Here is a 72,089-nt window from a genome sequence, read left to right as displayed (position 1 = left end):
ATAATAATAATAATTCTTGTCAATACCCACTTTCTGTGACTCCACAGCCTGTTTCAGCTCCTCCACTTCTTTTAGTCTCTCCTGGATTCTCTGTTTTATTTTTATCTGTGTCTTGCAGCTGCTTCTGTGTAGAAACACAGTGACATAGTGACATTTCTGATGGGGCATTGAGTGATATCTTGTCACACCCAACAAAGTACACTTTACAAAATTAAATACAATTGCTTTTAGGAATTAATGCTTTTTATAAGATCATGGGGAAGCTTTTACCAACTCATGTTGTATATGTAACCCTGCTGCTGTATTTAAACAAGCTCTGAGAAGCAGCTTGTGATAGGGTTGTGTTGTGTTCAGTATAATTGGTTCAGAGTGGACCCGGCTTCAGTGGGATTTGGCTAAACGATTGTGATCTCTCTTAATATCTTATTATATGGTGTATTTATTTCAGTTTTATACAATATTAGCCTAAATTATTAAGATTGTGTCAAAAATAATAGTTTCTATACTTTTATTTGTTTAAAAAGCCACATTTATTGAGTGGTGCATTCTGTGCTTAAAATATGAAAAGATGATTGAATGGCAATCAGTGACCCTGGAATGCTTATATAAGCAAACCTCAGTGTGGGGCAGGTTAGTTCTGTTGCCTTCAGTGCGTTTGTGCAGGCTCAGACATTTCACAGAGGTAGTTAAAAAAAAGAAAAAAATGTCAGGAGAGAATCAGTCCTATTAGTGAATTCAGTCAAATTCAATAACATTAATAACATGATCTTTAGTTGAAATATTTAACCAGACATGTCATTGTGAAAATAAAACACAAGAGATCTGTGAGATACAATACCAACATACTGTATTAGATATTTAATAGCAAAAAAATTCAGTATCATCTAGTAGGCTTCTCTGTCTCAACAAGCATTTGTTTATTAGATTTATTAACAAAGCTAATTAAATAAGTTAAAACGCACATGTGTGTTATTGATGGATCAAGGCACAGCATTGCTAGATGTGCAGTAGTATGACATTTACGGGATCTTGCCATCTACAGTTGAGGTGCGCTACCCGACATCGACCAGTCAGCCAAGGTCATGTGCTGGAGGACCAGCTGCAAAGGAGGAGGAGGGGAGACTTGCAGAGTATTTACTGAAAGGTGGGCCTGGTCTGTACAGCATTTAGAAGAACATAAGAACATAAAAAGGTTTACAAACGAGAAGAGGCCATCCGGCCCATCTTGCTTGTTTGGTTGTTAGTAGATTATTGATCCCAGAATCTCATCAAGCAGCTTCTTGAAGGATCCCAGGGTGTCAGCTTCAACAATATTATTGGAGAGTCGGTTCCAGACCCTCACAATTCTCTGTGTTGGCCTGGTCTGTACAGTATTGGCCTGGTCTGTACAGTATTGGCCTGGTCTATACAGTATTGCCCTGGTCTGTACATTATTGGCTTGCCTGGTCTGTACAGTATTGTCTTGCCAATAAAGTTAGTATAGTGGGCTGATCCTCATCCCTAGAATCCTCAACCCAAGCCTCAAACTAACGTGATGCAAAGGAAAGTACTGTATTTGCATTCCTTGTTAAAGGAAACAGTTAACCCGGAGTTGTCCACAATTTTCTGTTTTGAATGCCCCTTTATCTAATCTCCATTTGTGACCCCTGGTCCTTGTTTCCTTTTTCAGGTCTAAAAAGTCCTCTGGGTCGACATTGTCTATACCTTTTGGAATTTTGAATGCTTGAATCAGATCACCGCATAGTCTTCTTTGCTCAGGACTGAACAGATTCAATTCTTTTAGCCTGTCTGCCCCTCCCCCGTGTCTCAGAACGGCGGTGAATTTGAATCAGCTGCTCTGAGCTTCAGCTTGTTATCAGAAAAAGACACGGAGCTGTTAGACTTTAAGCTGCAGTGTTTTCTGATTAAAACAATTAAAGATGTAATTTCTCCTTACTGTTTCTATGCTCTGTACTTTTCCATAACTGTACATCTCCCACGCTGTCGCTTCCACACGCCTGTATAGTTTTACTCATAGTATGTTACTTAAAATGTACTAGCAAATGTGTTCCAAACTACACTGAAATAAACATTTCCTTAAAGTATGTCATAAATTTGTTGCTGTGAGGTCAGGTCACAGGGAAGCTTTGAGTATCTTGAAGAGTTTGGTGAACCCTGTTAATCATTAATTGATTGATTGTGTTCACTGTTAAATAAAACCAAAATCCTACAAGTTATATTCAACTTGAAGAAGGACAAGTAGATTTTTAAGAAGGATAAGTAGATTTTTCTAGCATTTTGTCCCTTGAACAACACGTTTTTTTTAGAAATTGGCCACCCCTGAACTCCTTTTGAAAATCGGGCCCAATGTGTTATTCAGTCAATCAATCAATCTTTATTTATTATAGCACCCTTAAAATCATTCCTGACCTGAAGTGGAAGCCAGTGTAGGGATGCTAAGATAAGGGTGATATGGTCATATTTTTTTGTTTTTGTAAGACGCTAGCAGCTGCATTTTGCACAAGCTGCAATCGGGTAAGACATCACTTGAAACAGCAGTAACCAAAACTAAATGACCAAAACCAACATCAAGAGAACGAAAGGAACGACATCCAGGATCCTATAAACAGTGCTGGCCAGGCAGCAAAAAGAAGGGAGGTCATGATTGTTGGGAACTCCATACTGAGAAACACAGCAAGTTCAGTTCACAGTTTGGATCCCCTTACTACAACAGTGTGCTGCCTTCCAGGAGCCTCAGTCAAGCACATCACTGAGAATGTGGACAGGCTCCTAGAATGAACAGGAGACGACCTGGTAGTAGTCATCCACAACAACTCAGGTAAGACAGTGTGACAGAGATCGATTGGTGCTTGGTGCTTGGTGTTAATCTCCCTCACGACCTGTGAGGGCACTGCGTAACGGGAACAGAGTACCCTTAACTAAATGGCACGACAATTTATTCCGTAGGGTAGGTGGAAGTTGGTCATTTAGGAAAGGGGCGCAGCTACAGTATCCAATGACCCAGACGGTAAATGGTGTGGCATCCGACTATTGGACTATTGGAGGAGCGGTGCGCTCGTTAACCTAGGGGTCATGAGGATATAAATAGGGGACTTAGCATACGTGATCTGTTCCTTGGTAAATGGTTAGTGTTGAAAACCTACAAGGAGTCTGTGTGCTGTATCGTGAACCGTGAGTTTTGTCTTGTGTTTGTTAGTGTTTTGTTAACTGTCATCTGTTTTTTAATAGACCACCAGTTGCACGATCCGGAGCTGTAGCGAAAGCCAGCATAAACCCGGACATCACTTTCACCCCTGCATTTCACGGACACCACTTGCACGTATTCACTATCACTAAGAACTGTGTTTTTTGTTTTGTGTTTTGTGTTGGTGTGTAAAACTGGACTTTTGGTTACGGGTCAAACCCAGGGAATTACAAATACAGAGTGATACACGCTGCTGTATCACTCCAACATTATTATTATCACAGTACCACAGCCAGTCCTCCTCTCACAGCTGGGTAAAACCTGTCCCATTTATAGGGCTCACAATTATCAAACTACCAGTAGGTGTCAACAATAATTCAATCCAATAAGCATTACCTCATCATATAATGTTGAGAGCACCCTCTAGTGGCTCTGATAATACAGGGAAACAGGGAAAAACACAGGGAAACACAGGGAAAAGATACTTTGACAGGCGCTGGCTCACATAATGACCCTGTATGACCTTATTACATACCCCTCCCCTCAGCTCAAACCCCTGGGTTGCAGCGTAAGCATTTTCAAAACAGTGAATGCAGGACAGACCATTCTCGTTACCATTCTCTTTACCTTTACGGTGTTCTATAACAAGCTTATATGGTTGCAGTGACAAGAACCACCTAGTTATTCTGGCATTCTTTTCTTTATTTGTTTTCATCCACCTTAGCAGTGCATGGTCGGTGATTAAGGTAAATTCTCTCCCCAGGAGGTAGTACCTCAATGACTCTACAGCCCACTTTATTGCCAAGCATTCTTTTTCCACAATAGCATAATTACGCTTTTTAGGAAGCAGCTTCCTACTTAAATACAGGAGAGGATGTTCTTCCCCGTCTACCTTTTGCGAAAGAACTGCCCCGAGACCCACATCAGAGGCATCGGTTTGTAGCACAAACCGATGTTTGAAATCTGGGACTGCTAAGACCGGGTCCTTGCAGAGGATGTTGGCAAGAGCTTTGAATGCCCCCTCTGCCTAATTGGTCCACCTGACCATGTTGGGGATTTTGCTGCGGGTTAATTCTGTTAAAGGTGTGGCTAAGGTGGCAAAATTGGGAATAAAACGTCTGTAGTACCCGACAATCCCGAGAAAAGTACGCACCTGTTTCTTATTGACGGGACGAGGCCAATTCTTAATGGCCTCTACCTTATTTAGCCAGTCTGATTTCATAGTTAACTTGTCCAACTGCCTCAATAACCTCATACGGCCCTTGCCACTGGGCAAACAGCTTGCACTAGGATGAGGGAACCAAAACTAACACTCTATCCCCAGGCTGAAACACTCTCACCTTTGCTGTTCGGTTATAGTTTCTTGATTGTGCTGCTTGCGCTTTCTCTAAATGTTCCTTGACAATCGGCGTGAGCTTCTGTATTCTATTTCTCCTCCCATATAATAACTCAAAGGGAGAAAAGCCTGTGGAGGACTGAGGAACCTCTCTTATGGCAAACATCAAGTAAGGCAACAACAAATCCCAATCTTTCCCATCTCTAGCTATTACTTTCCTAAGCATAGTTTTTAGGGTCTTATTGAACCGCTCCACGAGGCCATCATTTTCTGGGTGGTACACTGAGGTCCTGATGAGGGTAATTTTTAATAGGGCACACAGCTCCTTCATAAAGTTTGACACAAATGGGGTACCATGGTCTGTCAAGATTTCTTTCGGTATGCTGACACTAGTGAATAGGTGTAGTAGTTCTTTTGCAATAATTTTAGAGGCAGTACCTCTCAGCGGTATTGCTTCGGTGTACCGGGTGGCATAATCTAAAATTACTAGTACATATTCATGGCCCCGAGCTGACCGTGGCAATGGACCAACCAGGTCCATGGCTATGCGCTCAAAAGGTACATCTATTACCAATAATGGCACCAAAGGGGGTCTAAAATTACCACGGGGACTGGTTTTTTGGCATTCAGGACAACTACTACAAAAGCGCTTCACTTCCTCATATATGCCGGCCCAGAAAAATCTCCTCAAAATATGCTGTGTAGTTTTCTCTACAACCAGGTGTGCACCAAATAAATAGCTATGGGCTAAACGCAACGTCACACTTCTAAAGGTAACTGGAACAAGTAGCTGTTCCACTTTCTCCAGCTCCATATGTGTCACCCTGTAGAGCAAATAGTTTTTAACAAAAAAGTAATCAGTACCTTCCTTGGTTTTGCCTTCTATCGGTACCCCATCGATCTCTACTATGGCCTTCCAGGCATTTACTATAGCGGGGTGTCACAAAGACGGCCGGAGTGGGTGGCGTCAGACCAGAAACAGGAACACAAACGACAGAGAGATGGGGTTTTGGTGAGGCTGAACGCGTGATCGCGTTCAGCATTTAATAAACAGAACAGAAAATAAAAGGTTGGAACAGACAAAAACACTGGACACGGCACTTGCGCCAAAATAAACAGACATACAAAACGGACTAACACTAAACAAACGGTGCACGGAGAGACAAACAAACACGGTGAGTACAAACACTTTTAGATTTCACTTTACTTTCCTTTACTTTCCTCCTTCTCCTCACCCGTTCTCCACTCTCGAACACCCAACCCCCGAGTGACTAAACGTGCATCTATATATACTGTTGTGCTGGGATTCAATTACTAATTAATTATTCACTTGAATCCCAGCACGTGAATTAATTCTGTGCAACCCCGTGCTCGCATATTATATTTTAAATGCACGTGCGTGATGTGCAATCCCGTGCCTAAATACAAATATACGATTTAAATACACGTGAAACACAGACCCGTTTATATCCCGTGTACCAATCTATACACCAACATTAACATACGCACGCATCATACATACACAGAACACACAAATGCACACAGGGGCGGGGCACTTTGCCACACGGGGTCATTTGCTTGTTCCTTGCCAAACTTTGAGTCGGGCACACACTATCCTTTCATCAGAGCCTGGTCTTGTTGATCAATGGTAATGTGGGGGTCCCCCATTTCCACCAGTATCTCCTGCTAGCTACATTGAGTACTAGCCCCCTTGCTCACCCTTTTAGTACCTTTGGCTAGTAGTACAACCTCTTTGTCTACAACTTGTTCAGCTCAGACATGCTCAAGTGCTTTTTTTTCTTTGCAGGTTTTCCTAACACTGTTCACAAATAGTTTGTGGTCCGTGATTGGAAACATTTTCTCCAAGCTCTTGGTTGGCTCACTTTCACCAACATTTGTACCAGTAGGGGGCACCATTTTCCACTTTATTTGAACCAAATTATTAAAACCTGGATAGTCCCGTCCCAGGATCACCTCGTAAGGTAGCCTTTGTACTACACCTATGAGGACACCCCTTTCCACCCCATCAAACACCATTACAACCTGACAGGTTGGGTAGTAATTAATGTCCCCGTGTATGCAGGTGACACCAGTCTTGCGGCTCTGATCCAATTGACCACACTTGACAAATTTCGGTGTGATAAGCGAAATGGCACTTCCCGAATCTGTGAGAACTTGAGCTGGTTTTCCATTTACAGTAACTGGCACAATAAATTGATGACCCCCTAACACTGCACCCTTACACTGGTTACCCCACACCATTCATACTCATTCACATTGCAGTCCATTGATTTGGGTATATTAGGACACTGTACCGCAATATGACCGTATTCCTGGCACCTATAACACTGGAAGTGCTGTAACCGGTCTACATTTTGCCCCCAGTGGAAACCACTGGTACACCCCTTTCCCCCAGTCCCTTCACCATCTTTGACTGCCCTTCAGTGACTCAACCTCTCAGTTCGATCTTACCGGTATTCAGGCCAGGGCGTTGTTTCAGAGGGGGCGGGGGCTGAAGCTTGCATAAGAGCTCTTACAAGATCTTCCATTTTTTAAAACTATTTATTTATTTTCTTTACTTCCAGATCTGTAGGGGCGATAAAACATCCCACCGCTGCCACCGGATATAACGTGGTGAATCTGTGGTGCAGTATATTGGTGCAGTAAACACAGACTTGAAACTTCAGATGTGGTGTAACGACACTCACGATGGCCTTTATTTTGAAGGCAGGTTGCAACATAAAGAAAACACAAACAGAAGAAAACAAACAAATCTTCATAAGAAGATGCTAGCTATACTTTATAGGCCGGAGGCCCTACCTACCACCTGGGACGGCTAAGCTGTTAAACAAGCAACAAAAAAACACCCAACTTCACAGAGTTCCCTTCTCTTTTGATTTCCAATAATCTCACTCCTCACAGTACCACAGCCAGTCTTCCTCTCGCAGCTGGCTAAAATCTGTCCTATTTATAGGGCTCACAATTATCAAACTACCAGCAGGTGTCAACAATAATTCAATCCAATAAGCATTACCTCATCCTATAATGTTGAGAGCACCCTCTAGTGACTCTGATAATGCTACACAGGGAAAAGATACTTTGACAAGCGCTGGCTCACATAATGACCCTGTATGACCTTATTACAGTACATACCCGTTCCTTTTGAAATGTACATTTTTTCACTGTTTGTAGTCATGCTGTATATGCGCTCAGTTTAAAAATAAAGCCTTTTATGTTTCAATTTCTATTTAAATATGGTGTTTCTGCGATGCAAATGTTAGATATGATGTTCATGAATAAAACTTTTCAGTTGAATCCGATAGTATGTCTTTCATTTTCATGACGAAGCAGTTTAAAAATGTATGGGTCAAAGTAACCCTGTGGCGGTTCTAGGTAGTTCGAAAATCTGGCGGTTCTAGTGTTAAAATACATACATAGTAATAGGGACAAACTGTCAGGGGGGACGAACTGTCATGGGGACGAATTGTAGAGGGGATAAACGATCGTTGGGAGGAACGATTGTGGGGATGAATTGTTGCGGGGACGAATTGTCTGTGAAGTGCAATGGTACTTAAGAGAAAAATAATTTTAATTAGGGGGTTGATTTGTGGGCATTCATTTTGTCGCTGGATAAGCAAAGTAATAACACCATTCAATTAAATAAATGATAAATGCCAAATACAGGCAGAATGGCTAGGGATTACCTGTTCAGAGATACCAAGATTTTTTAGGGTTATTTTCAAAACCCTGTAAAGAACTTTATACTGTCTAAAGTGATTTTAGCTAAATAATAACAATATAATTCCATACATGTTCCTTAACTTTAGAAATACTAAAAGAAACTTAAAAGACATAGAAAAAGATTTTATTCAAAATGTTTGTAGTTGAATTTATTACGTCTCTTTTAGTATTTCTTAATTTAGCACTATTGAGTGTTTAATAGTTAAGGATAAGAGAATAATTTCCAAGATACATTTTTATTAGTAAAGCTATGTGATAAAATTATGTAAAATGGAATGAAAAATTATGTTTAAATCAGCCCCTTAAATTCAACAGATAACACCTAAAATAGTATATTCATATAACCTTAACAAGCCCATATTCTTTGGTCTTAGCTTGCAGAAGTCCTCAATATGGTCTTTAAGTTCAGATACAGCTTTCTTCACAGCCCCAAAATTGACAGTAATGCTGGGTAAGTCTCCAGCTTCAGGAGGGGCACAGAGAGACTGGAAATTCTACAATAGGAAAGAAGAGAAAAGGAGTTTCAGTGAAACAGAATGGGGTTCAAATCATTCCTGAGGAAAAGCAAGGATTCATTCAATTGGAGAGGTGTGTCTGAAACCGTGCCCCATTCATGTACTTGAGATTTTCTAATAAGCAGTGAAGTTACCTGTAGATAGATGCGATCCTCTGACTCTGAAAGCTGTTGCAGCTCAGTGTTTATTTTTATTAGCTCAGCAATCTCCTGCTCCAGTTTCTTCATGAGCCCTTCAGCCTGATTCACTGCAGCCTTCTCGATAGCTCCAATCAGCTCAATAACCTCAGTGTGGGTCTTCTCAATGGATTGTATCAGCTCAGTAAAGAGCTTCTCACTTTTCTTTTGTTCCATCTTTTCAGATTTCTGAGTGAAAGAACTCATGTTTAGAATGTATCTCAAAAACACATCAGGCATATACAGCAAACTTATGTAGATGTGTTCCAGTCCATTTGTCATTACTACTACCATGACTACTACGACTACTAATACTAATAATAATCATACTATTACTACTACTATTACTACTGGGCAGCAGTGTGGAGTAATGATTAGGGCTCTGGTCTCTTGAACGGAGGGTTGTGGGTTCAATCCCAGGTGGGGACACTGCTGCTGTACCCTTGAGCAAGGTACTTTACCTAGATTGCTCCAGTAAAAACCCAACTGTATAAATGGGCAATTGTATGTAAACATAATGTGATATCTTGTAATAATTGTAAGACGCCCTGGATAAGGGCGTCTGCTAAGAAATAAATACTACTACTACGACTACTACTACTACGACTACTACTAATAATAACACCCTCTGTCAATACCCACTTTCAGTGACTCCACAGCCTGTTTCAGCTCCTCCACTTCTTTCAGTCTCTTCTGGATTCCCTGTTGTATTTTTGTCTGTGTCTCCCAGCTGCTTCTGTGTAGAAACACAATGACACAGTGTAACAGGGGAGATCTGGACTGACTATCTGGCACATGCGTGGTACTGCAGGAAGAGGGCAGCAGCATCGTAGATCTGCTTGTCAGTCATGGCGATGAAACGGAGAGGTAGGGAAGAGGGTGTGTTGGCTTTCCCTCCCTCTGAGTGGCGGAGATTGCTCGGCCCATAAGAAATACGCTTGGTTGTGCATTTGGGTGGATGTGTTTGGGAATATACAGTGATGCTGACAGAAGACGTCAGTGTAAAACAAGGACCAGTCAAGCCTGGCTGAGGGAGACAGCCTGCCTTAAAATAATTTAAAAAATAAAAGAAATAATTACGTACCCATGGGACATGTGTAGGTATATGGGGAACTGTGGCCACCCCAGTGTATAAGTAACATAGCAATACCAAGCAGTACCATAAGAACATAAGAAAGTTTACAAACAAGAGGAGGCCATTTGGCCTATCTTGGTCGTTTGGTTGTTAGTAGCTTATTGATCCCAGAATCTCATCAAGCAGCTTCTTGAAGCATCCCAGGGTGTCAGCTTCAACAACATTACTGGGTAGTTGGTTCCAGACCCTCACAATTCTCTTGTAAAAAAGTACCTCCTATTTTCTGTTCTGAATGCCCCTTTATCTAATCTCCATTTGTGACCCCTTGCTTGAATCAGATCACCGCATAGTCTTCTTTGTTCAAGACTGAATAGATTCAATTATTTTAGCCTGTCTGCATATGACATGCCTTTCTAGAGCAGCAATATCCTTTTTGTAACAAGTATATATTAATGATTCTGCACTTTTACAAAGACTGTCCAAAACCGTAGTCCAAACACAGGTGCGTTAAGCTCAATATATATATATATATATATATATATATATATATATATATATATATATACAGTGCCTTGCAAAAGTATTCAGACCCCTGACCAATGATCTTTTCCTTTGTGAATGGTTATATTAAATGACCAGAAGGAGAACTTGTGCTGTGAAACGCAAGTGTTTTGTTTGTTTTTGTTTGTCGTTAATAATACTCTTTGTAATTATTTGGAAGGCCAGCACTGAACCTGGATCAACAACACTGCACTTTGTTTTCACTAAAGAATGGTATTCACCACGAGCACTAGAGCACGCAGTGTGGGCTGGTGTTTGTGTTTGTGTATGTGTTACGTGTGGGTGAACTAAAACGGGACTGTTATTATTTTGGGGCCAACCCACGGATTACAAATAAGCAAAACACGCCGCTGTATTGCTTCATTACCATTGTTATTATTTACTGTTGTTTTGCCATCAGGCCATTGAATTTAAAAAACCCATTCAAAAACAGTGCACCTGGATTATAATTGTCTGTCTATTCACTGATCACCTGCACCTGCACACTGTTAACCACTTTGCCACAAGCCATATTATTAGTTTTAGATCTTTGTATCAAAAAAATATTTATCAATTGATGGACAATGGACCCAATTGTTAACTGGGCAAACAGCAGCAGTCAGATCATTAAGGCAAGTCAATTACATTTCAAAACACAATACAGATTAGCATTTTATTTTTAAAGTAAAAAGACATTTATTAGCAGCAGTCCATCTTTTACATAGACCCAAGTATATGTTGGATGCTGAAAAATATATGTATGGCAAAAACACATATAAATGAGCCTCAGATTACATATTCCAAATAAGTTAAGTTATAGAAAATAGTTTAAATATATATTTGTTTTTATGTACAAAATAAAGCTGGCCTTTGTGTGATTCAACACCAAAAAAGGTGTATTCTAAAAGATGACCTGCTTTACTGTTTTAGAATTCACCAATAGAATACCTTGGCAATGATGATGGTAGTGTTTCAAACATTTCATAAATACGTTGTCTATGTTCTTCTGGTACTTCAAACCATTCAGTTCCTCCTCCCTTCTTAACGTGGTAGTCCTCCATCTTTTCCTGTAAATATTTCTCCCATTTTTGTTCAGGAACATATTTGATAAAATTGTAACTTAACTGACGGGGATTCCCACTGTTGAGGTCACTTAGGCGTTTTCTGAGATTTGTTGTACGACCCACTTTATAAAAATCTGTGCAGTTTTCACGAATTAAATATATGTAACACCCAGAGGCATCTTCCTGACTTGAAGGGGACATGGGGTTTTCCTGTAAACAATAAAATAAGGGTTACTATTGATATACAGTCACATTAGCCTGGCTGAATTCTCCTTGACATGGTATAATAATAATAATAATAATAATAATAATAATAATAATAATAATAATAATAATAATAATAATAATAATAATAATATTTATTGTATACAGTGCCTTTCATGTACAAGCATCACAAAGCACTGTACATTTCAATAAAAGAGACATAACATACATTACAATTTAAAAATGTAAAAATTAGGACATGCAAGTGTATAAAAATAAGTTTTAAGACATGATTAAAAACTACCCAGAGTCTCAGAGTCCTTGATCACCCCAGGAAGAGCATTCAACAATATTGGTGCAGAACTACAGAATGCCCTGTCACCCATTGAATGTAGCCTTGTTTTTGGAATAATTAAAAGACCAGAGTCCACTGACCGCACATTTTTCTCTAAATAAACAATACAATTTAGAAACAAACAATAAATAAACAAATAAATGTGGTTCAAAGCAGGTTACAAAACAGACATGGTGAAGAAAATGAAACAAACACGAGGGAGTGGGGGCTCCCAAATTAACAATCATATCTCTAATACTGCCAACCAAGCGGCCACCGTGACTGCACTGGCCTGGTGCAATATCACAGTGGATCTTTCCATAAGGTAATGCCTAAAAAAGTGTGTAACCAAAAACGATTGAGTGATAACCCAGGCTCCACCCAACCCTGGTTAGAGGAGAAACCTCAAAAGGGAGCGAGGTAACCAGTGGTGTACCACAGGGATCAGTACTTTAAATTAACTACATTAAGTAACATTGTAAGGTGGTGTTTGAATTAGGTGAGGTAGTGTGTGATTAGTACCAGATGAGTGTGGTTAAATTGAATAGAGGTTTTGATTTGCTATTTGATTGGTTTCCACACAGTTTAGTTTTTTTTCCACCCAGTTGTTATATTAGTCAGGCAGGCTATTTTGTGTGCCAGCCAACTGAAGAGCCTCACAATAAAAGAGCCGGGAGTCTAGCTGTGGGAGTCCAGCAAGGGGAGGCCTGCGCCAAGACGCTGTTGGAATAGATCCAAACCTAGCAGCGCTCTGGAAGACACCATCTACTAGACAGGTCTGTACCTCCCTTCCCCCACTGCTCCCACTCCCACTGTGCCTATTTGTCTCACCTGTCCTGCTATGACAGTCTCTCACATCCCTGTTCTGTCCTCTCGCTCTTGTCCTCTGCCCTCTCTCCGCTGCTGCTCCTGCAACCCCTCTAACATCATCCCTCTGCCTCTCCCCCATCTCACCCTCTCCCCCCTTGCACTCTCTCTGCTGCACTCTGGAACTGTCACTGTCTGCACTGGCATCACCTCAGACTCAACCTCTCTAAATCTGACCTCCTTTTCTATCCCTCCTCATCCTCCTCCTCCCTCTCCTCTTATCTCATTATCTCCCTTCCTCTGGAATCTACCACACTCTCTCCCTCTTCCTCTGCTAAGAACCTCGGAGTCACCCTGGACCCCCTGCCTCTCTTATTCCCAGCACATCTCCACTCTGGCACTTGTCGATTCTTCCTGAGCAACATACGAAGAATCTGTTCCTTCCTCACCAACTACGCCACACAGCTCCTGGTCCAGGCCCTGGTACTCTCCCGCCTAGACTACTGCAACTCCCTCCTGGCTGGCCTCCCTGCATCTGCCACCCATCTGCTCCAGCTCATCCAGAACTCCGCTGTTCGCCTGGTGTTCTCTCTGCCTCACTTCTCCCACACAAATCAACATGCTCTGCTCACTCCACTAGCTCCTGATCACCGCTCGCATCCAGTTGAAGACTCTTGTATTCGCCTACAGATGCCTTGACCAGACTGCACCCAGCTACCTCCAGACCCTCATCTCTCCCTACACCCCCACTCAACCTCTCCGCTCCTCCTGCACTAGAAGACTGGCTCTACCTCCTCTACGCTCCCCTGCCTCAAGAGCCTGCTCCTTTTCCACCCTCGCCCCGCAGTCGTGGAATAACCTTCTGTGGCAAAGTCCACCAGTAATGTTGTTGAAGCTGACACCCTGGGATCCTTCAAGAAGCTGCTTGATGAGATTCTGGGATCAATAAGCTACTAACAACCAAACGAGCAAGATGGGCTGAATGGCCTCCTCTCGTTTGTAAACTTTCTTATGTTCTTATGTTCTTATATTCTACGTAACATTGTTGCTAGGTAATTCACTCCCATTGACTGTAACAGTGCAAGTGTTTAAGATGCTTTGTTGGGATGAAGATTATTAAGTAATCAATTTAAAGTCAAACTGTATTTTTTTTTAAAAGCCACTCATTAAGCATTTATTAGCCCAATTTGTGTGCTATTAATTTCATTTCGAGTTTTTTGTATCTGTAAAGAGTGAGTGCGCGGTAGTAAGGAGAAGAGAGAGTGAAGAGAGGTGAGAGTCAGATGGTTAAGACATTGTGTGTAGTACTGTAAATACTGTCAAAAAATATTAAAATATCCACAGTTAAAAATGAATATGGTAAGTTTCTAAAAATGACGGCTGATACCAACTAAAAGTAGTAAAATAAAACAGAATATCTGACAACTGGATCCGACCGAAGTTACAGAAAATGACTGGTATGTAGGCTTACTACAAATAAAATACCAAAACAGCGTGGTGTTTAAAATAGCAAACTGGTTCACTGTGCAAATTAATAAACTGGAAGATATGACAAGACACCTTGATGTCTTCAGTATCTTCCGTGACAGCAGGTATTTTGACAGGTGTTTTCTTTGATTTTGGTGGCGCAGTGATACGTGGTTAGCACAGGTGCAGTGATTTGCCTTTGTTCCTAAGTAGTTCCTAAACGTGACATTGTGCTGGATATTGTAACGGCTTGGAACACTGATGGATCAAGCATTCTGACAATCTGTTTTATAATGATAAGTATAGTACTATTAAGTAAAATACACATATCATAGAAATAAACAAAAGAAAAAAAACATATTTTATGTCTGCAGTATTTGATGGAGCCTACTGTAAATATTGCGTGCATTTTGGTAGAAAAACACACGTTCTTTACAAATCTGGGGTTCAGCAGTTACAAAACTGAAAGAACGTCAAGAAAATCAGAATTCCACAAAGCAGCAGTAATAGCTGCCAATGAATGAGGAGGCAAGTATTTTTAATAAGGATAAGTAGATTTTTAAGAAGGACAAGTAGATTTTTCTAGCATTTTGTCCCTTGGACAACATTTTTTTTTTTTTAGAAATTGGCCACCCCTGACCTCCTTTTGAAAATCAGGCCCAATGTGTTGTTCAATCAATCAATCAATCAATCTTTATTTATTATAGCACCCTTAAAATCATTCCTGACCTGAAGTGGAAGCCAGTGTAGGGATGCTAAGATAGGGGTGATATGGTCATATTTTTTTGTTTTTGTTAAGACGCTAGCAGCTGCATTTTGCACAAGCTGTAATCGGGTAATACATCACTTGAAACAGCAGTAAACAGGGCATTGCAGTAATCAATTCTGAATGATACAAATGCATGAATCAGTCTCTTAGCGTCATGTTGCAAAAGCAAGTTTCTTAGTTTAGCAATATTCTTTAGATGGATAAATTACACTTTGGTTACATTCCTAATGTGAGGGTCGAATGAAAGATCTGGGTCAAGAATTTAACCCAGATTTCTCATTGCAGTCTTTGGCTCAAAAGGGACAGCATCAGGGACAAACTTACTGAACAAACAAGATTGTTAAAAGTTGTCTAAAGTTAATTGGGATTAAGTTTTTGCTTAAAAAACAACAGAACAGAAGGCTTTTTTTCTATTTATGAGAAACTTTGCTTTCTTTTTTAAAACTAAACACTCAATCAATCAATCAATATTTATTTTATATAGCGTCTTTCATAGTGGATCACCATCACAAAGCGCTTTACAAGATGAGCTTCAGCTTGCATGCAGGGACATAGCACGTCAGCAGGTTGGAAACACTGAGCAAACACTACAATCGCAATGACGCGCCTCAGGGTGGGGTTGTGCTCTGATAACATCCCTCTCTAAGTGATTTTATCAACTGAGAGTGTTCTTTACCATCATGAACACGTCACATGTCCCAGCCAAAAAAATACATATACATCTTGCTCTGACAAGCCAACTACCATTCTAGGATATTTATAAAAACAAAACGTGTCATAGTTTCAATTCTGCTATATATAGACCTTTAAATTAAAGGATTATCCTTTCACACCCAACACATTTTATGGAAGGTTTTGTTATTCACATCTCACCCCTGAATTTGTTTAAATATAAACATGGATTTATAAATGACTGTGTTTAATCAAATGTCTTTATTATCTCTTAAGGTGTTAATACAGAATGTCTGTTATATTTTTAAACATAAATTAATGAAGAAGAATGAACAGGAAGTTTGTACTAGCTAAACGTTCCATATCACAATAAACCAGAAACTACCCAAATGAATAAATGACACATTAAATCCTTGGGAAGTCTTATCTTCTAGGCTAGCTACAAAAAAATGGTTCAAATCCTTACCTGATTCCCAGTCCTTTCAGCCTCAGATGAGACTGTATCATGGCTCCTGTGTTCCATGTCGAAACAAAACACACATATACACGTCTGATTGGTTCTGCAGAAGACCTTCAAAACTCGTTGGTGTTCAGCACAAAACTTCTGCTCCAGATTTCCAATTGCATTGATCAGTTTGTGCCTCTTAAATTTCCTTATGACCGCCCCTATGTGATGCCAGGGGCAAGTATGACTATTCATGAGATACGCCCTTTTTTTGTTTTTTGTTTTTTATCGGCTTGTCTCGGCTCCTGTCACTCCCATTCGGCCATTAAATGGTTTTCTCGGCTTTTTCCGGAGAAAAAACGGCTAGAAACCCCTTTTTTGCGTTTTTTTGATGATGTCAGACAGGGTCTGACAATGGACCTGATAGGAATAATTGCAATGTCGGACCAGGTCCGACATAGGACGGCAAAGTGTTAATTTGATTCCTAGCTCTCTGAATTTGTTTTGCAGGGATCTTGGTCTGTCTCTTTGAATGTTGTTTATACCGATGTGGACGACTACTACCGGGTCGTCTCCTGTGCGTTCTTGGAGCCTGTCCAGGTTCTCAGTGATGTGCTTGACAGAGGCTCCTGGAAGGCAGCACACTGTTGTAGTAAGGGGGTCCAAACTGCGAACTGAACTTGGTGTGTTTCTCAATATGGAGTCCCCAACAATCATGACATCCCTTCTATTTGCTGCCTGGTCAGCACTGTTCATAGGGTCTAAAGGGACTAGGAGCTCTTAAACTAAACAAATCCCCTGGGCCGGATGAGATCCTCCCAATAGTACTCAAAGAAATGAAAGAAGTTATTTAGAAACCGCTAACAGCAGGGGTTGTACCGACAGACTGGAGAATTGCAAACGTAATGCCGATCCACAAAAAGGGAGACAAAACCGAGCCAGATAACTACAGACCAATAAGCCTGACTTCTATTATATGTAAACTTATGGAAACTATAACAAGATCCAAAATGGAAAATTACCTATATGGTAACAGTGTGGGACATATTCCCTGAATGTGATAATAATACATGAACGTGTATTAGAAATGTAACTGGATTAATTAATGAAACAGTGTGTCTTGAGAAACAGGGCAAACTGCTGTGTCTTGAGAAAGGGGGCTCTGGTTTGCACACATACTGAACTATGTGACCTACTGATTAGAGGACCGGCGCCTGGACTGGATTAGCTGAGCGGACAGTTGAATTAGGTACAGATAATTCACACGAGCAACAACAATCGTTTTGATGCAAGGAGGACACAAACTAGTGATGTCCCAGTGGAAAAGGACATTAAAACATCAAAGGACTGTGAGTTTAAAAAAGGCAAGATACACAAATGATCTCGCGAACGTGGCTATTTAGCAGAGTGAAAAGACTATAAATGTCCAAGCAAAACTAAACATTTTGCGTTCCACATCGAATGGTAAACAAGGTGCTGTCACAAAGCGAAACTGCAACTCCTGGACTCTGCCTAAAAACGGACCCAAGACGGAACTCCGGCTAAAAACGGACTCAAGGAGAGGAAGCAAGCTGCAAGCGAGTCACTACCACAAGCAACGAAACTGAGGCCCGGCTAGAGGACTGTCGTAAAACTTACAAGCAACTGTTATCAGACAAACTAGTCTAGGTCTGCTGTACACCTAAAACCACAGTATCCAAAAGAAACGGTGCCCTGCTACCTGCATAGCTAAAAGATTCAGCGAAGAGGTCAGAGCAGACGTGCACTGTTTTGGATCCTATACTGAGGACTGAAGACTTTGTTGCAGCTGTTGTTGATTCTGTCAAGAATTGAAAGCTTTGTTGCCGATTTTGATGCAATGTAGGATTGAAGACTTCATTTCTGAGAGGAGAGTTTTTGTACTGGACACCAGTGAGTATAATTCCAGTTGCATTTTCCTTTCATGGAACTAAATTAATTCATTGTAACACAATCACATAGAATTGAACTGTTAATTATTTAGTTTGAACACTTTGCGTGTGAAATAACTTTTGTTCTGTCCTCCCGTCCTCGTCCTCTGCCCTCCCTCCGCTGCTGCTCCTCCAACCCCTCTAACCTCATTTCTCTGCCTCTCCCCCCCTCCCGCACACTCTCTGGTGCACTCTGGAACTGTCACTCTTCTGCTAACAAAGCTGATTTCTATCTGCTTTTGCCTCCCACCTCTCGCTCGATTTCCTTGCTCTCACTGAAACCTGGCTGTCCCCTGATAACACTGTTACTCCTGCTGCCCTATCCTCTCTCTACGTCCTGTCCCATACCCCGCGTCTCACTGGACGGGGAGGTGGGACTGGTCTTCTGCTCTCTCCCTCCTTACTCGTTTCTGTCCCCTCCGATCTCTCCTCACTCTCTGTCAATACCTTTGAATTTCATGCAGTCCAACTAACCTCTCCCTGTCAACTCCTGCTCATTCTTCTGTATCGCCCCACTGGGCCTCTCACTCACTTTCTGGATGAACTCGACTATCTACTCTCCTCCCTCCCCTTTCTGTCTACCCCGACTGTCCTGTTGGGTGACTTCAACATCCATCTCTCCAACCCAAGCCACTCTGCTGGATTTCTCCCTCTCCTCCACTCCTTCGACTTCTGTCTCTCTCCGTCCCCTCCTACCCACAAAGCTGGCCGTCAACTGGACCTCACCTTCTCCAGGGCCTGCTGCCCCTCCACCCTCTCTGTCACCCCCCTGGACCTCTCTGATCACTATTTCATCTCTTTTTCTCTCTCTCTCCCCCCTCTCCCTGCTCCTCCTACCCCCACTGTCACCTCTCGCCGTAACCTCCGATCTCTCTCCCCCTCTGTCCTTGCCTCCACTGCTCTCTCTCACCTCCCTCCTATTGACTCCTTTTCACAACTCTCCGTACACTCTGCTACCTCCACCCTCTTCTCCTCCCTCACCTCCTCCCTTAACTCCCTCTGTCCCCTCACATCCCAACCTGCTCGCCTCTCCCCTCCCCATCCCTGGCTCTCCTCGGTGCTCCGCTCGGCAAGAATCGCACTGCAATCTGCTGAAAAGAAATGGAAGAGAACCAAACTCCCTGCTGCCCTAGACCTTTACCGCACCCTCCTCTCCTCCTTCTCCTCTACTCTCTCCTCTGCTAAATGTGCTTATTTCCAATCTGTAATCCAAGCCTCCACTAACAACCCACGTAAACTATTCTCTACCTTCTCCTCCCTCCTAACCCCCCCTCCTCCTCCCTCCTCTATCTCCCCTGATGACTTTGCCTCCTTCTTCTCTTCTAAAATCTCAGATATCCGCAAACACTTTAACACCTCTCCCTCCCCCGCACCCCCTCCTGCTCCAACCTCTACACCCACTATATCCCCTACTAACTCGCCCTCCTTCTCCACCTTCTTGCCCCTCTCAGACTCTGACCTCTCCTCCCTGCTCCAGGGTCACAAACCTTGGACCCCCTCCCCACTCACCTCTTTCAAGCTGCTGCTCCTGCTCTACTCCCCTTCATCTCCATCCCTCCTCAACACCTCTCTACTTTCTGGTATCTTTCCCTCTGCCTTAAAAAAAGCCTCCATCACTCCCCTCCTCAAAAAACCTACCCTCGACCCCACCTCCCTCCAGAGCTACCGTCCTGTCTCCCTCCTACCCTTCCTCTCCAAAACCCTCAAACGGACTGTACACCGCCAGCTCTCTGCTTTCCTGTCCAACCACTCTCTGCTTGACCCTCTCCAATCTGGCTTCCGCTCTGCTCACTTCACTGAAACCACCCTCCTGTCTGTCACCAACTCACTAAAGTGTGCCCGAGCTGCCTCTCTCTCCTCTGTCCTAATTCTCCTCGACCTCTCTGCTGCCTTTGACACTGTTGATCACTCTATTCTACTATCATCTCTCGCTGACCTGGGGATCTCTGGCACTGCTCTGGCCTGGTTCTCCTCCTACCTCTCCAACCGCACTTACCAGGTAACCTGGCGTGGAGCAACCTCCACACGTCACCCTCTCTTAACTGGAGTCCCCCAAGGGTCAGTCTTGGATTCTCTCCTATTCTCTCTCTACACCCGCTCCCTGGGCCCCCTCATTGCATCCTATGGTTTCTCATACCATTTCTATGCTGATGATGCTCAGATTTTCCTCTCCTTCCCCACCTCTGACTCCACCATCTCCTCCCGTATCTCTACCTGTCTGTCTGCTATCTCCTCCTGGATGCACTCGCATCACCTCAAACTCAACCTCTTTAAATCTGACCTCCTGTTCTTTCCCTCCTCCTCCTCCCCCTCCTCTGATCTCTCTATCTCTGTTCCTCTGGAATCTACCACACTCTCTCCCTCTTCCTCCGCTAAGAACCTCTGAGTCACCCTGGACCCCTGCCTCTCTTATTCCCAGCACATCTCCACACTGGCACGCACTTGCCGATTCTTCCTGAGCAACATCCGAAGAATCCGACCCTTCCTCACCAACTACGCTACCCAGCTCCTGGTCCAGGCCCTGGTACTCTCCCGCCTAGACTACTGCAACTCCCTCCTGGCTGGCCTCCCTGCGTCTGCCACCCGTCCACTCCAGCTCATCCAGAACTCTGCTGCCCGCCTGGTGTTCTCTCTGCCTCGCTTCGCCCACGCTACTCCACTACTCCGCTCACTCCACTGGCTCCCGATCACCGCTCGCATCCAGTTCAAGACTCTTGTACTAGCCTACAGATGCCTTGACCAGACTGCACCCAGCTACCTCCAGACTCTCATCTCTCCCTACACCCCCACTCGACCTCTCCACTCCGCCTCCACTAGAAGACTGGCTCTACCTCCACTACGCTCCCCTGCCTCCAGAGCCTGCTCCTTCTCCACCCTTGCTCCGCAGTGGTGGAATGACCTTTCTACAGATGTCAGGACTGCCCAGTCCCTGACCACATTCCGGTGCCTCCTTAAGACTCACCTCTTCAAACAGCACCTGTAGAACTCCTCTGTTTGTATCCTGGGACACTATCACCCTTCATTTAAATGTGCTTTATTTTGCTCTTATCTGCCCCCTATTTTATTGCATTTAAACCTGTACTTCAGAATACTGTAATCTGCCAAGTGTTTAACCTGTAGTATTTTGTATTTAATCATATCCTGATGTAACTATCACTATTATCTGCTGTATTATTGAATTGTGGTTTGTCACACTTGTACTTTGCTTGAACAATAGTTATTGTATTTCTTGCTCTTATTGTATTACTTGTATTGTAACACTTAATGTATTTGCTTACGATTGTAAGTCGCCCTGGATAAGGGCGTCTGCTAAGAAATAATAATAATAATAATAATAATAATAATAATAATAATAATAATAATAGCAAAACTTGATGAAGTAACTATAAGTAATCTACCTCATATTGTTGTATGAAGAATTTCTTAAAAAGTAAACTTGCCATATCCTTAATCTATATACCATTAAAAAGCTTAATGTGATATATTCTAAGATTGTCTGCATCATCTCAGTTGAGGCTGTGCTCGTATGTGGGCGTGTGTGATCCTGTGAGCGAGTGACTAGCTATGAGGGTGTGTGTGTGTGTGTGAGCAAAGTACTAGCTATGAGGGGGGGTGTGTGTGTGTGAGCAAAGTACTAGCTATGAGGGTGTGTGTGTGTGAGCAAAGTACTAGCTATGAGGGTGTGTGTGTGTGTGAACAAAGTACTAGCTACGTCACAGCCTGCTTGCTGTTGAAGCTGGTGGATACAGGTTGTGTCATATTTCAATTGCCTGCTTGCCAGCATGAGAGGTTTGAATTGTGTTTTGTGCTTAGAGACTAAGAGATTTACTTTCTGACTGACTTCCTGATTTCTGTTTATTATTTGTGCACTTAATAAAATACTGCTGTTGATGAACCATTTCGTTGTGTCTGTGCATGTATGTGTGTTCTTAATAAATCCTCGATCTTAGTAACACATGGCATGAATTTTTATTTTGGGGGGAAAAAAATATTTCACCCCATTTTTTGGGAGCTTGGGGGTCCCTGATAATATATCCATCATAAAATTTGTCCCCCCCCCCCCCCCCAACCAGATATTGGTTTGTTGCCTCAGGGCAACAATGTGCTACGAGGGTACTGAAACACCAAGGTTTTCTATAGTACATATGATAAGTGGAATAAGGAAAATAAGCAATATATGCATTAGAAAAAGTTTTATTTTGACAAACATCAACCACAAATGGTTCCAACCAATCACAATTAGAATCTTTAAAGTCAAAACATCAAACAATCAAATAAACAAACTACTGCTAATTACAACTAACACCTCATGTATAAATGTTTCTCACATTTCATATAAACATATAAACCAACATCCAAATGACTGTCTGTGTGTGTGTGAGTGTGTGTGTGTGTGTGTGTGTGTGTGTGTGTGTGTGTGTGTGTGGAGGGGTTAGCCTGTGTGTGCGGGTATATGTGCGAGTGTGTGTGTGTTTCAGTGTGTCTGAATGTGTGTTTGTGTGGGTTATTGTTTGAATCAGTGTTTCTCTTTTTGACAAAGCACACTCTGATTTCCTATTCTGTGTGGAACCTCAGGAAGCAGTTGCTGGTCAATGTGAAACAGAGGTGGACATCACATTTCCGGCACTTGGCTTTTGGTGTACCTGTGCACCCTGGTACCTTGCATCACCCCTTCTTTTCAGCCATAAATATTCAGTGGGCTGTGGCATCCAGGTGCATATCAGGGACTGGAAATGGAGCAGCGGGTCCTTTTCTCCTCTTCTCCTCATACTCACCAGCAATTGTGGAACAGGGACGACCTTTCTTGCGCTCCAGACTCTTTCCACTTTTGCATAGGCCTTCAGCGATGTATGACTTGAAGGTATACATCTTCATTTGTTCCTTCTTTCTCATGCCAGTGCCTTCACAATCTCTTCGGTAGAGCAGCCAGGTGGTCCAGGAAGTGGAACACCAGCCGGTGGTACCACTTCTTTGATTTGATTTTGTTCCGGTACAGTGCAATCAGTGAGTCAAGCAGATCCACCCCACCCATATTCTTGTTGTATTCTTTCACCACAGCAGGGCAGGAGACTTTGGTGATCATCTTTCGCTTGCGATCCCACCTGTCAACCTCGGTGACTGGGTGGGCTCCAGTGTAATCACTCAGAAGGGTCACTGAGCGGTTATCGTACCACTTCACAACGTGCAAGGTGGTTTCTCCAACCATGGCCATCTTCTGTTCAAAAGATCCACGTCCTGCTCTCTTCAACTCAGCATCGCACATCAAGTTGACGCCTGGTAGTCTATTGCCACGAACAGTACCAGTGCAGTGAATTCCCTGCTGAGCCAGTGTGAGCACAAGAGGGACACTCGTAAACCAGTTGTCGAAGAAGAGCTTGTAGTTCTCTTGCTTGGGTATAGGCTGGGCCAGGAGGAGGACAACGTTGCCACTTGCTCCCACATCTGCTAGCTCAGGGGGTTGTACAACTCTCCCTGTGTAGATTTCTAAGTTGTGCGGGACACCATCAGAGCCAGCCAAGACGAGTATCTTGTAGCCCCATTTCTTTGGTTTTGATGGCAGGTATTACTTCAATCTATTTCTTCCCTTGAATGGGACCATCTGCTCATCAATAGCCAGCTTCTCACCCATTGGGATTGATGTCAGTTTTGAGGTTAGATGAGTGACCAGTGGTCGGATCTTGTGGAGTGGATCATCATTTTCCTCCTGTCTCTCTTCATTGTTACTGAAGTGCAGGGATTTTTTGATGGCCTCCCATTTATTCAGTATCATGGTGTCAGCTACTTGGGACACTCGGCAGGCTTTGTTCCAAAACATGCGGGTGCATGGTAAACCAAACAATGACATGTACACCACAATACCCAGGAACTGCTCCAATTCTTTTGTAGTGAGGTTAAGGGGCTTGTTTGCATTACATTGTATCACATATAGATTTGACTACCCTATAATAACTTCCAGAATGTCTTCAGAGAAAAACTGCTTGAAGTACTGGAGGGGGGACATGATATCATCAGATCTTGAAAGCAGGCCCTGCCATTCTGGGTAAGCATTGAAGTATGCATTGTGGGGTGTTCTCCACCGGGGTAGGCGTGGAACATCAACCTCTGCTACATCTTCTTCCTCAGACTCAGTCTCACTGTCCTCATTGTCACTCTCCTCAAGCTCACTGTCCTTACTGTCAGAGGGAATGACCCTAACTGCTCGATCATGTTCCTTCCGCCCATAAAATGTTCTTGTGTCCATTTCCTGTAAGTATCAGTAGATAGAAAAGTAAAAACATTGACTATGGTCATAATTATGCATCCGAGCACATCTCCACACTTTAGCATGATATTGCCCGAACAAAAGTGGTCCAACTGCACAATGTTGCCCTGAGGCAACGAAAAAAAAAACACAGTTTTAGTATATAAATACAAAAAAAAATAAGTCTTTAAACAATCAAACATACTTCTTTACATACTCATGCACATGCATATATTTTTTTTTATATAAAGTTATTTCAATTTAAACATGTTAAAAAGTGATTTTATCTTACCAATTGGTGGCACTGTGTCTCATGCGGCTTTGCTTCCTGAAAGGACTGCTCCACCCCCAGACAAAAGGCCACACCCACTTCAGCCCCTCAATTCATTGGACACAGACATGTCAGGTGATATTATATATATTTTTTTTATTTAAAAAAATTAAAGGGGCGGTGTGAGGTCCAAAAAGGTAGTTTGTTGCCTGAGGGCAACGCCATGCCATAGAGGGTTAATAAGAGAACTAATCAACCCAGATAAACATTAAATTATTTATTATTGACTTGTTCCTACAACAGTATCCTGGGAGACAGTCAGCATGGTTTTAATTTTATTTTATTTGCACTCTTTCTAGAGCAGCAATATCCTTTTTGTAACGAGATGACCAGAACTGAACACAATATTCTAGGTGAGGTCTTACTAATGCATTGTAAAGTTTTAACATTACTTCCCTTGATTTAAATTCAACACTTCTCACAATATATCCGAGCATCTTGTTGGCCTTTTTTTTTTATAGCTTCCCCACATTATCTATCAGGTGGAGCCGGGTTTAGAAAAGCAGGCTGAACAGGAACTGCTGAAACAGTGAGAGGGGGCGGAGACCTGTGTAGCCATCTACATCGGAGTAAGAGGGTGACGTGTGTCCAGTGTAATCAAGAGGAATTCCTTCTGAATTATATACCAGTGCTGTGTGCTGGGAGACGTGTGTCCAGTGTAATCAAGAGGAATTCTTTATGAATTATATACCAGTGTTGTGTGCTGGGAGACGTGTGTCCAGTGTAATCAAGAGGAATTCTTTATGAATTATATACCAGTGCTCACGTAAACAGTTGTAGCAACACATGGGAACATGTAACACAATAAAATAAAAAGGCCCTTATGTACCCTTTAACGTTGAATTCTCTGATTGTGAAGGATTCTGAGCTTTTTGCTATAGCACATCTAGTGAATTGAAATTGTGTGGCTTTGAACTTTCTCCCAGTGCAGAAATCACATGGCACAGCTCCAGGTCCAGCATAACTTTGAGCAGGTGAAGGATTGAGTCCTGACATCTTTAATTTCTCTACAACTTCAGCCAGCGTGGTGTTTCTGCGCAGAACAGGCCTCGGGGTAAAGGTCTCTCTGCACTGGGGGCAGCTGTAGACACCTGTATGATCAGTCTGATCCCAGCAGTTGTTAATACACCCCATACAGTAACTGTGTCCTCATGGAATAGCGACTGCGTCCTTCAATATCTCCAGACACACTGGACAGTTCAAGTGCTCCTCTGACCTGAAATCTGTCTTCAGTATTGTTATAGTGAGACAAAGAGACAATTTCATAAGAAACAAAACCATTCATTGTGTTATGAAAACATTAAGAGGTGGGGTTTTGGACCAAGGCCAGGTTTTTATAAACCGGCTGAGCAGAAACTGAATTATATGTAAGAATGTGTCCTTTACTGAGATTATACCTGTTTTAACCGCGTATGAAAACCAAATGCTTAGAGAAGTATTCTATTTTTATAGGCCACACCTCACCTACGTCACAAGTGGCCTTAGTCTAAAGACAGTTTGAAATGTCCTACTGGACTCAGCTGTGAGGTGTTCTGATAGGAACTAAATGGACGATAGATTAGAAAACCCTTATGTAGCACTGTGACAGAGAGAGAAAGAATTCGAACTGTAAATCTCCCTCCCGACCAAAAAAGGCGCTGGGTAAGGTTGATCGTATGCTTCCTCCTAGATGGACTTCCTTGACGGTAGGAGGAAACTGGAAGGTGACCATATTAGGGGGAGCGCGTAGTTGCATGTACCTGGAAGGATTCCATTGCAATCAGCTGTGGGGCGGGCCCCTATTGGAGAAACCATGGCAACGGGTTGCTTGCAAGGAGGAGGTTCTGGGTACAAAGGGGAAGCAGCTACGTTAGTACGGCCCCCTTGCGCTGATGACGGTATCCAGCCGGAGCCTGTGTTTCTGTTATTGTTTTGTTTTGTCTCTGACAGAGGAGGAGTGAGAGTTGGGAGCTGCAGCCGCGGAGCCAGCATTAGACCCGGAGCACGTCCCTCACAGCACAACACAGCACAGCACAGCAAAGCACCAGCACTCACCACGACCCCAGAGAAAGAGCACAGTTTCGTGCACGGAGGATTGTGGTCACAGGAGTGTTATTATTATTTGTTTTCAGGACTGTAAACCTGCCGTGTTCCCCCCGATGCCATCGCTGGCAGAGGGGTGGTTTATTATTATTATTATTATTATTATTATTATTATTATTATTATTATTATTATTATTATTATTATTATTATTTGTGTTTTCTAAAATAAACACAGACTTTTTGGGAGAACTCTGGTCTGGACTTTCACTTGTGTTTTACACCACTCACATCCTGTTCACAAGCACACAGTGGGTAATGGGCTGCCCCAGTATGAATGTAAATGTGTGAAATGATGGGCTTAGCACAGAACTATTTTAACAAATCGCACAACACTGCCCGTTATATTAAATTAAAACTTTTTTTTTATAAAATGAGAATAAAACTTCTCTCTAAAACAATTTTTGTGAACAGTAAACCTAATTAATTAATCAAAATGGGCTTGTGACAGGGCGAGGTCTGTGCTGGCTGTCAGACATATGCATGATTCTGTAGGAAGAGGGCAGCAACCCCGTAGGATCTGCCTGTCAATCATGGCAGTGACATGAGGAGGCTGGGAGAGGCTGTGTTGTCTCTCCCTCTCTCTGAGTGGTTGGGAGGCGGGTCTTGGGGGGGGGGGGGGGGAGGGTCGGTTGGCCTATAAAAATAACGCTCTGTTGTTCCCTTGCCCCACAGGAGCTGTGTTCGAAAACTTGGACGGCAGACCATAGCAAGTACACCAGTGGCGGGAGCGAGAGAGAGAAAGACAGCTAAAGAAAACTGTCTAAGGCAGCACCTTTTCTTTAGCAGTGTTTTATTTTCCTTTTTTTCTTTCTGCATTTCGGTTTTATCGTTGGTATCAGGGGCAGCAGTGTGGAGTAGTGGTTAGGGCTCTGGACTCTTGACCAGAGGGTCGTGGGTTCAATCCCCAGTGGGGGACACTGCTGTTGTACCCTTGAGCAAGGTACTTTACCTAGATTGCTCCAGTAAAAACCCAACTGTATAAATGGGTAATTGTATGTAAAAATAATGTGATATCTGTATAATGTGAAATAATGTATAATGTGATATCTTGTAACAATTGTAAGTCGCTCTGGATAAGGGCGTCTGCTAAGAAATAAATAATAATAATAATAATAATCAGGTTGGGCTGTGCAGCAGTGCCCTCGTGTGGGAAAAATAAAGCAGTGCACCTGAGTGGTGTTTCAAAAATAACTTCCTATCTCCTGTGTCAGTGAATTCCCCCACCCTTCCATAGGGCTTTTAAAAAAAGGTTTAAAAAAGGATGCTGGTACGAAATGTTACCGATATTATTCTATAACTATCCACACTACCTACATAATGTGCGTTTGGACCACATGATTGCCATTCACAATCCTGCTTTCAGATTGTGATGATCACATGGATAGGGTATTAGTAGCTTTACATACCAGCCTTTGCATGTCTTTTCTTTACATACCAGCCTTTGCATGTCTTTTCTTTACATACCAGCCTTTGCATGTCTTTTCTTTACATACCAGCCTTTGCATGTCTTTTCTTTACATACCAGCCTTTGCATGTCTTTTCTTTACTGGAGCAGGAAAACGACCAAGTCTCAAAAACATACTCAACATACATATGAAATATGAGCTCCAATGGCAGTCTAATGATAGATATTATTAGTCATTTAGCAGACGCTTTTATTCAAAGAGACTTGCAGAGACTAGAGGGTGAACTATGCATCACAACTGCTGCTGCAGAGTCACTTACAATAGGACCTCGGTTTTACGTCTCATACGCACGGCATAGCTAGTGACTGTTCAACATGTAACTAAACTTCAGCACATGTTTTATTGTATATTAATGAAATGAAATACTTATGCATGACACTCAAAATAAAGCATTACTGAGTGATCACTTCAGCCTAATCACATTAAAGCCCTTTTGTTTGCCTCTTTTCTTGTAATTGAAGCTCTTTTGGTTCTTTTCCTGGCTTTATGTCTGTATGTGCAGATGTTCCAAGTCCAACGCTACAGACCCATTGCTGCTTTTTGACACCCACAACTTCCTGTGCTGTACAGGAGGTAACACAGTGGCATTGCTGCTAAACTGTTATTCTGACAAGGAAATTGAAATGAAGCAGCACTTGACCTGAGTTCCTAACATCAAAGCAATAAAGGTATTGTGAGAGTCAGTGGAAGAAAGGGGAGGAAACAGAGTTTAAATTAACCAAAGCTATTTTTATTAAATGAAACACGCAGATTGCTCCAACCTGGCCACTGCTCTATCTAAATACAGTGCAGGCAGACATAAAATAAAAAACATTGTGATACATTTATTCAAATTAAGACATTGGAAGGAAACCAATAGAAACACAGACAGAAAACAGCCAATCAGCACATAACAACACACACACACACACACACACACACACACACACACACACACACACACACACACACACACACACAGTCCAGAGGCCACACTCCCCCTCCCCCTCTTGCTGCAGCTCTGTCTCTGCTCAGCGTTGTCCTGCTGCCACTCTGTTACACAGCTCCCCTCCAAGTCTTTTTCATCCTGAAAAGAGGGGGGACTGTGCTTTAAGTCAACGGAGTGACGGTTGTCTCTGTCACTGAGACTGGTGTGCAGGCCATGCAGTGGAGCCCCCCTGGTCCGAGGGAGCCACTGAATAGGTCCTGGGGCCACAACAGCAGAGCCAGGCTGCTCAACGCCCCGGTTGTTGATCAGTGGGTCTAGGTCACCTCTCCCATCCCCCGGTAGGGGGCAAGGTGGTCACAATGAAGCACCACTCTGCAGCATGGGGGTGGTCGCTGGACTCAGTACACCACCTCCCCAAACCACTCCAGTACCCAGCAGAGCTGCAGTTGTTCACTCAGCGGTGGCGCTGCTCCCCCTGGCGTCTCCCTGGCTGCACTGCTCTATCTAAATACAGTGCAGAGGGACCTGGCTGCACCGCTCTATCTAAATACAGTGCAGAGGGACCTGGTTGCACCGCTCTATCTAAATACAGTGCAGAGGGACCTGGCTGCACCGCTCTATCTAAATACAGTGCAGAGGGACCTGCCTGCACCGCTCTATCTAAATACAGTGCAGAGGGACCTGGCTGCACCGCTCTATCTAAATACAGTGCAGAGGGACCTGGTTGCACCGCTCTATCTAAATACAGTGCAGAGGGACCTGGCTGCGCCGCTCTATCTAAATACAGTGCAGAGGGACCTGCCTGCACCGCTCAATCTAAATACAGTGCAGAGGGACCTGGCTGCACCGCTCTATCTAAATACAGTGCAGAGGGACCTGGTTGCACCGCTCTATCTAAATACAGTGCAGAGGGACCAGGCTGCACCGCTCTATCTAAATACAGTGCAGAGGGACCTGGCTGCACCGCTCTATCTAAATACAGTGCAGAGGGACCTGGCTGCACCGCTCTATCTAAATAAAGTGCAGAGGGACCTGGCTGCACCGCTCTATCTAAATACAGTGCAGAGGGTCCTGTCTGCACCGCTCTATCTAAATACAGTGCAGAGGGTCCTGTCTGCACTGCTCTATCTAAATACAGTGCAGAGGGACCTGGCTGCGCCGCTCTATCTAAATAAAGTGCAGAGGGACCTGGCTGCACCGCTCTATCTAAATACAGTGCAGAGGGTCCTGTCTGCACCGCTCTATCTAAATACAGTGCAGAGGGTCCTGTCTGCACTGCTCTATCTAAATACAGTGCAGAGGGACCTGGCTGCGCCGCTCTATCTAAATAAAGTGCAGAGGGACCTGGCTGCACCACTCTATCTAAATACAGTGCAGAGGGACCTGCCTGCACCGCTCTATCTAAATACAGTGCAGGGGGACCTGGCTGCACCGCTCTATCTAAATACAGTGCAGAGGGACCTGGCTGCACCGCTCTATCTAAATACAGTGCAGAGGGACCTGGCTGCACCGCTCTATCTAAATACAGTGCAGAGGGACCTGGCTGCGCCGCTCTATCTAAATACAGTGCAGAGGGACCTGCCTGCACCGCTCTATCTAAATACAGTGCAGGGGGACCTGGCTGCACCGCTCTATCTAAATACAGTGCAGAGGGACCTGGCTGCACCGCTCTATCTAAATACAGTGCAGAGGGACCTGGCTGCACCGCTCTATCTAAATACAGTGCAGAGGGACCTGGCTGCGCCGCTCTATCTAAATACAGTGCAGGGGGACCTGGCTGCACCGCTCTATCTAAATAAAGTGCAGAGGGACCTGGCTGCACCGCTCTATCTAAATACAGTGCAGAGGGACCTGGCTGCACCGCTCTATCTAAATACAGTGCAGAGGGACCAGGCTGCATCGCTCTATCTAAATACAGTGCAGAGGGACCTGGCTGCACCGCTCTATCTAAATACAGAGCAGAGGGACCTGGCTGCACCGCTCTATCTAAATACAGTGCAGAGGGACCTGGTTGCACCGCTCTATCTAAATACAGTGCAGAGGGACCTGGCTGCACCGCTCTATCTAAATACAGTGCAGAGGGACCTGGCTGCGCCGCTCTATCTAAATACAGTGCAGAGGGACCTGGCTGCACCGCTCTATCTAAATAAAGTGCAGAGGGACCTGGCTGCACCGCTCTATCTAAATACAGTGCAGAGGGTCCTGTCTGCACCGCTCTATCTAAATACAGTGCAGAGGGTCCTGTCTGCACCGCTCTATCTAAATACAGTGCAGAGGGACCTGGCTGCACCGCTCTATCTAAATACAGTGCAGAGGGTCCTGTCTGCACTGCTCTATCTAAATACAGTGCAGAGGGACCTGGCTGCACCGCTCTATCTAAATAAAGTGCATGGTTCGTTTTTTTTCCAATTTAAGTCTATTGTTATTTTCTATTTTCACGGTAGGCATTTTTACAAAAAGTACAGGACGGTATATCACTAACTATTTTTCAATCACAAGATGGCCGCACATTTTCCTCAAAACCACTTTATCAAATGAATACACTTTTGTAATTTTGTCCGAGTCTAATGCACTCCACAGTGACATCTCAACCGGCACTTCTGCCTCTGCACATCTCTATGGAAACAATGACAGATCATACACCCGCCCTCTTGCTCCGCCCACCAGCCTTGACTTCGTTCTCTTATTGGCGAGTCCTGCGGTCCTGAATGAAATTCCCTCTCCAGTGATTGGCGATGAGATCCCCGATTCCGGCTTGGTTGACGAGTAATGCTGCACCGCTCAATAAACTGGATCAAAAGTCAGTCAGGCGATCGGAGATTTGTTTAAGAGGATTATTCATAATAATATTACTTGCATCTGCGCACGAGTGTTGACTACGGTTTAGGATTAATGACGTACAGCACCAAAGGTAAAGGATCATTTATTGAATGCTAAGAATGATTAATGCGTAACGTGTTTCACGGTATATGAGTTATATTCTGCGACCAGCTTCTTGTTTTGAATCATGTTTTTAAACAAGAAGATGGTCGTATTTTGAGAACAATATTTTATATTTCTTTGGTTTACAAGTTTGCAAAGTGCAGTGTCACACAGGCCACTCATCACAGGACCGCACAGTTCCGACCGTGCTGTGTGTGTTAGATTATCCACGGGTCAGCGCACCGGCCTCTCTTCACTTTCTTTGGCGTTCACTGTTATGGTATATAACTAATGTTACAAATGTGTTTATATAAGGTAGTATTGTGTTTTTATATTTTTTGCACTACTTGTTGTGTGAATGTATTTAACGGTTATTAGCGTTTATTTAAGTTTCATTTCATGCATATACATGTAACCCGGCCCTTCCTGTTTTATTCATTGTAGCCCTAACACTAGTTAAGAACAGATTTAAATCTTTATTGGAATTCTCTCAGCTGGCTAGTCAAGAAAAGCCTGTCCCGTCTTTCTGCACCTATGCCAACTAAAGTCTGTAGTGAATCATGCTCCATGTATAACAAATCACATTACAAACCAATTGTAAGGTATATCACGCTTATTAGCAAAATAAAGCAGTCGGTGTCGTGGGAGTGTAGACCACTGTGATTTGGATAAAGTGGAGGACATACATTTTTTAAATTTGTTTTTAACTTGTAGTTTTAGAAAGAAACACATGTTATAGCACCCATTGTGAAAACATGATATCTGGTACATATACAGCATGTAGTTTGGCAAATCCTGCCATGATCTAGCCAACCAATTGCTTCCCCAATGGACTGACATTTGTAAGGCAATTATATTATGTTTGCATTCCTGTGTCAAGGAGCACACACAAGGGTTAGCAGAATTTAACCTTTATTGATTCTAATAATCAATAGTCACACTTTTACAGTTTAATCCTGATCATTAGACACAATAATGTGTTATTAGCAGTAATTAGTTGCCTAAACTCTGGGGGGCATCGGACACGGTGCTATTGTGTGTTTATGGTGGATCTTCAGTGCTTCTCAAATGCCTGTCTTGGATATCTTTCCTAAACATGTGTGGCTCTAAATCTTGTTTTTGCTAGTTTAGTTTCTCTTTGTGTCAGCAGTGTTCCAGCCGTCAGTCAGGTCCCCACACGCCACTCAGTTCCTTGTTTGTCTATCCTGTGAACAGCTTACCAATGTACTCATAACATCTGTTTAACCCTTCAATCTCTTTACATATTCTTTACAGCCAGTAACGTGCTTGACCCAGAGATCACTGCTCCGGTAAAATAGAACAATGAAACAATAAGGGCAGCAGTGTGGAGTAGTGGTTAGGGCTCTGGATACTTGACCGGAGGGTCGTGGGTTCAATCCCCGGTCGAGGACACTGCTGCTGTACCCTTGAGCAAGGTACTTTACCTAGATTGCTCCAGTAAAAAAACTGTATAAATGGGTAAAATATATGTAAAAATAATGTGATATCTTGTAACAATTGTAAGTCGCCCTGGATAAGGGCGTCTGCTAAGAAATAAATAATAGTAAGAGACTTTGTGAAAGTCAAGTAAAACAGAACACAATAGAGAACTTTCTTAACCTGGTGGCGGACCATAGATCATGATTTAAAATGGAAATACATACATGCCACATGTGCATCTTTCAAAACTGCACATTTGAGACCTATATAGTGAATGGAAATCCACTGTAGGTAAGATTTCTGGCTCTTTTGTGTTCATTAATTAATTAGGTCTCTGTCTCCCCAGGGCCCTGTCTTGACGATGCAGTTTTTCGGCCGGCTGGTGAACAACACCCTGTCATCGGTGTCTAATCTCTTCACAAACCCATACCGGGTGAGGGAGGTACTACTTTCGGACTATGCAGGGGGAACCTGTTCCCGGCTAGAGGAGGAGGGCAGGGTGGTGCTGTACAGAAACCCCTCGGCGCAGTCATGGGACTGTCTGCTCCTGAATCAGGACAGAACACAGACTATTGCACTACGGTAAGATAACAAAACAAATTCAACACCTGCCATAGCACTGTCAATAGGGTGCACACCATGGGGCTGATTCACCTGCTATAGCACTGTCAATAGCACAGCATGGGACTGATTCACCTGCTATAGCACTGTCAATAGGGTGCACACCATGGGACTGATTCACCTGCTATAGCACTTTCAATAGGGTGCACACCATGGGACTGATTCACCTGCTATAGCACTGTCAATAGGGTGCACACCATGGGACTGATTCACGTGCTATAGCACTTTCAATAGGGTGCACACCATGGGACTGATTCACCTACCATAGCACTGTCAATAGCGTGCACACCATGGGACTGATTCACCTGTCATAGCGCTGTCAATAGCACACCATGGGACTGATTCACCTGTCACAGCGCTGTCAATAGGGTGCACACCATGGGACTGATTCACCTGCCACAGCGCTGTCAATAGGGTGCACACCATGGGACTGATTCACCTGCTATAGCACTGTCAATAGGGTGCACACCATGGGACTGATTCACCTGCCACAGCACTGTAAATTGGGCGTGGGGTTTGTCTTTCTGAAATCTGGGCAGATCACAGTCCAAGAAGAATGACTTCCTGGGCCTGAGGTATTGATCGGCACATGTTTTTCATCCAGGTTATTCCAGGTTGGTTCGGAAGTCGACGCCAGGAATTGGTTCCCCCAGTATTCTCTGAAGCTCCGCCCCTTCTACGAGAGCTCCCAACTACCTCTGCGCATCGAGACTCTGCAGCAAATCACAGACTGTCTGAGGAACCACCCTGATTGGTCAGCAGCTCATATCGCTGTGGAAACCGGCTTGAGGGACTGCCTCAAACACAACTATGTCCTGAGGTGGGTGTGACTCTCGTACATTTGCAAAGCATTCTGGTATATCAGCCTGACGCAACAGAAAGTGCCCATATATCACACGCATATCTAGAGAACCGCTTATTCCATAATGTGGAAACTTGTTTAAGACTAATATCTATTAGAATCGCTAACGTGATAATATTTGGTTGACATTTTTTACCATATATTTTGGGGATTTGAGGAATCTGTCCATCTCATTATGTGGTATTTCCTGCTCATGTGTTTTTACATCGACTAGCGGTGTTGCAGGGGGACAGGTTAATGGTTGCACTCTAGTGTACCAGCTGTACTTGTAGAGAAGACATGTTTGAGAGCTCTATTGATGCCACAGGAGTGATTTAAATTTCAGAGTCCCTTGTATTTGACAGCTGAAACAGATCCAGTCTAATCAAGATGAAGCATGCATTACTTCAGATACATTTCTGACCCGTAGCAATCTGCTTTTTAAACCAGGGCAGTTAGAATTCTGTTTCATTCTGATCTTAATATTAAACACATTTAAACTTTATTTGTTATGACGGTGACCACAGAGATGACCTGTTATAACCAGAAGCACTGCAGTAGAGTTTAAAATAACTGAGTATGACATGAATGTGTTTGAGACTACATGTGTACAACACTAATGTGTGTGTGGAATACACTATGAATAAATAGTGAAGAAGCACAAATGCACTGAAGCAAAGTGCAATTAAACATGCTGTATTTCCCTGTGTTATTTGTAGTGTTTTCTTTCTCGTGGCTCTTGAAGAACTCTGTGGTCATCACTATGGCTCTTTCAGTTGATTTCCTGTCCCTGGTAAAGCCTGCTTCTCTCCCCCTGCCCCTCTCAGCCAGATTAACAGTCGGGACGGGGTGGAGGGCTGCACCCCTCTTCACCTGGCCTGCAGGAAGGAGGACCCCCAGTGTGTGCGGGAGCTGCTGGAGGACTGCCAGGCCAAGCTGGACGTAGTGGACAAGAACGCGGAGACGCCCTTCCACTATGCAGCACGGCAGGACAGCTTCCAGCTCATGGAGGTACTGCACCTGCCTCAGCGCTTCCATTGCATCAGAGCCACCGGGGGCTGCGTCAACACACATACTGGCCGGATTCACCACGCAAGGATGGAAATAAGACTCCCATTGCATAGCAGTCTGATCCATTCCTGGTTTTATAATGAGTTTAATAAGAAACACCTGAGCTTGTTACTCATACACTGGGGCTAGTCAAGCTTGTAGTAAAACCTGGAATGGTGGAAACTGCTGTGCAATAGGAGTCTTATTTCCATCCCTGATGTCAGGATTTGAGCTGATTTCACGTTAAAGAGCAAGTAAATTAATTTGTCATTTTGATAGAATTTTAATTTTTTTGATGTTTGCAATCATTCTAAGCAGTTCTAGGTTGCTCGTATGTTGATGCTCATTTGCTCATGTAAGTCTGCCACTCTCTTGCTTTGAGCTTGGCTGAAAATCCGAAGTGCCTGGACTGAACAGCCCCCCTCATTCCTTTCCAATTCAGTAGACAGTATTCTTGAGAGGATTTAAGACCGTACTCCGGTTGTGTTTAGCCAGTTTTTGGGACTTCAGGCACAGTTTGTCCAGGCTACAGATACAGTAAACCCTGCCTAATCCAGCATCGACTGGGACCAGAACATTGTGCTGGATTACAGAGGTACAGTAACATCTAATATTGTACCCCCAAGGTATCAATGAGAAACTGTTTGAACACTTTGAAAAACAGACACAGGCAGTAGAAGTGCTGTGCAGGTACAGTGTACCAGTCATTTATGAATTGTATTACTTTTTATTTACTAATTATACTTTTAGAAAAGGAAACACACATGACTCAGTCAGGTTTCCATTGAAGCAGACAGGACTTCCACATCATCATGCCGGATTCCAGAATAGACAGATTCCGGATTGTAGAGGGGCTCAGACCATTCATTCCAACAGGGATTTGTTCAGGACCTGTAAATTATGCTGAATTCTACAGAATGCTGGTTTATAGAGGGGCTGGATTGGACGGGTTTGTATCTGTGTAGCTGACCCTGCTGCCTGTGTCTCTCCTGGGTGATGCTGGATTGGACAGGTTTGTATCTGTGTAGCTGAGCCTGCTGCCTGTGTCTCTCCTGGGTGATGCTGGATTGGACAGGTTTGTATCTGTGTAGCTGACCCCCCTGTGTCTCTCCTGGGTGATGCTGGATTGGACAGGTTTGTATCTGTGTAGCTGACCCCCCTGTGTCTCTCCTTGGTGATGCTGGATTGGACAGGTTTGTATCTGTGTAGCTGACCCCCCTGTGTCTCTCCTGGGTGATGCTGGATTGGACAGGTTTGTATCTGTGTAGCTGACCCCCCTGTTTCTCTCCTGGGTGATGCTGGATTGGACAGGTTTGTATCTGTGTAGCTGACCCCCCTGTGTCTCTCCTGGGTGATGCTGGATTGGACAGGTTTGTATCTGTGTAGCTGACCCCCCTGTGTCTCTCCTGGGTGTTGCAGCTCCTGTGTAAGCACTCCTCTGGGGGAGGGGTGAACAAGCTGAGCAGCAGTGGAGAGACAGCCCTGCACATTGCCTGCCGTCTGGGAAAGACAGAGACCGTCCGGGCTGTCCTTCAGAGCGGGGCGCGCTGCGACATCATCGGAGGGCAGGGCTACCCCATCCACACCGCCCTCAAGTACTCTGAGAAGAGGTGTGCACACTGTTCCCAAAGCTGCTATTAGGATAGCTTAACTGTGAAACCCTCAATAGTGATCATGTGAGAAATACTTAGAGATTTCTTTTAGTATTAAAGTGTTACAGAACACCCTGCAAAGATCATAAGATGGGCATCCCGTTGCCTTTGCTGTGCCCCGTTTTGTCCATGTCAGTGTTCTATTTATTTATTTTTTTTAACTTCTTGATGACTTTTTAAAAATTAATTCACATCATGCGTCATGAATCAACTGGGCAATATATTTCTTGACGTTTACTTGGGAACGTTTGCCAGGAGAAAAAAATGTCTTAAGAATCGCAGTGTGTCCAGATCGTGCCCCCTCCTGCAACAATGGTGGTTTTCTGTTCCACTGATTTTACAATCAGCACCATCACTGTTGCAGGAGGGAGCATGAACTGGATACACTGCAATGTTTAGAAGAAAAAAAAATTCTAGCAAATATTCCTGAGTAAAAGTTGGAAAAAGTAATTCCCTAGTTTATTTAGCCTTGATGTGTGAATACAAAAATATCAAACCCATGTTTATCAGGCACAGTAAGTCGTGTTTCAGGTACAGTAAGTAGTGTGTCAGGCACAGTAAGTAGTGTGTCAGGTACAGTAAGTCGTGTTTCAGGCACAGTAAGTCGTGTTTCAGGCACAGTAAGTCGTGTTTCAGGCACAGTAAGTCGTGTTTCAGGCACAGTAAGTCGTGTTTCAGGCACAGTAAGTCGTGTTTCAGGCACAGTAAGTCGTGTTTCAGGCACAGTAAGTCGTGTTTCAGGCACAGTAAGTCGTGTTTCAGGTACAGTAAGCAGCATTTCAGGCACAGTAAGCAGTGTTTCAGGCACAGTAAGCAGCGTTTCAGGCACAGTAAGTAGCGTTTCAGGCACAGTAAGTAGCGTTTCAGGCACAGTAAGTAGCGTTTCAGGCACAGTAAGTAGCGTTTCAGGCACAGTAAGCAGCGTTTCAGGCACAGTAAGCAGCGTTTCAGGCACAGTAAGTAGCGTTTCAGGCACAGTAAGTAGCGTTTCAGGCACAGTAAGTAGCGTTTCAGGCACAGTAAGTAGCGTTTCAGGCACAGTAAGTAGCGTTTCAGGCACAGTAAGTAGCGTTTCAGGCACAGTAAGTAGCGTTTCAGGCACAGTAAGCAGCGTTTCAGGCACAGTAAGCAGCGTTTCAGGCACAGTAAGTAGCGTTTCAGGCACAGTAAGCAGCGTTTCAGGCACAGTAAGCAGCGTTTCAGGTACAGTAAGTAGCGTTTCAGGCACAGTAAGTAGCGTTTCAGGCACAGTAAGTAGCGTTTCAGGCACAGTATGTAGCGTTTCAGGCACAGTAAGTAGCGTTTCAGGTACAGTAAGTAGCGTTTCAGGCACAGTAAGTAGCGTTTCAGACACAGTAAGTAGCGTTTCAGGCACAGTAAGTAGCGTTTCAGGCACAGTAAGCAGCGTTTCAGGCACAGTAAGCAGCGTTTCAGGCACAGTAAGCAGCGTTTCAGGTACAGTAAGTAGCGTTTCAGGCACAGTAAGTAGCGTTTCAGGCACAGTAAGTAGTGTTTCAGGCACAGTATGTAGTGTTTCAGGCACAGTAAGTAGCGTTTCAGGTACAGTAAGTAGTGTTTCAGGCACAGTAAGTAGTGTTTCAGGCACAGTAAGTAGCGTTTCAGGTACAGTAAGTAGTGTTTCAGGCACAGTAAGTAGTGTTTCAGGCAAAAAAGTAGGACTTTTAAGAACATGTCTTTACGTAAGATGTTTTTTTAACCTGAAAACTTTTTACAGTTTGCTCTACTTTTGATTCCACATCAAAACGTTGTCTGCTTTTATAACTGTGTTTCTGTTTAGTACAACTGTATATCTTTAGATTGTGTGTTTAAGGCGAATGTTTGTATAGATCTTTGAGAAGAGCAAAAATATGGGGTCACCATTCGTTTTTGCCCAATCATGTACCACTGTAACTGTGGCAACAGTGAGTCGGAAACTGGGAAACAGTTTGAGAAGAGGACAGACAACCTGACTTCAGAAATACGTTTATTTGTCATTAGTCTGTAAGACACATCTAAGGAGTGTGATAAGCACCCTGCTCACTGATCTCTCTCTCTCTCTCTCTCTCTCTCTCTCTCTCTCTCTCTCTCGCTAGCTGTGTGGAGGCAATACTGGATTCTGACCCTAACCAGCTTTGCTCTGAAGATCCCCGCTACGGAGGGACCCCCTTGCACTGGACAAAGACCCAAGAGGTAAGAACAGAGCAGAGCAATCCAACCATTATAAACACTGTCTTAACATATCCATCCACACCATTATAAACCCTGTCCTAAACATAGCAGCCACACCATTAATAACCCTGTCCTAAACCTAGCAACCACACCATTATAAACCCTGTCTTAAAAGCTACCTGCTTATGTCGTATTAACACCAGCAACCTTTCAGTATGTTAGTAACATGCACTGCCTTGCTGCTTCAGTTGGACCTGTACTTTAATGTGGGGTTGGGTCACCGTTTACCCTGATCACTGTCTTGACACGGCACAGACTCCATAAGGTGCTGGAAGGTGTCTCGAGGGATCATAATTCATTTAGTTATTAATATTTCAAACCTAAAGAGGCAGGCAGAGGATTGTTCCAGTTCATCCCAGACATGCTCATTTGGATTATGATCCAGGGATGTTCGTGGAAGATGTCTGATTTTCTGTCGTGCTCCTCAGTTCTGGCACAGTGGATTGGTGCATTATCGTCTGGATAGTAACCATCGTTGTCAGAATACACAAAGATCCCATAGTAAAAGCAAATCAAAGTGTGATAGCACGGTGGAAGCATGGTAAAGCATAGGGAAGCATTGTAAAGCATAGAGAGGTCTGGTAAAGCATAGGGAAGCATTGTAAAGCACAGAGAGGTCTGGTAAAGCATAGGGAAGCATTGTAAAGCACAGACAGGTCTGGTAAAGCATAGGGAAGCATTGTAAAGCATAGAGAGGTCTGGTAAAGCATAGGGAAGCATTGTAAAGCACAGAGAGGTCTGGTAAAGCATAGGGAAGCATTGTAAAGCATAGAGAGGTCTGGTAAAGCATAGGGAAGCATTGTAAAGCACAGAGAGGTCTGGTAAAGCACAGAGAGGTGTGGTAAAGCATAGGGAAGCATTGTAAAGCACAGAGAGGTGTGGTAAAGCATAGGGAAGCATTGTAAAGCACAGAGAGGTATGGTAAAACATAGGGAAGCACTGTAAAGCACAGAAAGACACGGTAAAGCATATTAATAAACATGGCAAACCAGAGTAAACTATAATGAATGCATGGAAAACACATGAGAACACTGTGGTAAACTATAGGCCTACAGGCTATAGCAGTCCTTCCTGGCCTTCCTGAGTAATGGATAGGACCGAGGGCATACCAGGAGAACATGCCCCACACCAGGGCGATGCTGAATGCAATGTGGGTAGACAGACAGACAGACAGACAGGAGTGCTGGGTGCTGTGTGACCGCTGCCTGCTCTTCTCTCCTCAGCTGTGCCGCTTGCTGATTGCGAGGGGATGCAATGTGAACTACCTGAGCCAGAGTGGAGAGACGCCGCTGCACATCATGGTGAGGAGGAAGAGGTTTGGCGCGGCCATGGTCCTGCTGACCCACGGAGCGCAGAGCAACGCCAAGGGAGAGAACGGAGACACCCCCCTGCACCTCGCCATGAAGGTACAGGACAGAGATATGAGAACCCATGAGAGAGTACACCCACACAGAGTGACCCCACGAGAGAGTACACCCACACAGAGTGACCCCACGAGAGAGTACACCCACATAGTGACCCCCACGAGAGAGTACGCCCACACAGAGTGACCCCCACGAGAGAGTACGCCCACACAGAGTGACCCCCACGAGAGAGTACGCCCACACAGAGTGACCCCCACGAGAGAGTACGCCCACACAGTGACCCCACGAGAGAGCACGCCCACACAGAGTGACCCCACGAGAGAGCACGCCCACACAGAGTGACCCCACGAGAGAGCACGCCCTCACAGAGTGACCCCACGAGAGAGCACGCCCTCACAGAGTGACCCCACGAGAGAGCACGCCCTCACAGAGTGACCCCACGAGAAAGCACGCCCTCACAGAGTGACCCCACGAGAGAGTACGCCCTCACAGAGTGACCCCACGAGAGAGCACGCCCTCACAGAGTGACCCCACGAGAGAGCACGCCCACACAGTGTGACCCCACGAGAGAATACACCCACAGAGGGATGTGATGTTGATAAAATGTATTAGAGTACAAAGTATCTTTGTGGGAGCGGAGTGCAGTCATCAGATACCCGTCATAAATTGATCCAGAGTTCTGGGCACCTGCCTCTTTTATACCGTGAACGTTGTTTGTATCTCGTCTCCAGCTGCTGCCTGACACGATCACACTTCCTCTTGATCAGTTCTCTCCCTGCAGCCACAGAGCCGGCCTAGACTAGCTCTTACCTGCCGTCTCGCACGTACTTGCATTTATTTGTATATTTTAGAACTTCCTGTGTTGACCGCATCCTTAAGTTCAAACAAGTAGACAGACAGAAGTATGCTAACATAGCAACATAGAACATGACAATCAATATTTCATCTCGTGACGTTGCTATTAAAAAATCAGATGTTTAACTTTTCTCTCCTATAAATTGAAATGAGTGTCTCTGATTACCTGGGTTTTTAAAAAGAGTTGGTATCTTCAAATATCATTTCCTCTTAATGTCCCCTTACCTTTTTATGAAGCTTGCAGTCATTGAGTTTTTTTTTTTTTTACTGCAATTATTAAAATGTAGCGTGTTTTTAATTTAATTCATAAGTCTGTGCTGAGGTTAGTGGACTATGAGCTGCTCTTCAGTTCTGGTTGTCTGTCATAGACATATTAACTGTAGGGTTTTATTGTACAGTACAACCTCGCTAGAATGAACCTGTCTGGGTCCAAGCCTTTTGTTCGTTATGTCAAGGGGTTTGTTATAGTGAAAGGACAATCAGAATGAATGATAAACTGTTGGAGTAAGTTAATGAGATGATATTGTGAATACAAGTAGAATTTCATGTACCTGTTCGTCTCGTGTATGCAGTATTCTGCCTTTGCTTTATCCAATTCGTTAAAGAATTAAAACGCGGTACAAAAAGCAAAAATCCCAAATTGGAGCTGAACTTTTATTCAAAATCAATCTGACATGAATCAGCAGTGTGCAGCAGTGTGGGGTAGTGGTTAGGGCTCTGGACTCTTGACCGGAGGGTTGTGGTTTCAATCCCCAGTGGGGGACACTGCTGTTGTACCCTTGAGCAAGGTACTTTACCTAGATTGCTCCAGTAAAAACCCAACTGTATAAATGGGTAATTGTATGTAAAAATAATGTGATATCTGTATAATGTGAAATAATGTATAATGTGATATCTTGTAACAATTGTAAGTCGCCCTGGATAAGGGCGTCTGCTAAGAAATAAATAATAATAATAATAATAATCAAAGTGCACCAAATCTTAATCCAACGTGCAAGAATCCCAAACTGAGTTTTTATTCGTAATAGGTCAGCAGTGTGGAGTAGTGGTTAGGGCTCTGGACTCTTGACCGGAGGGTCGTGGGTTCAATCCCAGGTGGGGGACACTGCTGCTGTACTCTTGAGCAAGGTACTTTACCTAGATTGCTCCAGTAAAAAAAACAAAAAAACAACTGTATAAATGGGTAATTGTATGTAAAAATAATGTGTAAAAAACAATGTAATTTTATGTTAAAATAATGTGATATCTTATAACAATTGTAAGTCGCCCTGGATAAGTGCGTCTGCTAAGAAATAAATAAATAATAATAATAATAATAATAATAATCAACCCGACATGAAAGGTTCGTCTCTTGGTTGCTTCTCTGACTAATGCCCTTCTTACCTGGTCACCGAGTTTTGGTGGACGGCCTTCTCTAGGCAGAGTCGCGGTTGTGTCATATTCTTTCCATTTTTAATAATGGATTTAACAGTGCTCCGGGGGATGTTCAAAGTTTGGGATATTTTTTTATAACCCAACCCTGATTGGTGCAGCTCCACAACTTTATCCCAGACTTGTTTTGATAGCTCATTGGTCTTCATGATGCTGTTTGTTTAGATATGCTCTCTAACAAACTCTGGGGCCTTTCAGAAACAGGTGTATTTATATATTTATGTATTTATATATTTATATTTATATCTGAGATCATGTGACACTTTAATTGCACACAGGTGGACTCCATTCAACTAATTATGTGACTTCTGAAGGCAATTGGCTGCACCAGAGCTTATTTAGGGGTGTTACAGCAAAGGGGGTGAATACTTATGCAATCAAGACTTTTCAGTTTTTTATTTGTAAATAATTTTGAAAAATATGTAGATTTTTCCCCCACTTTGACATTATGGACTATTTTGTGTAGATCAGTAACAAAAAATCCTGATTAAATCCATTTTAATTCCAGGTTGTAAAACTACAAAATGTGGAAAAGTCCAAGGGGGGTGAATACTTATGCAAGGCACTGTATATATATATTAAGCAACAGCGCCATCTAGTGATCAGCCACTATGGTCACATTTCCTTTTGTTTTGCTGGCAGTACGCGAATTTGCCCTGGGTAGTGCACTGAGGTCTGTTTCCAGAAAAAAAAAGCATGATCCAATACTAGGGATGTGCTGATACTCTTAATTGTCTTGAAGATGTATTTACCGGCAGGTATTAATGTGTTTCAAAACAAGAAAAGCTGTCCTTCCTTACCTTTACAATTGAGTACCAATCAATGGTAATTAAGTTCTGCACTGAGTGTTTTAAAAGTGGATTGGAAGCGGATTTCTCTCATCAGGGGTGCTGACGTTTGTACTGCTGTAGCGAGGCTGTAAACTGAACGAATACTTCTGAAGGCAATTACAAGTGTGAGTATCAGCACACTCGTACCTAAAACCACCGCCGGCAGTCATGATGACGGTTACATTTTAAACAACATCAATATTAAAATGAAAGACAAACTATCGGAATAAACGCAAACGTTTCATTCAAGCACATCATATCAAACATCTGCACAGCCAAAACATTGTATTTTAAATGAACAATTAAACATAAAAGGGTTTATTTTCTAACTTACCACATATAAAGCACTACTTCAAAAAAATGAAAAACTATAATAAAATAAACATTTCAAAAGAAACTAGGTAGATGTACATACAAAACTGTGGAAACGAATGTATTTAATTTAAAACAAAAGTAACATATGTTTCTCTTGCGTGTGTCACTCGGTGCAGCACTGAATCCAGTTTGATCAGCAGCAGCCTGCTGCTTTGCAGTTTTCTGATCGAAATGTTTCTGCCGAAGCGCTGTTGCTAGCTTCAAGATGAAATCTCTCCTACTGATGTTTTCCTCGGTGCATTCCTTGTACAAAACACTCGAAAGAATTGATGGCTGCCAGGTCCAGTAGAGATAACAACAGACTTGTATATAAAATATAATAGAATATTGTAGGTTATATTCAAAACATGTACTGTAAAAGGCAGTCAAAATGACTGATCTTGCGGTTCTAGGGGGGATTATAACCTTTTATTTATTTTTGCGATCCTGCCTTTCAAATGCCGTCAGGGTATTACTATTTAATACATGTATTTAGGAAGTCAAGAGAGTACACCCACACAGAGTGACCCCACGAGAGAGTACGCCCACACAGAGTGACCCCACGAGAGAGTACGCCCACACAGAGCGACCCCACGAGAGAGTACGCCCACACAGAGCGACCCCACGAGAGAGTACGCCCACACAGAGCGACCCCACGAGAGAGTACGCCCACACAGAGCGACCCCACGAGAGAGTACGCCCACACAGAGCGACCCCACGAGAGAGTACGCCCACACAGTGACCCCACGAGAGAGTACGCCCACACAGTGACCCCACGAGAGAGTACGCCCACACAGAGCGACCCCACGAGAGAGTACGCCCACACAGTGACCCCACGAGAGAGTACGCCCACACAGTGACCCCACGAGAGAGCACGCCCACACAGAGTGACCCCACGAGAAAGCACGCCCTCACAGAGTGACCCCACGAGAGAGTACGCCCACACAGTGTGACCCCCACGAGAGAGTACGCCCACACAGAGTGACCCCACGAGAGAGCACGCCCTCACAGAGTGACCCCACGAGAGAGCACGCCCTCACAGAGTGACCCCACGAGAGAGCACGTCCTCACAGAGTGACCCCACGAGAGAGCACGCCCTCACAGAGTGACCCCACGAGAGAGCACGCCCTCACAGAGTGACCCCACGAGAGAGCACGCCCTCACAGAGTGACCCCACGAGAGAGCACGCCCTCACAGAGTGACCCCACGAGAGAGCACGCCCTCACAGAGTGACCCCACGAGAGAGCACGCCCTCACAGAGTGACCCCACGAGAGAGCACGCCCTCACAGAGTGACCCCACGAGAGAGCACGCCCTCACAGAGTGACCCCCACGAGAGAGCACGCCCTCACAGAGTGACCCCCACGAGAGAGCACGCCCTCACAGAGTGACCCCCACGAGAGAGCACGCCCTCACAGAGTGACCCCACGAGAGAGCACGCCCTCACAGAGTGACCCCACGAGAGAGCACGCCCACACAGAGTGACCCCACGAGAGAGCACGCCCTCACAGAGTGACCCCACGAGAGAGCACGCCCTCACAGAGTGACCCCACGAGAGAGCACGCCCTCAGAGTGACCCCACGAGAGAGCACGCCCTCACAGAGTGACCCCACGAGAGAGCACGCCCTCACAGAGTGACCCCACGAGAGAGCACGCCCTCACAGAGTGACCCCACGAGAGAGCACGCCCTCACAGAGTGACCCCACGAGAGAGCACGCCCACACAGAGTGACCCCACGAGAGAGCACGCCCTCACAGAGTGACCCCACGAGAGAGCACGCCCTCACAGAGTGACCCCACGAGAGAGCACGCCCTCACAGAGTGACCCCACGAGAGAGCACGCCCTCACAGAGTGACCCCACGAGAGAGCACGCCCTCACAGAGTGACCCCACGAGAGAGCACGCCCTCACAGAGTGACCCCACGAGAGAGCACGCCCTCACAGAGTGACCCCACGAGAGAGCACGCCCTCACAGAGTGACCCCCACGAGAGAGCACGCCCTCACAGAGTGACCCCCACGAGAGAGCACGCCCTCACAGAGTGACCCCACGAGAGAGCACGCCCACACAGTGACCCCACGAGAGAGCACGCCCTCACAGTGACCCCACGAGAGAGTACACCCACACAGTGACCCCCACGAGAGAGCACGCCCTCACAGAGTGACCCCACGAGAGAGTACACCCACAGAGGGATGTGATGTTGATAAAATGTATTAGAGTACAAAGCATCTTTGTGGGAGTGGAGTGCAGTCATCAGATACCCGTCATAAATTGATCCAGAGTTCTGGGCACCTGCCTCTTTTATACCGTGAACGTTGTTTGTATCTCGTCTCCAGCTGCTGCCTGACACGATCACACTTCCTCTTCATCAGTTCTCTCCCTGCAGCCACAGAGCCGGCCTAGACTAGCTCTTACCTGCCGTCTCGCACGTACTTACATTTATTTGTATATTTTAGAACTTCCTGTGTTGACCGCATCCTTAAGTTCAAACAAAGTAGACAGACAGAAGTATGCTAACATAGCAACATAGAACATGACAATCAATATTTCATCTCATGACGTTGCTATTAAAAAATCAGATGTTTAACTTTTCTCTCCTGTAAATTGAAATGAGTGTCTCTGATTACCTGGGTTTTTCATAAGAGTTGGTATCTTCAAATATCATTTCCTCTTAATGTCCCCTTACCTTTTTATGAAGCTTGCAGTCATTGAGTTTTTTTTTTTTACTGCAATTATTAAAATGTAGCGTGTTTTTAATTTAGTCCATAAGTCTGTGCTGAGGTTAGTGGGCTATGAGCTGCTCTTCAGTTCTGGTTGTCTGTCATAGACATATTAACTGTAGGGTGTTATTGTACAGTACAACCTCGCTAGAACGAACCTGTCTGGGTCCAAGCCTTTTGTTCGTTATATCAAGGGGTTTGTTATAGTGAAAGGACAATCAGAATGAATGATAAACTGTTGGAGTAAGTTAATGAGATGATATTGTGAATACAGGTTGAATTTCATGTACCTGTTCGTCTCGTGTATGCAGTATTCTGCCTTTGCTTTATCCAATTCGTTAAAGAATTAAAACGCGGTACAAAAAGCAAAAATCCCAGATTGGAGCTGAACTTTTATTCAAAATCAATCTGACATGAATCAGCAGTGTGCAGCAGTGTGGAGTAGTGGTTTGGGCTCTGGACTCTTGACCGGAGGGTTGTGGGTTCAATCCCAGGTGGGGGGACACTGCTGCTGTACCCTTGAGCAAGGTACTTTACCTAGATTGCTCCAGTAAAAACCCAACTGTATAAATGGGTAATTGTATGTAAAAATAATGTGATATCTGTAGAATGTGAAATAATGTATAATGTGATATCTTGTAACAATTGTAAGTCGCCCTGGATAAGGGCGTCTGCTAAGAAATAAATAATAATAATAATAATAATAATCAAAGTGCACCAAATCTTAATCAAACATGCAAGAATCCCAAACTGAGTTTTTATTCATAATAGGTCAGCAGTGTGGTGTAGTGGTTAGGGCTCTGGACACTTGACCGGAGGGTCGTGGGTTCAGTCCCAGGTGGGGGACACTGCTGCTGTACTCTTGAGCAAGGTACTTTACCTAGATTGCTCCAGTAAAAAAACCAACTGTATAAATGGGTAATTGTATGTAAAAATAATGTATAAAAAACAATGTAATTTTATGTTAAAATAATGTGATATCTTGTTACAATTGTAAGTCGCCCTGGATAAGTGCGTCTGCTAAGAAATAAATAATAATAATAATAATAATAATAATAATAATAATAATAATAATAATAATAATAATAATAATAATAATCAACCCGACATGAAAGGTTCATCAAGTTTTGTTTTTGTTTCTTTCTTTAATCAGTTTTGCTTTGCCGCATGGTTGCTGAACAAGCCAAGAAACAGAGTGCTTTTTGACAACCTCTATTCACGACAATGATATGCCTACGTTACTACCTTTTTCAAATGATCAATATAGTTTCCAGATTTTTGCAACATAAAATGATTTTATTGCTTTTTATTAAGAAAAGAGTTGACTTCACTGCGGAGATGGCTTCCCGTGCATACAGACCGGGATGTTGGCAGTGTGTGTTTATATTATCTTTTTTTGATTTGGGGTTCAGGGGCCAGGTTTGTTATAGCCGAAGGGTCGTTATAATTCGGCTTGCTACTTTTTGATTTTAATCGGTAAAGCTCGTTAAACGTCGAATTCCCCAAAATAATTGACTGAAATAAATTTATATAGGATAAACGTTGGTAAAAACACTTGCTTTTTTTTTCCTTTTTCTTACCAAAAATAATAATTTAGAAATCATCTTGTCTGTGTAGTTTTTATACTTGCTGCCTGTCCCGTCTCCTTTCCGCTCTGAATGGCTAGGGGTCGCTGTCAGTCAAATGCATGCTATAAAAATGTGTGTAATACACTTTATATGCTGTGTTTTCTATGGTTTATTTGAGACAATTTTTTAATTTGTGTAGGAACGTTAGCTTTACAAGGTATAGCTTCACTGTGACCAAACGTTATTTCAATTAGAATGTTAGTAACCATGGTTTTGTTGCATGTTGAATATGATTAAGGGATTTCTCTAAATGAGATATTTTAAGCGTAAAGGTCGATTTCACCCATGCTCTGCTTTAACTGAAAAATAGAGATTGAAAAAAATGGTAAATTCTTTCAAAAATAAACGTCAATATTAATCATCGATTTGTCCAGAAAAATTAAAATCGAATAGTAGCAAACCTAGTTATAATGAAGGGCGTTATAGCGAGGGTGTACTAAGCATATAACGTGTGTGTAATATATATATATATATATATATATATATATATATATATATATATGTGTAATATATATATATATATATATATATATATATATATATATATATATATATATATATATATATATATATATATATATATAAGCAACAGCGCCATCTAGTGATCAGCCACTATGGTCACTTTTCCTTTTGTTTTGCTGGCAGTACGCAAATTTGCCCTGGGTAGTGCACTGAGGTCTGTTTCCAGAAAAAAAAAGCATGATCCAATACTAGGGATGTGCTGATACTCTTAATTGCCTTGAAGATGTATTTACCGGCAGGTATTAATGTGTTTCAAAACAAGAAAAGCTGTCCTTCCTTACCTTTACAATTGAGTACCAATCAATGGTAATTAAGTTCTGCACTGAGTGTTTTAAAAGTGGATTGGAAGCGGATTTCTCTCATCAGGGGCGCTGACGTTTGTACTGCTGTAGCGAGGCTGTAAACTGAACGAATACTTCTGAAGGCAATTACAAGTGTGAGTATCAGCACACTCGTACCTAAAACCACCGCCGGCAGTCATGATGACGGTTACATTTTAAACAACATCAATATTAAAATGAAAGACAAACTATCGGAATAAACGCAAACGTTTTATTCAAGCACATCATATCAAACATCTGCACAGCCAAAACACTGTATTTAAGTGAACAATTAAACATAAAAGGGTTTATTTTCTAACTTACCACATATAAAGCACTACTTCAAAAAAATGAAAAACTATAATAAAATAAACATTTCAAAAGAAACTAGGTAGATGTACGTGCAAAACTGTGAAAACAAATGTATTTAATTTAAAACAAAAGTAACATATGTTTCTCTTGCGTGTCACTCGGTGCAGCACTGAATCCAGTTTGATCAGCAGCAGCCTGCTGCTTTGCAGTTTTCTGATCGAAATATTTCTGCCGAAGCGCTGTTGCTAGCTTCAAGATGAAATCTCTCCTACTGATGTTTTCCTCGGTGCATTCCTTGTACAAAACACTCGAAAGAATTGATGGCTGCCAGGTCCAGTAGAGATAACAACAGACTTGTATATAAAATATAATAGAATATTGTAGGTTATATTCAAAGCATGTATTGTAAAAGGCAGTCAAAATGACTGCTCCTGCGGTTCTAGGGGGGATTATAACCTTTTATTTATTTTTGCGATCCTGCCTTTCAGATGTCGTCAGGGTATTACTATTTAATACATGTATTTAGGAAGTCAAGAACAGACAGCCGCGATCTTCACATACGCAGAGTAGTTTACATTTTGGTGGTTCTAGTGTTAAGGAGAGTAAAAGCTGCACATCTTTAGAAAGGATTTCATGTATCTTCCCTGCCGTGCTCCTCCATTCACCATGCGAGTCTCAGAGGTGCAGTTAGAAAGAAGAAAATGTACATTTCAGCCGTTTTCAAAAGTGTGTTGATGTGAAGACGGAGAGAAATAAATTGATCATTACATTAAGCTACTCATCAATAATGCTAAAGAAACTAGTTCTTAAATATTAGAAAGGGGAAAAGGGGGCACATTTCTCGGAGTGGAAACATGCTTCACAATCTCTTAAATATTTTGAACAGTGGCAATGTAAAGACCGGTGTGTATGTCTGTTACCTCGTCAGTCTCTCTTATGCCCAGTGCATCTCTCTCCCAGTTGGATCACATGGAGCTGATCAAGGCTCTCATCGTGTTCGGAGCAGACGTGGAGATCCCCAATGACTTCGGGGAGACCCCCGGCCTGATCGCAGCTCGAACCAGCAAAGGTATGTCCACCTCTTCAAGGCCTGTCGCCAGTCAGAAACAGCCTTTAACCACTGAGCTCCTCAAACCCACTGCCTTCCACACTTCAGCCCAGTGCTTTCTTTATCTAACCACTGAGCTCCTCAAACCCCACTGCCTTCCACACTTCAGCCCAGTGCTTTCTTTATCTAACCACTGAGCTCCTCAAACCCCACTGCCTTCCACACTGCAGCCCAGCGCTTTTTTTATCTAACCACTGAGCTACTCAAACCCACTGCCTTCCACACTGCAGACCAGCGCTTTCTTTATCTAACCACTGAGCTACTCAAACCCACTGCCTTCCACACTGCAGCCCAGCGCTTTCTTTATCTAACCACTGAGCTACTCAAACCCACTGCCTTCCACACTGCAGACCAGCGCTTTCTTTATCTAACCACTGAGCCACTCAAACCCACTGCCTTCCACACTGCAGACCAGCGCTTCCTTTATCTAACCACTGAGCTACTCAAACCCACTGCCTTCCACACTGCAGCCCAGCGCTTTCTTTATCTAACCACTGAGCTACTCAAACCCACTGCCTTCCACACTGCAGACCAGCGCTTTCTTTATCTAACCACTGAGCTCCTCAAACCGACTGCCTTCCACACTGCAGACCAGCGCTTTCTTTATCTAACCACTGAGCTCCTCAAACCCACTGCCTTCCACACTGCAGACCAGCGCTTTCTTTATCTAACCACTGAGCTACTCAAACCCACTGCCTTCCACACTGCAGCCCAGCGCTTTCTTTATCTAACCACTGAGCTCCTCAAACCCACTGCCTTCCACACTGCAGAAACAGTCCATTTTGTATTGGTGATTTGTAATGTTTCAATTTCAAACTATAAGTGGTTACATAGACGGTTAACTATTAGACCCCACTCGCTGAGTTTATTCACTTTGTGCCCGCAGGGCCAGCCATCTGTAATCACATTCAGTGAATGGGAAATGAATGTGATTTATTGACAGTATAAATCTAATAAAAGTTTTACGTTCTGATTGTTTTCATTCATGTCATTACCACCATCACATGTTATGATACATATTTTCCCTTCACCTGTGTCTTTTTTATATGTATCGTGACTTTAATATGTTGTAAAGTCCTTACAATATACAATACAAAGTATCAATATTATTTCAGGCTTCAGAAAGTCAATATCTATAGTTTTTAAATATTATAATTCAGTTGTGTAAAATAAAACAGTTGCCTCTAATCTTCCTTCTATCTTCGGTAAGAAGTGATTTGTTTTGCCCACATCTAATACACTAATGAAACTGTCCTCTAACAGCTTGACTGAGTCTCAATTAACACAAATTCATTTAATCACACAGTGAAAGTGTCCAGTAACACAAATTTACGTTTGCCATCTAAACTGTGGGTCATTTTTTGTAGAAAGAAATATGTAGTTTTGCATGTGTAAACTGTATTTTAATAACTGTCTTGTTCAATATTGGTCAAAAGTGTTTTTGGAATATAATTACTTTGTATTAGTGGAAACTTTGCTTTTGACAACACTGATACTAACCAATATATATATATATATATATATATATATATATATATATATATATATATATAATATATATATATATATACACACACACACAGACATGCTCAAATTTGTTGGTACCCTTACAGCTCATTGAAATAATGCTTCATTCCTCCTGAAAAGTGATGAAATTAAAAGCTATTTTATCATGTATACTTGCATGCCTTTGGTATGTCATAGAATAAAGCAAAGAAACTGTGAAAAGAGATGAATTATTGCTTATTCTACAAAGATATTCTAAAATGGCCTGGACACATTTGTTGGTACCCCTTAGAAAAGATAATAAGTAATTGGATTATAGTGATATTTCAAACTAATTAGTTTCTTTAATTAGTATCACACATGTCTCCAATCTTGTAATCAGTCATTCAGCCTATTTAAATGGAGAAAAGTAGTCACTGTGCTGTTTGGTATCATTGTGTGCACCACACTGAACATGGACCAGAGAAAGCAAAGGAGAGAGTTGTCTGAGGAGATCAGAAAGAAAATAATAGACAAGCATGGTAAAGGTAAAGGCTACAAGACCATCTCCAAGCAGCTTGATGTTCCTGTGACAACAGTTGCAAATATTATTAAGAAGTTTAAGGTCCATGGAACTGTAGCCAACCTCCCTGGGCGCGGCCGCAAGAGGAAAATCGACCCCAGATTGAAGAGAAGGATAGTGCGAATGGTAGAAAAAGAACCAAGGATAACTGCCAAAGAGATACAAGCTGAACTCCAAGGTGAAGGTACGTCAGTTTCTGATTGCACCATCCGTCGCTTTTTGAGCAAAAGTGGGCTCCATGGAAGAAGACCCAGGAGCACTCCACTTTTGACAGAAAAACATAAAAAAGCCAGACTGGAATTTGCTAAAATGCATATTGACAAGCCACAATCCTTCTGGGAGAATGTCCTTTGGACAGATGAGTCAAAACTGGGGCTTTTTGGCAAGTCACATCAGCTCTATGTTCACAGACGAAAAAATGAAGCTTTCAAAGAAAAGAACACCATACCTACAGTGAAACATGGAGGAGGCTTGGTTATGTTTTGGGGCTGCTTTGCTGCACCTGGCACAGGGTGCCTTGAATCTGTGCAGGGCACAATGAAATCTCAAGACTATCAAGGCATTCTGGAGCGAAACGTACTGCCCAGTGTCAGAAAGCTCTGTCTCAGTCGCAGGTCATGGGTCCTCCAACAGGATAATGACCCAAAACACACAGCTAAAAGCACCCAAGAATGGATAAGAACAAAACATTGGACTATTCTGAAGTGGCCTTCTATGAGTCCTGATCTGAATCCTATCGAACATCTATGGAAAGATCTGAAACTTGCAGTCTGGAGAAGGCACCTGTAGCAGGGCGAGTGCCCTGCACGTGTGTATTTAGTGTTGGTTATATAATTTGTATGTGGAATGGGTTTATTTTGTGTCGTTTTGGGAGTTGATTTGTTTAATTGAATTATTGTTTACAGACGGACGCTCGATTGAGACTTGCTGCCTGCTAGGCTTGGTTGAGGGGAAGGGCAGCAGGTGATTGGCTGGGCTGGACCTCAATCAGCAGGTGGGCGGGTCTTGATCGAATGTCCGTCAGGTTAAAAACATCCGCGGGAGATGGTTCAGGGCTGCTGCAAGGCCTGCCGTTTTCACGGCACCTTTGATTTATAGTTTATGGTATTGTGTTTTATTTTGCACTTTTTGTACAGCTTGATGTACTAGTCCTCTGTGCGTTACCATCGCTGGTAACGTCACATGACCATCTTTATTTTACTTTCGTTTTGTGTTTCTTTGTTTGTTAATAAAACCTGCGCGCCTGTGCCGGCGTTTTCAACAACACCACGTCTGTCTCTGTATGCTTGAACAGCGGCTACCCACACGCGTGACACGAGGAAGACCCTGTCACAGCACCCATCAAACCTGAGACAGCTGGAGCAGTTTGCTCAGGAAGAGTGGGCCAAACTACCTGTTAACAGGTGCAGAAGTCTCATTGAGAGCTACAGAAAACGTTTGATTGCAGTGATTGCCTCTAAAGGTTGTGCAACAAAATATTAGGTTAGCGGTCCCATCATTTTTGTCCATGCCATTTTCATTTGTTTTATTATTTACAATATTATGTTGAATAAAAAAATCAAAAGCAAAGTCTGATTTCTATTAAATATGGAATAAACAATGGTGGATGCCAATTACTTTTGTCAGTTTCAAGTTATTTCAGAGAAAATTGTGCATTCTTCATTTTTTGTGGAAGGGTACCAACAAATTTGAGCACGTCTGTGTGTGTATATATATGTGTGTATATATATATATATATATATATATATATATATATATATGTATATATGTATATATATATAAATAAGTACTATGGATATTTACAGTGACTTGTGTACTGAATCATAGCAGCTGATCAGTTAATAATACTGACAGCAGCATCAGACCCGTACGTCCCTCTCCGCTACAGAGCTTGCTCTTCAGTTGAATGGTAAGTCTTTGAGCTGTGTGGTTTTGCAGTTCGCATCCAGCCCTTGCCTTCCCATTCAGTTTAATGGGCTGAGATGCCGATTCGTGACACTGCTAACTGCATGTTGTTTGGGAGTGCATGCTGTGTGTGTGTGTTTTAACATGCTTGTTTTGTGGGGTTTGAGGTTCGAACAGGAAGGTGTTGCTGAGCCTGCTGTATAGCGTAGGTGCTGAGCGCTGTCACCCTCCTGCCCCCGACACCCCCACACGACTCCCCTCTCCTCCGCAGAGACCGCCGCCTCCACATCTAGGTAACGACTACCCTCCCTCCCTCCCTCCCTCCCTCTCCTCTGGGAGTCTGCTCTGCTCCTCTCCTCTGACAGCTCTCTGTGCTCCTCTCCTCCTGATTCTCTGCTTCTGTTTTGTGATTTTCACAAGGAGCACTCCATGTCTCATTAGTCCAGAGCAGCGACGGAAATAAGACTCCTATTGCATAGCAGTTTCACCTGTTCCAGGTTTTATTATAAGCTTGGTTAGCCACAGTGTGTATGGCTCAGGCATGTCTAATTAAACTTGTAGTAAAACCAGGAATGGATCAAACTACTATGCAATGGGAGTCTTATTTCCATCCCAGCAGAATGTGCAGTAAAAAAAAATATTTGCTTACTACTGTATTTGACGGTGCATTATTTAATGATGAGACAGTTTTGACGAAAAGCATTGCAGCATTTCCCCGCTTGACCGAAATATAACCGCTCCTGAAAGCACACTGTTATCCCCTTTCAAAACAAAGGAGCATCTCATAACGATTCATTTTTTTCATTAAAGTACAACATGTTCCCAGTGGTATCTTGTAATTTATTGGTTATTATTATTATTTATTTATTTATTTATTTCTTAGCAGATGCCCTTATCCAGGGCGACTTACAATCGTAAGCAAATATATTTCAAGTGTTACAGTACAAGTAATACAATGAGAGCAAGATAAATACAGTGACTTTGGTTTTTATTTCAGTGTACTAACCTAGCATTGGATGTTTTTGCATGGAAATGTTCATTGGCATGAGTTTAATCAGTCAATTAATCAAAGCTTTGTTTAATATCGTGCCCTTTGCAACAAGTTGCCACAGAGCTCGTCACGTGGACAAAACATGTGTTTACATTTTCTTGAAATCTATGAATGAAATTGTGAGTCTGCATGTGGAGGTAGCGTTGTATGAAGTATATAAATACATACCGAACTGGGGGTGAGGCATTTTTTTCTAATTTTACTGCAATACCTAAACCCCTTGTGATGCCAGTTTTATAGTATAGCACATTTCCGCTAGTTCTAGTAGTATTTTTTTTATTTTTTATTTCTTAGCAGATGCCCTTATCCAGGCGACTTACAATTGTTACAAGATATCACATTATTTTTACATACAATTACATTATTTGAAGAGGAGATGGTAATCTGTTCAGCTGTAAAGCTATTTAGTGAACACTGAATTTGGTTTGGTTTAATGGCAGTTGTTGTTTGTCTTTCCTCGTGGATAACATTTTGGTAGCACTGCTCTTGAGTGACGGTTTAAACCCTTTTCCATATATCGTACTATGCTCTTCTTCCTATCCTTACTAAACAATGAAATGTTCTTGTATACAAGGTTTGCTGTGTCTGATGAATCACTCAGTAATAAATCACAGATATGTTTTGAGCTGATGTGACTTCATCTTTAAAACGTCATGGAACCTCACTTGGTTAAAGCCAATAAGAATGACTCCTACGGGACTAGATTACTACACATGTTTGTGATTGGCTGCAGCTGCCTCCGGTAAGGCGGGTGTAAGATTGACATTGTATATCTGCGCTCTGACCCCTCTTGGTCATGCGGTTCAGGAGAGTATATTAAAAGTGATCAGAGTAAATAGTTCAGAAGAATATATTAAAAGTGATCACACTTTGCAAAGCCTATGAAAGCTGGTGTACAGTTTTGTTTGTTGTTTCAGTGAGTCGCCTCAAAACGAATATGTTCCTCCTAAAAGCTGAATGAGTTCTAATGATATTTCTGCTCGCTTCTGAAACATTAACGCAGTAAGACTGGGAGTCTTAAGAAATACTAAAATAAACTAAAGTTCAGTGACAAATGATTCGGCTTGATGTTTTTTTCAGCGTCTTTTTAAAAAGAAGACCGGCTTGAAAAAGACATCTGTTTTGAAGCCTTTGCCATTTAATTAGTTTTTCTTAATTCAGCGCTAGTGAGTGTTTCAATAGTTTTGGATGAATATAAAGTCTTCGCTTTCTTGCTGTGGGCAGAGGGAAGCTCTTCTATGCATTCACAGTCTTCATAGCTCAGGAATGTAAAGGTAATGCCTGCTGCCCCAGCCCCTGTGTTTCTCATTTCCTCTCAGGGTTCGATGACCTCATCCATGTTGCTGCGGCCCTGGGCGCCCTGACGAAAGGGGTGGTGGAAGTGGACGGCGTCCGAGCAGCCAACAGGAAGTAAGATTGCTAATTAAGAGAGAGTTTGTTTTTAAGTGTAGTGTACGAGGAGCAGGGGTGGAAATAAGTTTCAGTCTGTGATCAGAAAAAGACACGCAGAAGTTAGAATTTAAGCTGCATTCATTTCCCAATCAATGTATTTTCTGATGAAAGCAATTCCAGGTTTAAGTTCTCCTTACTGCTTCTAACTGCTCTGCACTTTTAAAACGATGCACTTCTCACACAATGTCACTCCCACACTGTCCTCGCTCCCACTCTCCCTGAATAAATCTAGACAATTTTGCTTTTTACTTTGCTCTAATCATGCAGTGAGCTCATGCAACTCTTCCCATGGTTATATATCTGTTAATTAAATGTACAAAATAGTTCAGCGAGTTCACATCTCACACATGGTTCAGTGAGTTCAGATCTCACACATGTGGTTCAGTGAGTTCAGATCTCGCACATGGTTCAGCGAGTTTAGATCTCGCACACGGTTCTCCATTAATGGTTCCACATTGCTGTGTCTGCAGTGACTGACTTGTGGCTCCTGTGTTGCAGGTTTGACCGCTTGCTGTGTCTGGACGGAGGGGGAATCAAGGGCCTCGTTCTCATTCAGCTGCTTATTGCCCTCGAGAAGGCGGCTGGGCGGCCAATCAGAGATCTCTTTGACTGGGTCTCGGGCACCAGCACTGGCGGGATCCTGGCCCTGGCTGTTGTACATGGTGAGGGTGTGGGGTGACTCTGTGTGTCTGGCCCTGTCGTACATGGGGATGGTGTGGGGTGACTCTGTGTGTCTGGCCCTGTCGTACATGTTGAAGGTGTGGGGTGACTCTGTGTGTCTGGCCCTGTCGTACATGGAGATGATGTGGGGTGACTCTGTGTTTCTAAGGCAAGTCGATGGAGTATTTCCTGTGTAAAACTCTATTGGGTCCTGGCAGAAACACTCACCCTGGTTTCTGTGTTCCCAAGGCAAGTCGATGGAGTACCTGCGCTGCCTGTATTTCCGGATGAAGGACGAGGTGTTTAAAGGGTCCCGTCCGTACGAGTCGGCCCCCCTGGAAGAGTTCCTCAAGAGAGAGTTCGGGGAGAACACCAAGATGACCGACGTCCGATACCCAAAGTGAGCCTCGTTAACACCTCGGGACAGTTCGACCCCTTCACCCCTCCCACCCTTCTTACCACATCCAGCTCATGTTAAAGGATTGCTAACCAAGGCTTTAAAATGCATGTTCTTATTTTGTTGAATCATGTTATCACTGGTCCATTCATTGTGATTGTATCCGTACTGTGGTACTTTGCACCGGCTTCTTTTGCATTTTAGAATTAATTATAAGATGTTGCTTTTAACTTATGAAACCAAGTTATTTGCAGGAATTGTTGACCTCTTACAATCCAAGTCGTACTCTAAGATCACAGGATGTGGGGCTGTTGGTTTTTCCGAGAGTGGTGGATAAAGATGGTGCGGGAAGGAGGCAGGGCCTTCTCTTGAAAAGCCCCAGTATTGTGGAATGCTCTTCCATCTTCAGTAAAACAAGCAGGGAATCTTTATATGTTTAAAATATAACCCATTTAAAACCCATTTGATAAAATGGCGCTTTTACCATAATTTTATCACTGACTATATATCATTTTAGACTGACTTTTGAACAGTTTTTTTGGAATTCTTTGCCTTTTAAATGTTGTATTATATTGTAAAGTGTTGTAAAGTTCCTTGTGATGAAAGGCTCTATATAAATGTAAATAAATAAATACAAATATGGTGCAGCTACACCTTTTGGACAGGAAGTGATGAGGTACCAGGAGGCAACGGAAATCTGCATATTCAGAATTCGACTAGACCAGTGGTAGTCAGTTCAGGCCCTCGTGATCCATCTCAGTCCTGGTTTTTACTCAAAGCAGGTTCTAATGTAGTTAATTGAAGCTGTTAAGAGGCAGTTAACTAATTTAGGACCTGGCTGGAATAAAGACAAGGACTGGAATAGATCTTGAGGGCCTGAGTTGAGTACCACTGGACTAGACTGTGTCTGTGGCTTCCAATGACATTGTGTTTTACAGTCCCCAATCATTCTCAGTGGTTCTTATTACAGTTATTTACACGCAGTGTTTTTATTTGTAGTTTTGTATTAGTCTGTGTTGCTTTGACTGAGTTCAGGAGCTGCTCTTCAGTTCCAGTTGCCTGCCTTGGATACCTGTCACCTAGGCTAGACTAGAGTCTTTTTATAGAAGTAAGCCAGTGTAATAAAAATACACTGGCTGATCTAGCCTATATTACAGCTGTCTATGGCAGGCAACTAGTTAATAAATTAATAATGATGAAAAAAGTAGTAGTTTCAATAAAAATGATTGGAAACCTCATAGTCATGGACAGTAGAACACCCCTATGAATATGAATATGATATGAATGGGTTTGCTCTATCTGTTGTTGTTCCGGCTGTGTTTCAGGGTGATGGTGACGGGTACACTGGCAGACAGGCACCCTGCAGAGCTGCACCTCTTCAGGAACTACGACGCCCCTGAGACCGGCCAGGACCCCCCCTACAAGAGGAGCGCCGACTTCCAGCCCCTCACCAAACCTCAGGGTATCTCCCCCCCTCCCCCTTTCCCGTCCCCTACACGACACATGTCCAGCTAGGTCCCCTTTCTGCAGCACCTATGGCAGGTGAATCAGTCCCATGATGTACACCCTATTGCCGTGGTGTGCTATTGACAGTGCTGTAGCAGGTGAATCAGTCCCATGGTGTACACCTTATTGACAGTGCTATAGCAGGTGAATCAGTCCCATGGTGTGCTATTGACAGTGCTATAGCAGGTGAATCAGTCCCATGCTGTGCTATAGCAGGTGAATCAGTCCCATGCTGTGCTATAGCAGGTGAATCGGTCCCATGGTGTGCTGTAGCAGGTGAATCAGTCCCATGGTGGCCTTACTCCCTATTGACAGTGTTATGACCAGTGTTTGGTGCTGATTTATTTTGTGTTCAGTAATGTTTTGTATGTGAGGACGTGTCTGAGGCCTGCGGGGTGGTGTTGTGTTTGTATTGATTGGTTTGGTGTGTGAGGACGTGTCTGAGGCCTGCCGGGTGGTGATGTTGTGTTTGTATTGATTGGTTTGTTGTGTGAGGACGTGTCTGAGGCCTGCGGGGTGGTGATGTTGTGTTTGTATTGATTGGTTTGGTGTGTGAGGACGTGTCTGAGGCCTGCAGTGGGGTGGTGATGTTGTGTTGTTATTGATTGGTTTGGTGTGTGAGGACGTGTCTGAGGCCTGCAGTGAGGGGGTGTGTTCTGTTGTTATTGATTGGTTTGGTGTGTGAGGACGTGTCTGAGGCCTGTAGTGGGGTGGTGATGTTGTGTTGTTATTGATTGGTTTGGTGTGTGAGGACGTGTCTGAGGCCTGCCGGGGGTGATGTTGTGTTGGTATTGATTGGTTTGGTGTGTGAGGACGTGTCTGAGGCCTGCAGTGGGGGGGTGTGTTCTGTTGTTATTGATTGGTTTGGTGTGTGAGGACGTGTCTGAGGCCTGCAGTGGGGGGGTGTGTTCTGTTGTTATTGATTGGTTTGGTGTGTGAGGACGTGTCTGTTGTATTGTTTCAGAGAACGAGGAGGTTATCTTTATGAGGTACACGCACAGAGCTACCAAGCGTAGGAAAGTGAGCGATGAAGGTTTGTTTCAGGTCCAGTCTGTCACTACAGCTCACCGTTGTCCACTCCTAACCAAAAGAGCACGTCCATTAACACATTTGTGGTATCTGGAATGTTAATCAAGAAGCACACCTTTATTGAGACTAGAAAACAACATTTATGTCAAATATAGAAATTACTTGAATGAAGTAAATGTGTACTGGAATCCCTTAAGGCTGTGTAGAAATACTAAATGAAAATTAAAACATATAAACCATTAATTAACCTAGATAAACTTCAAACTTGATTACAAATAACAACCCTGTACAGGATAGATAGATAGATATTTTTGTGTGTTTTAATAAACTTTAAAATAAGTGAACATGCACAAAGTAGAACATCAAATTATTTAAGACGAACACGAAAATGCTACACCACTGTGCAGCGCCTGTATGCAGGTCTAGGACACTGTGCAACGCCTGTATGCAGGTCTAGTACATTGTGCAGCGCCTGTATGCAGGTCTAGTACATTGTGCAACGCCTGTATGCAGGTCTAGGACACTGTGCAACGCCTGTATGCAGGTCTAGGACACTGTGCAGCACCTGTATGCAGGTCTAGGACACTGTGCAGCGCCTGTATGCAGGTCTAGTACATTGTGCAGCGCCTGTATGCAGGTCTAGGACAGACTTTTATGTCAAGCATCCTAAATGCATTTTATTTATTTTTCTACCTAGTGGACGTTCCTCAGTTGTCTTCTTTTAAAGTTCATGTTTGTGGTGGAAACTTTTAAAAACCAGAGCTAGCACAAATGTGTTGCTGAATTGTTCACGACGGCATCAGGGTGTGAGGAAACACCAGCGGTGTCTGCATGTTCCACACACCAGCACTGGTGCAGCACAGTGGTGTTGGAAAGCAAAGGGCATACTGGGGGGGGCCTTAAAGGCAGGGGTGGAGAAGGGTGATGGTCACAGAGACTGGAATTGAGAGAGCACTGGACAGAAATAACTTGTGTTGCCAAAAGTTTAAGAACAAGTTTTCAGTTCATGTTTAAGTGAAGCTTATACATGTACTCTCAATTTTCAAAGCATTATTTAAGTTGCGGGAATGTTTTTAAATTCCTATGTATGGCTGAGAGTTAATAGTGTTTATTAGATCAGGGGTTCCCAAACTGGGGGCCGCGGGGTGGTTTCAGGGGGCCGCAGCACATACACATATTCTCTCCCACATGACCCTGACGAAGCAGGGCTCCCCAGACCGGCGATCAGTTCATTTACACAAGCGCTGCTGTGAGGTGCTTGGGGTTATTTCAAATGTAATATTGACATCAGCTAGTGCCTGCACTGACAGTATGTACCATTAGACAACAAGAGGGAGTGATTGCAAGGAGATCACAAAAGGCAATTGTATTAATGCACTTTATAATTATAACTTCACATTTTTTATTTAAATTAATAAAGGTAGTATTTCGGTCAATGTGTGTTTGTTTTTTTTTGGTAGAAGTTCATGATATATTATCTTCATAACCCCTACATAAATGAATTCAACCATACTGTTCCCGCTTACCCTTACATGCAGGTTTATGTTGCATTTACAGCCAGGCAATGTACAGCTTAGCACAAAAATTATTTCTCAAACGCTGAGAAATGACACTTAACACAGTGAAATCAACAAACAGCCCCTCTCACTAAAGAGATCCCAACCTAAATGAACAGCCTCTCTCACTAAAGAGATCCCAATCTAAATGAACAGCCTCTCTCACTAAAGAGATCCCAATCTAAATGAGCAGCCTCTCTCACTAAAGAGATCCCAATCTAAATGAACAGCCTCTCTCACTAAAGAGATCCCAATCTAAATGAACAGCCTCTCTCACTAAAGAGATCCCAATCTAAATGAACAGCCTCTCTCACTAAAGAGATCCCAATCTAAATGAGCAGCCTCTCTCACTAAAGAGATCCCAACCTAAATGAACAGCCTCTCTCACTAAAGAGATCCCAATCTAAATGAACAGCCTCTCTCACTAAAGAGATCCCAATCTAAATGAACAGCCTCTCTCACTAAAGAGATCCCAATCTAAATGAACAGCCTCTCTCACTAAAGAGATCCCAATCTAAATGAACAGCCTCTCTCACTAAAGAGATCCCAATCTAAATGAACAGCCTCTATCACTAAAGAGATCCCAATCTAAATGAACAGCCTCTCTCACTAAAGAGATCCCAATCTAAATGAACAGCCCCTCTCACTAAAGAGATCCCAATCTAAATGAGCAGCCTCTCTCACTAAAGAGATCCCAACCTAAATGAACAGCCTCTCTCACTAAAGAGATCCCAATCTAAATGAACAGCCTCTCTCACTAAAGAGATCCCAATCTAAATGAGCAGCCTCTCTCACTAAAGAGATCCCAATCTAAATGAACAGCCTCTCTCACTAAAGAGATCCCAATCTAAATGAACAGCCCCTCTCACTAAAGAGATCCCAATCTAAATGAACACCGATTTTGATTCCATTATTCCAATATTTTAGGCAAAGTTTTCAGGTCTTGAAAGCTAGTGTTTGTATATCGTAGTTGGTCTAATAAACGGTATCAAGTCTTCAAATCTGTTTTACTGCGTTATTTTATAAGTCTGTACCTGAGCTGGGATTGCGTATGGGACCAGCGCAGTGCAGGAGTTATATTGTGTAACTCAGCTGGGATTGTGTATGGGACCAGTGCAGTGCAGTAGTTATATTGTGTAACTGAGCTGGGATTGCGTATGGGACCAGCGCAGTGCAGTAGTGTTCTGCGATACCTGATTTAGGCTACCTCGATACGATACCCTGCATAAGATCACGATATTCGATATTATCACGATTCTTTGAATTTTATGTCCATTATATGTTAAATGGCTGTCAAATAAAAATGTTCGCAAGTACAAAGTGTGGTAGAGGCTAAAACTCACTTAATGCTACAGCATGGTGGAATGCTTGCTTTTTAATTTTATTTTCTGTTGAAGCAAGTTCTCTTTTTATATAAGAAATACAGAAAATAGTGTAATCAAAGTCATTGCCACCGACTATTAAATACAACTGTAAAGAGAGCTTAGTATAAGAGACATTATTTTCTGTATATATTGTGTTTCAATATATATATATATATATGAGAGAGAGAATCATTACTTCAAATTAATTTTATAAAATAAGTTGAGCTGATGAAAAAAGCATTTCTGGCAAAGAACTTCTGATACTGTAGTACTGAAAACACTGATAACTATTAGAACATAATATTATGTTTCATCTTATTCAAGCCAAACGTCTCCTTCAAAACAACGTTGCAGTGCACTATAAACATAGGAAATGTTACGCAATTTTATTCAGACCATCATGCGAGCGTGGATGTTAATTTTGCTAAGAAAATAAATTAGACAAAAGACTTTTACAACTATAGATTAGAGCACATCGTTTACCTGCTGAATCGCGTATGCACGCCTTGAACTATATATGGGGGGGGGACGGGGGGGGGGACTATGCAGCCTATGTACTGTGTACTGTATGTTTTTGTGCTGAACTTGCAACAATCAGACGTCCGTTTCCAGCATGAAAGCTAATTGTTTTACACACACAAAAAAATGTTTTACGACAAAATCCAAGGAATATATAAAGTGTTAACAATTTTTAACATGGAGTCGTTTTAATGACACGTCTGCAAAATATATTTTTGCATCTTGGTGAACTAACGAACGGCATTTTGATCCGCTTTTAGAGCGTTCCTATGTTCTCTTTACACAGTGCTTTTTTTATATAGTATTGTAGTATTTCAACTTCTTACACACACACACACACACACACACACACACACACACACACACACACACACACACATATATAAATACTAATTGGGTGCATTATTTACATTTTTAAGGCGAGATGTAATTCACAGAATCTCAATAATATGTAAAACAAAATAACTACAGTAAAAGTAGAACTATTTTCACTGTAACTAACTTACATGCTGTCGCTTCACTTCAACAAAGAGATTGGGGTGGCGATCTGATAGCTTAAATAAATTGGTGGTGTTTCCTCCCTTGTTTTTTACTTCTTTCAAACACCTCCTACATTTTGGATGTCCACCTTCAACTGGATTGCCGCTTTCATTTAATGGATAACCAAAATAGTTCCACACTACAGTGGAATTGGCTTTAGAAACCAGCTGTTCTCCCGCGTCCGCCATGTTGATACTTGGGCAGTACTGTAATTAAATTTTCCGAGAACGCGCAGCGCAGGAAAGTTAGTTTCTTCCGGTATATGCAAAAAAGTTCATATCGTTTTTAAAGCACACAATTAAAGTGTTGTTTTGAAGTCTCAAAAAAAAAATAGCCAGACAAAAAACACGATATATCACCAAAAAAAAGACGGGATCGAAAAAAAACGATATATCGATTTTTTTTTTTAACCCGATATTAGGTATCATATAATTTTTGTATCATGATATTTCGATATACCGAAATACCGCAGAACACTACAGTGCAGGAGTTAGATTGTGTAACTGAGTTGGGATTGTGTATGGGACCAGCGCAGTGCAGGAGTTATATTGTATAACTGAGCTGGGATTGCGTATGGGACCAGTGCAGTGCAGGAGTTATATTGTGTTCCATTCTGAAGTGTCTGTGCGTCTCATTTCCAGACCAGCTGGTGTGGAGAGCAGCTCGCTGTAGTGGGGCTGCGCCTTCTTATTTTCGACCAATGGGACGCTTCCTGGACGGGGGTCTGCTGGCCAACAACCCCACGTTGGACGCCATGACAGAAATCCACGAGTACAACAGGGCTCTGAAACACAAGGTTGGTGTTACAGCCAGTCTAGCATTAAATACACGAGCAAGGCTCTGAAACACAAGGTTGGTACTGCAGCCAGTCTAGCATTAAATACACGAGTAAGGCTCTGAAACACAAGGTTGGTACTGCAGCCAGTCTAGCATTAAATCCTTATACTGGGCACTACATTAAATAAAGCCTTATGAATATGTTCATAAAGTGTTTAATACTCTCTGAAACCTGATTCCCCATGTTGACTGCCTCAAATTATTTCCTTATAATAATTCAATTATAAGTGTGCTGCTTCTGCAGTTTTTTGGCTAATATGTCAAAGCTATTAAGTTAAGGTCTTTTTTGCCACATTTTTTTTTTTTAAATGGACAAACGCACCTGGAAAAGTTACTAAGCTTCTACGTAGTCTTAATTTGCTTCTAACTTTTCCTTTAAAAAAAGAAAAGTATGAGAATGTATCCCAGTGTGCGAGAAGCCACTGTGGACTTGTGGAGAAGTCAGGGGAAGGAAAATACAATGTAGGGGGACTTTAAGAGCTTTAAATGATATCAAATGTAATGTTTGTACCAGAAGGAACAGTACCAGTATTTGATATCTATTTGTTTAATGTGTGTTCATTTTCACACTACAGAACGCTACCTACTCTGTTTTAATTCAGATCAGGCTGCAGGAGAAATGAGATGTCTTTGAAACAGGCTACAATAGGAAAGTTAATTATAAAGCTAAAGCCCATAATCTGTAATGATATTGTTCTTTAAATACAGCCCAATTAGATTTTTTTTTATTATTTATGTATTTATGCTTTGATCTTTTCTGTGGAACACAACAGTCCATATACAGCATGGTTATACATAGACTACGTTCTTCGTATTGTTTGTTTAAATTGGTTCAGATTAGTTTACTGCAGTTGTTTCTCTTGCTAACCTGCTTGGGTTAAATGAAACTGGGTCTCAAATGAATCAGCTCAGTAACACCCCCCCCCATCCCCCCAGGGTCGGGGGTCCGAGGCTCTGCGTCTGGGGGTGGTGGTCTCTCTGGGCACGGGGAAGCCCCCTCAGGTGGCTGTGAACTCCGTCGATGTCTTCCGGCCCTCCAACCCCTTCGAACTCGCCAAGACCTTCGTGGGAGCCAAGGAGCTGGGCCGCATGCTGGTGGACTGTGTGAGTATTGGACCGGGTCAGCAGACACATTGCAGGAGGGGAAGCTATTTCATTACGAGGTCCTTTAAACAACCCTCATAATGATGACCCCCGTCTGTACAATTGATCTAATGGTGATACCTCCATTGAATCTGAATCATTGCAAGAAGACATAAGAACATTTACGATAGAGAGCCGGCCACTTGGCCCATCGGAGCTCGTCTGGTTCCTAGTAGCTTAAAGGACCCCTGGGAACTCTGATGAACTCACAGTATGTAGCAGTGTGAGCACATCTTTAAAAGTAATATACAGGACTCCCTCTTTATAATGCTATTGCCAGGAGCCATATATTTGAGTTCCACCTTGTAACGAGTACCAAAGAGCTACGTAATGGCATTGTGGGTAAATGGGAGCCAGGACAATAATGCCTTCTAACCGATTCTGTGTAAAGGGCTGCCTTATCAAGGGGCAGCCCTGCAACAGGTTTGCTCTTAATATTTAAACAGTGTTTCAGGTCTGCCACTGGCTGAGATAAATTGAGCAGACTCCACAGCAGGTGTGCGGACACTTTACAGTTTTATATAGGTATTTAGTTAGCCGCTTATCCGAGTGTGATGAAACTTGCCAAGGACGTTCTCTGATACCTTGGTCTCGGTCTGTCTGCTGCCAGTGGAAACCCGTATGAAACACCTCTGAAACCCGTCCCGGTGGTAGTGCTGTGGGAACAGATTTCTCCTGCATCTGTTAGAGGAAGTTCTGTATGGCTGTGTGGTGTTCTGGGATCTAACTTCTCTCTCACTCTCTGCAGTGCACAGACTCGGATGGGAGAGCAGTTGATCGAGCGAGGGCCTGGTGTGAAATGACAGATATCTCCTACTTCAGGTAAAAAGACAGACCAGTCGGTAGCGAGTGAAAGACACACAGACTGCAAATATCATTTCCTTCAGGGAGTGGAACGTCTGGCCCACGCAGACTGAGCTATTTTTCCACTTTAGAAACTTGCGCATATCCTGGCAAGGTGGCAAATCAGTGCAGGCAAAACATGTTTTGATACGTAGTTCTCATTTCAAGAGGACACAGGCATGTTTTGTTTTGCCTTCGAATACATGTAAAGAAATGTTTGTTCAAAAATTTGGATATTTGTCCCAGTGCTAATATTTAATAATTGCACATTCTACTAAGGCACTGCTGTACTTTCTATTTCATGACTTAGTGGCTCTAGTGTGTAACTGCACAGATAGCTCTGGTTTAGTCTGCAGCTGTGGTGCTGCAAGCTTGTTCCTGACGCCCTGTTGCTTGTTCCTGACGCTCTGTTGCTTGTTCCTGACGCTCTGTTGCTTGTTCCTGACGCTCTGTTGCTTGTTCCTGACGCTCTGTTGCTTGTTCCTGACGCTCTGATGCTTGTTCCTGACGCTCTGATGCTTGTTCCTGACGCTCTGTTGCTTGTTCCTGACGCTCTGTTGCTTGTTCCTGACGCTCTGATGCTTGTTCCTGACGCTCTGATGCTTGTTCCTGACGCTCTGTTGCTTGTTCCTGACGCCCTGTTGCTTGTTCCTGATGCCCTGTTGCTTGTTCCTGACGCTCTGTTGCTTGTTCCTGACGCTCTGATGCTTGTTCCTGACACTCTGTTGCTCTGTTGCTTGTTCCTGACGCTCTGATGCTTGTTCCTGACGCTCTGATGCTTGTTCCTGACGCCCTGTTGCTTGTTCCTGACGCTCTGTTGCTTGTTCCTGACGCTCTGTTGCTTGTTCCTGACGCTCTGTTGCTTGTTCCTGACGCTCTGTTGCTTGTTCCTGACGCTCTGTTGCTTGTTCCTGACGCTCTGTTGCTTGTTCCTGACGCTCTGTTGCTTGTTCCCAGGCTGAGCCCCCAGTTCTCATCGGAGGTGCTGCTGGATGAAATTGAAGACGCTATCCTCGTGAACATGCTCTGGGAGACGCAGATCTACGTGTATGAGCAGCGGGAGCAGATTCAGCACCTGGCTCGCTGGCTTCTCGACGCAAACTGCAGTGGATCAGCTCCTCTGTAACATGCTTCTGGAACCAGAGAGTTGTTCAAGACCACCCAGCACTGCTGTGCAGGGTGCTGGGGTCCGATCATAAAGCTTGCTTTACGAGGCTGTTTTAAATAGAATAGGTTACAAAAAGTCAAATGCAGTTCTGGTGGTTTTAAAGTATTTCGCCTTTTAAATTAACCTAGGAAGTGCAAGTGTAACAGACTACCTGAAAGTATAGCCTGTGAACCGATTCTTTAACCCCAGTGCGTTGCCGGGTCCTGAAAATACATGATTGCTAGAACGTGTATTTCTTTCAAAACTGCACAAAACTGTATAGCAAAGTGCGTGAGCGGAGCTTGAACACCTTTACAAAATGCTAATGTTGTATTCAAACCAAAACTGACTATTGTGGCTGCTGCATTATAAGGAGAGATGAGACAATAAACGTGCACCCCTGCCTGTAAAGGTTTACCCTACACAAACTCAGAACACAGTGTAATTCCTGTACTGGGAGTTCCAGCAGTTGCTGGTAAGCTGCTGACCAGCAGCATGAGAATTGCTCCACATATTAAACAGTTTCTTAATGGTTACTTAGGATGTCGGAAACCCCAGGATGCAGCAATATTCTATGAAGTGTTGACATAACTTCCTCCTCCTCAGACCTGTTGCCAAGGACGACGGTTCTAAACCAGATGGGCCTTGAGTAGATGTGCCCTGCCTTTTTCTTTGTCTCATGTGAAGGTTAAATAAAGCTTCACTCGCAAGTTGTTGTGATAAACACTCAACAGTGCTGACATTGGCAATACTAGAAGAAACGTAATAAATTCAGTGCCAAACGTTTCAATCAGAAGTCTTTCTCAGTGTCTTTGTGACAGTGTTACAGTAAAGTGACCTACATTTCTTTCTTGAAGCAGCATTCCCACTTCTTGGACCAGCCTGGCCAGTTAAACAGCCCAACTCCCAGCTCTATCTAGTATTGACCAGAGCATGTTGTTGCTGGAGCTTCCAGTGCAGTTCTGTACCTGCGTGTTCACTCTGTGGCTGTCCAGGAAAGGATGTAACTGATGCATGCTTCCCAGGGATTCAATTATAGGAAGGGTGCCTTTTATCCATTTCGTTGCTATGGCGAGAGGTCTTGTCATTTTACCTAATACATGAAGATGACGTGGGAGGGAGCCGTTCAGTCTCCATGCCTCAGTCTGCCCTGGACTGGAGGGAGCCCCCTTTCTCTTAGATGGGCTAACAGGGTGGTTCCACTCTATGCCCAGTTTACAATTAGGTGAATATTGTGTTTTTTGTTTGGGATTGCTGTTTTTAATCGATTAAAAACCTGACTTGAAGATTTTTTTTCTTTTTACTGGTTCTGTTTCTATGAAGATAATGGAAGATTTGCACTGTTTAAAACTGCCTTCATTTAGCATAGCAAAGAGCAGGTCCTTGTCTATACTGGCCTTTAACCACAAGATGGCGCTGTTCCTTCATAACAAATACATAAAATAAACACAGTGCAATACAGTGCTATATTGTTTGCTCTTGTTTTCAGTTTGTACAGGTTTTTATTGGAAAATTCACAGGTTTATCAGAAGTTATGATTTCAGTTTTCACAATTTCTTTTCACCCAAAATCTGGCAGAAGCATTAGAAAATACCTGTTTATACCAAGAAAATGACGCTTAAAAGTTTAAGCAGAATGTTTGCATTAGGGGTTAATGTGTATTAATAAATCCCCAGCAGCTGACTATTTAGAAACTGTACAAAAACTGAAAAAAATAACATTTACAAACTTTCCTGTTGGATGGATGGATATCTGTGTGTGTGTATCTCAAATATGATCTATTAAATTACTAAATTCTTACATTGATATCGATTATATATATGCATATATGCACTGTATTATTATTTACAAATCAAACATAATGAAGTTATTGTACTTACATGCTGAAGTTTATGTTGTTGCTGTTTTGAAGTGAAGTCAATTAAAAGTATTGTTTAGAAAAGCAGTGTGTTACGTTTCAGTGTTTATATATTCTTGCCCAGGGTGATGTTTCCTGCTCTCGGGGTTACGCTTCTTTGTCACTCCTCTGTTAATCCTCCAGCATCTTGTCTGTAATAATCTCTAATGGTAATAGAGACTGACACTGTTTATACTGGCTAAAGGGAAAAGGGAGCTACAAAAGGATTGGACTGATCAATACACATTGCTGCTAATCCTTATCAACACAGCACAGAGCAGCGTCATCACCAGATCTATCCAGAGCCCCGTCTGTACTGGTATTCGGGTTGTGTGGATACTGGTGTTTTCAGAGTAATTGCCCTTCATTAATTTGAAGTTGTTTGATGTTAATGAAATGGAATAAAACGTGTTCATTACTCAACACAAAACAATGCAGCGCCCCGGCTTCCCTTGGTTACACAGTTATTGATTACACCGTGTAACATTTTTTTTTTTTTTTGGTTCCTGGGTAGTAAGTGTTATTTCCTAATTGCTTATGCCTCAAAAGTATAGAAAATGGCTATTATTCCCCACAAACTTTGCTCTTGTGACCAGGACAGTGATATTTTGAAATTTACCTATTTTCCAGAACATTCCAGATAGATTCAGGGC

At 43.0% G+C, this 72,089-nt stretch overlaps 1 protein-coding gene across 4 annotated transcripts; it reads left to right on the top strand.

The window, feature by feature from the left end:
- Positions 1 to 32,074: 32,074 nt before the first annotated feature.
- Positions 32,075 to 71,484, top strand: LOC117433087 (85/88 kDa calcium-independent phospholipase A2). 4 transcript variants are annotated; one of them, XM_059016176.1, is made up of 19 exons: positions 32,076 to 32,237; positions 33,524 to 33,684; positions 34,035 to 34,270; positions 34,914 to 35,129; positions 35,978 to 36,161; positions 37,620 to 37,810; positions 39,946 to 40,042; positions 41,305 to 41,487; positions 51,375 to 51,483; positions 55,663 to 55,788; positions 57,866 to 57,956; positions 58,497 to 58,660; positions 58,908 to 59,058; positions 60,381 to 60,517; positions 61,526 to 61,594; positions 66,211 to 66,365; positions 67,343 to 67,510; positions 68,298 to 68,371; positions 69,350 to 71,484. In XM_059016176.1, the coding sequence occupies exons 3-19, from the start codon at positions 34,050 to 34,052 to the stop codon at positions 69,516 to 69,518; spliced, it is 2,505 nt and encodes an 834-aa protein (XP_058872159.1). In that variant the 5' UTR covers positions 32,076 to 32,237; positions 33,524 to 33,684; positions 34,035 to 34,049; the 3' UTR covers positions 69,519 to 71,484. The 4 variants fall into 4 exon arrangements, with proteins under 4 accessions (XP_058872161.1, XP_058872159.1, XP_058872158.1 ...); XM_059016175.1 differs by lacking the exon at positions 33,524 to 33,684; XM_059016178.1 differs by lacking the exons at positions 33,524 to 33,684; positions 55,663 to 55,788 and having other exon boundaries at positions 32,075 to 32,237.
- The last annotated feature ends 605 nt before the right edge of the window (positions 71,485 to 72,089 follow it).

The sequence above is a fragment of the Acipenser ruthenus genome, chromosome 52 (assembly GCF_902713425.1).
Source record: "Acipenser ruthenus chromosome 52, fAciRut3.2 maternal haplotype, whole genome shotgun sequence".
NCBI lineage: Eukaryota > Metazoa > Chordata > Actinopteri > Acipenseriformes > Acipenseridae > Acipenser > Acipenser ruthenus.
This window is presented reverse-complemented; position numbering and strand designations above follow the sequence as displayed.

What these genes read in the sequence shown, in the direction of transcription:
- LOC117433087 (XM_059016175.1), top strand. Translation starts at nt 34,050, where the DNA reads ATGCAGTTTTTCGGCCGGCTGGTGAACAACACCCTGTCATCGGTGTCT. An exon ending in CTCAAGTACTCTGAGAAGAG is followed by an intron (nt 37,811 to 39,945) that starts GTGTGCACACTG and finishes CTCTCTCGCTAG; the next exon opens with CTGTGTGGAGGCAATACTGG. An exon ending in GGCCCTGGCTGTTGTACATG is followed by an intron (nt 58,661 to 58,907) that starts GTGAGGGTGTGG and finishes TGTGTTCCCAAG; the next exon opens with GCAAGTCGATGGAGTACCTG.